Source organism: Micromesistius poutassou (assembly GCF_964030765.1).
Source record: "Micromesistius poutassou genome assembly, chromosome: 21".
In the NCBI taxonomy this organism is placed as follows: domain Eukaryota; kingdom Metazoa; phylum Chordata; class Actinopteri; order Gadiformes; family Gadidae; genus Micromesistius; species Micromesistius poutassou.
The window spans coordinates 8,344,967-8,417,055 of NC_140291.1; the positions used below are offsets into that span (position 1 = coordinate 8,344,967).

The window sequence follows — 72,089 nt, forward strand, 5'->3', positions numbered from 1 at the left end:
TTCAGTGCGTTCACCGCTAAACGTTGAAAACATAAAAGTCATCGCATTGACTGAGGTTTAATTGCAGTTCTTTGAGTTTAATGTGTTGTATTGACGGTGGTGCGAGCGAATATCTTTGAGTTTGCTCTGCTTTGTTGCGCCCTAGCGGGCTAATTTAACGGGGTCGGTGTGGCCTTGTTATGCTAGGCTAACGAGACGCTATGCAAGGCTAACGTTATGTAGGCTAACGGGGCAAGTGGACGAGACGCTATGCTAGGCTAACATCGTTAATAGACGAGCCGTTAGGCTAGGCTGTATATGTACGAGACGTTATTCTAGGCTAACGGGGCAAGTGGATGAGATGTTATGCTAGGCCAACGGGGAAAGTGGATGAAATGTTATAGGCTAAGAGGGCAAGTGGATGAGATGTTATGCTAGGTTAAGGGGGCAAGAGGAGGAGATGTTATGCTAGGCTAAGAGGGCAAGTGGATGAGACGTTTTGGGTCGATCTCCACTCTAACCAACGATATGTATGCCGGTGTTTTGCTTAACCAAGTAAAATACGGTAATTTCAGACATATTTTGGTTTTATTCTTCGCTAGTGTGTTGGGGGAAATAATCAATATGGACAAGAGGTTAGTGACTCCATTACCTTGATTTCTTCTTAATTCTTGTTTTTGTATTTATTTGTATTTCAGAAAATATGATTCATAGGCAACAACAATGACGTCCAGATTTGGTAAAACCTACAGTCGGAAGGGAGGGGAGGGCACGTCCAAGTTTGATGAGGTACTGTCCAACAAGAGAGCCACCCTCAGCACCAAATGGGGCGAGACCACCTACAAAGCCAAAGTGAGCTCCAAGCGCGTCGCCCCTGCCAGCAGTGCTGCAAAAAATGACGCTGTTCAGGGCGGCCACAAGCGGTCCCGCATGACAGAAGACAGCTCAGAGGATCCGTATGGCTTCGACAGCGACGATGAGTCCAAACCGGTGTCATCCCGGTCAGGGAGCAAGCCATCCCCGGCCAAGCCCGTCTCCGCTGAGCCTCCCCAGGCAGAGAGGCCTGGCTTTTCCCTGGATACCTCCAGCAAGTCCTCCACCGCCCTCCAAGGCTGGTCCCTGTCCTCTACGCTCAGTAGGGGGACCTCAGCAGCATTGAGCAGTGACCGGAGCCAGCCCAGGGTCTTGGAGAACACTGCAGTCTTCTTCAATACCACCACCACCGCCTCCACTACAGGTAATATGATGTGTAAATGTACTGGTACTGTTCATATTTTGGTAAATCTCTCTCTCTGACTTCATTCAGGTAGAAATCTTGTTCACGGATGAGGTAATGCTTTTTATCAAGGAACGTTTAGTCGCGTTATGTCATTACATTGTAATCAACTTCCAGTGTCGGGATATGATTGATTGATATGAGAGTTTTGAGGCCAATCTAATCCCAATTGAGGGAGTTATTGACAAAACCAGCTACTATTCACACCATATATTACAATTTAGTTCAAAATAAGGTAATAAAAAAAAAGCTAAATAAATAATAGCTGCTTTCACATATGGAAGAACAACCCGCCATTCTCCCGACAGGCCGTATATGTGAATGACATATCCTGACGTTGGACCTCCTGAAAAAAGACTACCCTGGAGGTAGTATTTTAGCCGGCGGAAATGTTAATTACCTTATATGTGAATGAGCAGTAGAATGTCATTTCAGGCATTTCAGACCAGTTGAGTGGGCGTGTTGATGACGCTTCGATCTACGTTTGCATGTCATTGAGTGGCACCCGCACCCTAAACGATAATCAGCCTGTTGCCTTTTGTTTGCTGAGATGGTTTAAAAAATATTTAAATGTGGCACTGCTCATCAGAGTCATTCGTGGTGAACACTAAATGATAGGTGTTATCGTTAACAAAGTACACATCATACAATAAATGACAATGCATGAGTTCACAGCTGCAAGCGTATATAGAAAATGTTTTAGTAGTAGACCGTAGTCGAGGAGCACAGGAAGATGTTCCCTCGAGGGCCGATCTCTCGGGGTAACACCCTTCACTTTGACCAGCAGTTGGTATGCTTATAGGTTTGAATATTGTCGGATTGAGGCGGCCACCGATTCTTGACATGCTGGGTACTTTACTCTTAGTTTCACTAACTTTACAGAACACGTTTGCACAGACACAACCGGACTCGTTCATTACTTCACTAAACTGACACACGCTAGCGCTCTCTCTCCTCGCTCGTCCACTCACTCTCGCTGAGTTTCTTACACACGCACAAACTGCCATTCTCGCGCACACACATACGATACTCTTGTAACAATTATTATTAACAGTTAGCTGAACATTATACAGCCCCGTCCTTCCACTCCCTGTTTTCTCAGTTAAACATAGAAATCAACTACATTTGTCCCAGCGTCCCCGCGACGCCTTTCTTGTTCGTCGTTTCTTCTATCCGTTTCTAACTCATGCTCCAATGTTTCATCGATCGATGGAGATGTTGTGTATGTAACGGAATATATGATGCATCGCTGCAGCAACATTTAAGATGATCGCGATGAGTTCTGCCCGTTCTACCTCTGTGCTGTCTGCGGTCAAACCAAAACATACAGAGACCTGACCAACGTCATATCCCGTCACTTGCAAGCCCTAAACCAGCCAGAGATTGTACTGATGACTGAGCGACAGCGATGTGAGCATATTGGGCATCAAGTGTGAATGACCCTCACGGTCGAACTTCCTGATCTACAAATGCGGAGATAAGGTGTGTGTGTGTGTGTGTGTGTGTGTGTGTGTGTGTGTGTGTGTGTGTGTGTGTGTGTGTGTGTGTGTGTGTGTGTGTGTGTGTGTGTGTGTGTGTGTGTGTGTGTGTGTGTGTGTGTGTGTCAAGGGCTATAGGGGCTCTCTCACTTGTTATTTAAGGAGGTAAAAGGGAACGTAAATTATGTATAAAGCCCAACATACACCACCAGCGATCGGCGTGCGTCATAACAGCCGTCCCTATTATTTTCTAATAATAATATATTTATTTTAAAGGCGCCTTTCACAGCTCTCAAGGACGACGTACAGAACATATATACAATGGGACTTTTGCCCAAAAATAATATTTGAAGTTTGTTTGTTTATTAATATTAATATTCTAATATATTCAAATATATTATAAAACGGGTGGTTTAAATCAAGCGATCTGATTGGTTCCTAACTGTTTAATGGGCATATACATGACTGCTATGACGTCCAATCAGTTTGGAGAGTTCCGTATCACGCTGCGCCTAACTTTAACTGTTTATTTATTTATGAAAATAATAGCATAGTTCACTGAAGCCTAAAAATATGTTGATTGATGGAGAGGGTGGAAATGTTGTAAAGCATTAGGCACACGGTGAGTGAACTCGATAGTAGGCTAAATTGCCGGCGAAGGGTTTGAATTATCTTTTCATCTTTAAGGGGGTCTCTCTATCCCATAAAAACAGTTGGCGCACCGTGCACATAGCCTTACCATGCGCAAAAGCGCCGGTATTCGTAACCTCTTCTTTAAGTTCTACCTTAACATTTCACATGTTTCCCGAAACGTTCTTTGCTACGAATCTCTTTCGTACGTCGTTAGTTGGTAAGGTTGGTCTGAAGCGCTCGTAGAACCATCTTAGCTCTACCATAGTGATGTTTCAGCTCTTGCAGTCTCCGCCACTGTACAGTAACCTTTAGAAATCCCTGTTGCGCAAAGGTTTGAATATTAATGGCTGCCTAATATTCGTTTGAATATTATAATTTTTTTAAATATTCAAATTATATTCGAATAACGAAGTTCGGAGTCAAAGCCCTAATATACATTCATCAAACAGTTAAAATAAGGTGGACAATGGGTGATTGTGATGTGGGAAGGGAAGATCGGGGGGGTACACAGATATGAAAAGGTGAGTTTTGATTTGAACTGTGATATGGAGTCTGTGTTGCGGATGTCAGGGGGTTATTTTCTATGTACAACCCCCATACTGTCGAATTGCACAGCCTCTCCACCCCTGAAAAAGCGTTTTTTCGCTGAAGGTGACAAGTTTGCATGCCTTGGTCTTCCCTTTGACGCTGCAGCGCGACGCTTCCTATTAGTGCTAGGTGCTAGTCAGAGGCGCGCTGCAGTGCTGCGGCACCGGTATGTTTAACGCACTTACTTTTTTTTATTTAGAGTCCCGTTGTTGGTGCACTAAGACGCCGCGATGCCTTCCTCCTAAAAGTTGAAAATATCTAAACTAGAAAAAAGAGAATCATTAATAAAAGTATTTTATGATTTACATTTTTATTTTTTATATTATTTTATTTTAGTTTTATAGGGGCTCTAAATGTTGGTTTAGATATATTGAAATGATGTGTACTTTACTTGAACACAGATCATTTCCTTTTTTTTACTACTAACCAAACCAAAAGCTAATTTTGTGATGAATAAGTATCACAAATTACCATTAAAAGGGTTGCATCATCTGTTGGGCGGTTTGGTTCCATTAACCCCACGAATTTCAGAGGAGGCAGGATTTCTCTCAAAGCCCTTTCTAAAGCGGTCTTTCTCTGAAAATATTTTTTCCTTGTTTTGGGTTGACCAAAAGCTAAGATGGTGCAGAATAAAGAGAACTTGCTTGTGTGCTTCAGGATCAAAGCATCTTATTTATAGAGCTTTTAAAAGCCTCACAACAGGGTATTATGTTGAAAAGAAAAACATGCATTCAGCGTGTGATGTGCACTCATCATCCAATCTTTTCCAAATATGGCCACACACACACACACACACACACACACACACACACACACACACACACACACACACACACACACACACACACACACACACACACACACACACACACACACACACACACACACACACACACACGAGGGTTACATACAATTGTACTCTGTTTTGTAGGACTGCACTGTATTGTAGGACTAATGCAATGCACTTTCAAAACTCTTCACTGGAAAAGTGTTATTTGCCGTTGATACAGATGTCCGGCACTGGTCACTAGGGGTGTGAATCGGAGCCTTCATGTCCATTCGATACGATATTGATTTCTTCAGCCAACGATTCAATTATTTTCGATACTTGAGAATTCCCCACGATTCGATTCTCAATATTAAAATTAAAAAATATTTGATAGATCTATCAAATAAATCAACAAAAAAATTAATCATTGATCTTTTATTGAGAATACAGAAACTGTATTCTATACAAACTTAAGTGCTTACTGTGCAGGTCTAGTATGGAAATTAGCCTATTCACTGTAAAAGAATAACAATTTTTTTTTTTTTTTTTAAAGATGGCCACAAAGCCATCTTATGGGCCTGATTATGTTTGTAATTGTTCTTATTGCAATAAAACGTATGTGCATCATTGACTTGTGATCAATGACCTAGTATGATCATGAAATAATGATTGCTGTAGACTATTAAGCCTACTACTACATCAAGCAGCCTTGAACGTAATACTTTGCTCTCTGTCTCTTTGTTGTTGGCCTGCAGGCAACCAGTCCAAGCACGGCTCCTCTCCTGCCTCGTCTGAGAAGCAGCACAGCTACTCTTGGTACCGGAATGCCTCGGAGAGCGACAAGAAGCCCATGGCGTTGACCACCACTCTGAAGACAGAGTCCAAGGGGGACTCCTCTTCCTACGATGCTTGGGACGCCATCATGGGCCTCCCCACTCCTTCGCTAAGCCAAGCCCCCCGAAACCCCCCTTCAAGGCAGTGGGCCGCCAGTGTTAGCACCACTAGTGGATACGTACTGGGCCGCAGCGGGGCAGCGGGCCTGGGCATGGCAGAGGGGCGGACCAGGGAGGAGGAGAAGGTCCCGTCTCCCCCGCGACCCCAGAGCCCCGGTGAGAGTGAGGATTTCGGGAGCGATTGGGACATCCCGGTCGAGCCATCGTTGGACCAATCACAGACCTCCTCTTCCTCGCTTCTCCGAAGCACCAATTGTCGGACGTACAGGAGACCCAACAAGCAGGGTGCCGGGAAGTCATCAGACTCCGGTGGTGTGCCTGGTGCAGGCCCCCCCAAGAACCCGTCCGACACCAGTAATAAGCCGAGCAGCAGTGGGAGGGGCCGGTCCAGGGACTTCACCGTGCTCCACCCTTCCTGCCTGTCGGTGTGCAACGTCACCATTCAGGAGCGAGGGGTGGAGGACTTTACCAGTGGCGGGCCGCCCTCTAGTGGTGGTGGTGTAGTTGGTGGTGGTGGTGGTGGTGGTGGTGGTGGTAGTAGCAGTGTAAGCGGTCTTTGCCTCGCTACCACAGGGAGTGCTGTCGATCTCTCTGAGGCAGGATGGCAGCGGAAGAAGAGTGAAGCGGAGGTGACCAAACCCAGGTACAGCAAACACGAGCATGTTACACAAGCACATAGCGGGATCTTTGTTTTTGGTTTCAACGGTTGATTTATTCCAAGTTTAATCGTAAATAACCATAGCTAAGCACTGTAAAAGGTCAAAATCATGACTATGGGAAGACCTTATACGCCACTGTCTCATCTGGGATCCAGCAGTCATGCTATGTAATAGCAGAACGTCTTGGAGCAGACGGCACTCAGCCTGGGCCAGAAGGACAATCAATGAAAGGGGCAGCGTTACATCTTGTTGGTGATTTAGTCTAAATGATGTCAAATAAACTCAATCGTGAGAAGCAAGAAGGAGCTTGTGTATTTTTACAGTGTGGATATGGTGTCGGACAGGATGTTTGAGCTTGTCTTCCCAACGGCTCTTTGATAAGTTTACTAGTGTTGGCCCAGATTCCAGTTCTTGGGCCATAACAACATGATGGTTGGAAGGGATGTGCCCGTTCACCCAGATTTGATTTAGTCTGGTATCAGACTTTAAATCACCATATCACATCTCTCCAAACCTATCCATCTGCAAACTCTTTGGTCACATATTATGGTGACCAAACAGTTTTTCAATTATGCAAAGAACACATTCTAACTCTGACTTTAACCTCAGCAAAAAGAAGCAAATATACTTTTTCTGCTTTCTGTACTCACGACTGAATATATCATTTGAAATTAAAGATTGATGTTTCAGTCCTCGTCTAACCTCAATTTAGACCAGGTCCTTGTTCACTTTCTGGAGGAAAGGAGGAACATGCTGTTGGGCTCCCAACTTTACCGTTGTCATCTGGTGATCTCCGTGAGGAGGGTCTTCTTCTGGTGATCTCCTTGAGGAGGGTCTTCTTCTTGGACTATTTCTTGATTTAATTTGTGCACGACAACGCTCTGCTGCCATTGTTTCTTTCAAGGCAGCTGTCGCCTTTATACTTATTTTGAAGTGTCCCACCAGATTCCTGGCAGCCCAAATGGTGCAACGTAATGGGTCCTGTTTCAGAGTGGTATTTATTCCGAGCTGTAGCATGTGTCCTCCACACTAGCCTCCTTGAACGTTGCCCTCCTTCTCCGGGCCTTTCTCAGCGTCTCGGTGCACACCTTCATGTTGTGTGTTCTTCATGGTCGTGAACAAGGGCTACTCACCTGTCACTAGAATGGCGGAAGCGTGTGCTGCTTCTCCAGGCTCTGATGCGATGTGGTTACCAATATGGCTCGGCTCCATTCATCTGGTTTATAATACCAAGGCACAGAGGTCCCAATCCTGAGGTATATAGTGATAAGTGATGGGTGACCGCCATGCTCACCGAGATCCAAAGCTCCGCTGTGAAACTCTGAGGTGAGTTTTCAGCAAGTTATAATCAGTTCTCTCAGATTGCTGTACTTCAGAGAGGGGGCGTGATATACTGGAGGTTTTTGGGGCCGTCCATCTTTTTCAGATATGTTCTGAAACCGTGGAGTACTTTGAGTCTACTATGGATTGTTGTGTTACAGGGTTTCCAACCGAACATGACAGCTTAGGCGGCCGCTTAAGCAACACAGGCCTGCCGCCTTAACTGCGTCTTTTTTTAAATTGTAAATCTCAAATAACCATTTATTGTAAATATTATACAAAAGTATAAAATATTCTAAACTTCATTCACTCTCTGTGTATAGATCAAGACAGACTTGCGACCTGACAGCTTGCATGAACGGAGGATAGCCTGTAGCGATGCTAGATGTCAGTTCTGCCATAAGCAGTGACTGTGATCACTGCTTATGGTGCGGCACAAATCAAATTCCCAAAATGGAAAACTGAATACGTACCCAACGTGGTAATATCTGAATAGTCTGGTAGTCCCTATGGTCTCCCGACCATAGTGGCGAGCAAACTCTTTACAAAAAATATGGAAGGTGTTAACCGGATCTTCTTAATCCCTAGTTGGAGGGAAGCAGAAGCCATCTTTTTTTGACACTTTATTCCTCCTCAGGGTGAGGCCTGCCCAGAGCAAAGTGAAGAAGGACGCCAAGAAGGACCTCTTTGGGTTTGACGATCCCGACGCCCAGCAGGGAGCCGACTACAGCGACCAACCGGCAGGCAGCTCCAATTATAAGATCAAATACTTTGGCTTCGACGACATGAGCAACAGCGACAGTGAGCATGATGAGGACCCTGGCGAGCACGCCATACTCTCCAAGAAGAGGAAGAAGGCCAAGAGTGTCATGGAGGTGGACAGGGCGGAGTCCCCGGTCTCCATGGAAACACCCGTGGACAGCCCGCCCGACCCCTTTGACAGATGGAGGGCCCTCGAGGAACTGGAGGATAAGGAGAAGAAAACCACAGAGACCCGCCGGGCAGACAGAAGTATGGGATCAGGTTAGTACCAACACACTCGTACAGTACTGAGGGGCCAGGAGGCTGAGCTGGTGTTGGCTCTGTTGATGCAGAGTAGGCTTCAGAGGTATGTGATGGTGTTTCACAGTGGATGTTGGCCAGTCCATTCAGCATGTGCCACATACAAACACACTTTGAGCTTCACAGACTTCCATGAGCACTGGCATCATAAGTTTAAAAAACCGACATTCCATTCCAAAATAGTGTAATGCCATGTACTCACTATTACCAGTATACACAAATATCTATTTACACCACCTTTCCCCTGTCTACACCACAGCACAATCACACACCAGTACACACAGACACGCACATTGACACAAGTTCCCGCACAGGCACGCTAATCCAGTGTGTAGCGGGTAAACATTGTCCATGTTGAGGAAGGGAGCTGCTTCCTTCACTCCTTTTTTATAAACGTACTGTTAAGCCCCATTTAAGATGCCCAGTCAGCCGCTGGGGGAAATGTAAAGCTTATTATTGATGTTTAAAAGGCTGAAGCCAGTCTGTTGCCAAGGGGATCACAATGAAGTTGGTAAAGCGTCTGTTCCCAATAAACTCAGGCATACTTTATTACTAAACTTAAGCTTTAGGCAAATTGAATACCAACAAACTAACCAAATTCATTAAATTTTTTGAATGGAAAAGAAACTTAACCATTACTCTCAGACCAAAAATTCTCGCCTCTGGGATTTATAAAGCACATGTTATCTTATGTCTCTATATATTCAAACAATTAAATCTAGTCAATATTAATTATGTATGGTATTGGATAAAGGGCTCATGTCATGCCACCAGGTGTGGGTGTGATTAGCTGGTATGACGTTTGGCACAGGGAAGGAATGATTTGCATAGTGACATCACAAGTGGGCGTCTACCCAGATATATGAAGGACTGATGAGCAACGTTTGCTACAGTCCACTGGGTAGGCTGGTAGACTGATCTATAGGGCTGCACGATGTATCGAAAATTCATTGTCATCTCACTATCAACGCTTGTGATAGACATACCGCAAAGACTACTTAAAGGGATGGTTCACAGATTCAGAACCAGCGTTCTATCATTATAAAATCGCTATTATAATATTTAAAAAAAGCGTGTTTCTTCCCTCAGTCTAACCCAGTCCTCCAGTCGCCCAGCTGTCCTGATTACATTGCTCCTGAGATGACGTCAAATGACGCGTTTGACGTCATCTCATGGGGAAATTTGCTTGCCTGCTATAAGGGCCGAGGACTACAAACCACTAATTCCGCAAATTTGTAAGCCCACCAATAAGGAATGAGGGGGGCGGGAGCTCGCGTACGAGATGTAAACACAGTGTCTGCCATGTTTCTTCACCGCTTGGCTAGAGAACTAGACAGACACAAACCTCCGACCATGGCAGAAGCAAATTTGCAATGGGAAACAGCCAAAGTGGATTTTGATAATATATTGTTGGATTCGGACATTCGAACATCATCTGTGCCAAGTTTCGAGATGATTGGACAAAATTTGTGATAGCTGAAACATTTTTAAGGTTTTTGACATATACCAAGATGGCGGAAAATCCATCATGGTGCAAAATGACGTCATAGGGTGTGTTGAACTTGGCTTAGCCCAAGGATTCCAATGATACCTTGTTTGTGAATATTGGATGAATGGGTCAAAAGTTATAAACATGAATGCATGTCCAACTCTGACCTGTTGGTGGCGCTAGAGCTCATGGGCTAGCGACCTCAAATTTGCTGTGAGGGCTTATGGGACTGTCAGCGTTTCAACTGACAGCGTTTCGCCGTGTGTGTCACTCCTTTCCCGGGGCTAGAGTTAGGCTGCACGTGGTTGTGTGTGTCCGGCGTGGCTGGAGTCCACGGACCGGCTCCGGAGGATCAGCGTTTCGCTGTATTGTTTTAGTGTCGTTCCTTTCCTAGGGCTCGAGTTTCGCCTCCATCAATGTTACCGTATGACAACAATAGATGCGCAGTCATTGGACTTTTTATTTTATTTTATTTCCCATCATAACCTTTCCCGGGAATCAGGAAATAGTCTTGATCAGATTCAGATTTCCCGGGAATCGAGTCTCCCGTGATTAAAACCTAATGACGACCCGCCCATGGTGGAGAGGTTCTTTTCTACGACCCGCCCACATTGAAGAGGTACTTTTTTAGATGGAAACGTGCCTGGAACCGAGGAGAGTTGAGTCGAACTGATACTGTCGGTGGAAAAGTGACATAAGAGAGGAGAGGGACAAACTAATAGGACTGTATATAGTTATGAGAATAAGTCAGCAACTACTATTGTCTAGTTATTTTCTCCGTTCAATAGTCTTTTATACTCCTATCGGCTTGTCCCGTGCTCGTGCACAAGCCCACACACACACACACAAGTAGACAAGTGTTTTCATTTTTGGTATATTCCTCCTGGGGGACTTCTTATTTATTTTGTTAGATGCTGCATCTGACATCAGAATGCATTATTTAGCAGTTTGAACAATTTAATTGCCATGTTTGCACAATTTAATTGCACAAAAAGTGCCAATGTTAAAGAAATGTTTAGTAAATATTTATGGTAACAAGAAATGTTTTGATATCCTTATTGTGTGAAAAGTTATATTGATCAAGTAATGTGAAATAATCGGTAACTGAAAAAAATGATCATTCGATTAATTTTTATTAATTAATTGTAATTAAAATTAAGATTAATCAACAGATTAGTCGACTAATCGAAAAAATAATCGCTACATTAATCGGTTGAAAAATAATAGTTTGGGACAGCTCTGGGACAGAGAGTGAAGGTGTTGGGTTACTTTAAGCCTTTAGCTTAAAGGTTTTAGCACCAAATACAATTATCTCAGTTTTGTCCTCATTTAGTTGATGGAAATTTCGGCACATCCAGACTTTGACTTGCTCAATGCACTGACTTGCTCAATGCACTGACTTGCTCAGTGCATTGAGCAAGTCCAATGACTTGCTCAGTGCATTGAGCAAGTCCAATGACTTGCTCAATGTGCATTTGCATGTCATCAGCATAGCAATGATATTATTTTGCATGATTTGCCCTAGTGGGAGCATGTAGATGTTGAATAGAGGGTCCTAAGATCGAACCTTGTGGGACTCCACATGTCACGTTTGTTGATTCTGAAACAAAGTCGCCAATGGAAACAAAGTAGTTCCTATTTTGTTGGTAGGACCTAAACCAATTTAAGACTGTGCCTGAAAGCCCCACCCAGTTTTCTAATCTGTCCTAAAGTATTGTATGGTCGGTGTCGAATGCAGCGCTGAGGTCTAGTAGTAGATTTTGCCAAGTCTGTGTTAAGACGGATGTCGTTTACAACTTTAATAAGGGCGGTCTCGGTGCTGTGAAGGGGTTGAAATCCGGATTGGAAGGTGTCATAGCAACCAGTTGATGCCAGGAAGTCACTAAATTGCTGGGCGACAACTTTCTCAATGATCTTACTTATGAAGGGTAGATTTGATATTGGTCTGTAGTTGTTAATAATAGAGGCATCTAGGCTCCACTTTTTAAAAAGGGGTTTAATAACTGGAGTTTTTAAGGCTTTTGGGAAATTGCCTGATTGGAGAGAGTTGTTAACTATTTGCAATATGTCTATTGCTAGGCAGTCAAAAACATCCTTAAAGAGGTTAGTAGGTAAAGTATCAAGGCAACAGGTGCATGGCTTTAATTGTGTCACAGTTTCCACAAGAGTTTGAGTCTATGACATTAAAGCATGTCATTGCCACGTTACTTTTGCCTGAACAGGGTGGTAGTCCAACATTTTTGTTTAAAGTGGAGACATTGATGGCGCGTCTGATGCCTTAAATTTTATCAGAATAAAATGCTGCAAACTCATTGCATTTCTGCGTGGAATGAAGGTCAAGTGGAATTTGTGTTGGGGGCTTGGTCAGTCTGTCAACAGTTTCAAATAGGGTTTTGGCATTATTAGGTGCCAAGCACAAAGTGCGAGGCAACCTATTGAAATTGAAATTGAAATTGTTATTTTTATTATTATTATTTATATTCTGACGCGTTTGACTTACACAGCCTACACCGATCACATGCTTTTTATGAAACTTACTAGACCTGTAGAGGTTGACCCAAAATTAGCAGACAACAAATATTACACTGATTGGCCCAAAGGTGGAGCTATACCAACTGTCCAAAAATGCTAACTTTGCACAAGCATATCTCGTAACCGGTTTGACACCGGTTTTACACTCATGAAACATTGCTCACACATACATATCCACATGCTGAACAAATATGCCTCAAGAACCTATGACTTCCAGTTCCCAGATTTTCCGCCATTTTGAATTTAGTTAAAAACAGTAAATTGACTAACGATCCCAGGTTTTTGGACTTTGACAAAAATCCTTTAGCCCATATCATCTATGGACCATTATCTTCAATCTGACCTAAAGATTAGTCTTTAGGTCAGATAAGTACATTAGAATATATATATATATATATATATATATATATATACATACATACATACCGTTTTTTGACAGTATTTGACAGTAGATTTTGTCTGTATGTCGGGAACAAAAGATATATTAAAGAAAACACAGAAATGGTCCGACAGTGAAGGATCAGTCACCGAGAGATCTGAAACATTGAGACCCTTTGTGATAACCAGGTCTAGAGTGTGCCCCTTACAATGAGTAGCCTCTTTCACATGTTGAGACATTTCAAATGTGTCAAAAATGGTAAAAAGTTTTTTTGCACACATTAAAATCATCAGTGTGAAAATTGAAGTCACCAGTTATAATTCATCTTCAATACAACTCAAAATGTTCCACGTGTTCCCAGAACTGAATGAGGGATCCCATTGAGTGAGTGTTGAGGTGGTGGCTGTGACGAATCCATGTTCACAAAGACTCAGTTTACCTCATACTGTGAGTGCACTGCTCATCGCCTTGCAACAGGTGGTGTGTGTGTGTGTGTGTGTGTGTGTGTGTGTGTGTGTGTGTGTGTGTGTGTGTGTGTGTGTGTGTGTGTGTGTGTGTGTGTGTGTGTGTGTGTGTGTGTGTGTGTGTGTGTGTGTGTGTGTGTGTGTGTGTCATACTTGTATAGAAAAACATGTGTAACGCATTATACGTCAGCTGTTTTCATCACCAGTCCTTTTTCCTGTTCATTTTCTGATGCACAAAATATTATAAACCAGGTAGAAAAAAAATTCTGTGCTGGTGTGTATTTGCATGGCAGAAGGTCAGATATTTTAAACATAACTGCTCAAGGAAAGAGTATTTTCTAATCATCTTAACTGTCTTTTGAAACCCAAGTTACCATTTCCTTGATGTCTGATTTCCTCAACTTTCCAGACCTGTGGGTCTGGTCTCTTGTGTATTACTGAGTACATGTACATACTGACCTTACATTCCGTGTGTTGTCAGACTCCCTGGCAGAGAGCCTCAGGGTGGCGCAGGCCCTGCTTTCCCCAAGGAGACCAGCCAGCAGCAAGCAGGCCGACAAGAACCAGGAGAGCCACCGACGCATCTTCAAGAAGGTCAGGAGCCTCTTCCTCTCTGTCCATCCCAGTGCCATCCCCCTCTTCAGCAACACGGCTCACCAACTCAAATATACTTTATTCCCCCTCCATCATCTCAATGAGATGTTTTAGACTTTACGTCACGTCTTTATTTTCACCTTTAACTTCGACTCCTATCAGGTCACATTAAATAACCTTCACTGTCGTTTTTAAAATACGTTTGGAATCCCAGCTGTAATGGCTGGTTCACTTGCTATTTACAGCAAAACTAATCTGCAGACTCTAGTACACTATCATGGCTTTTTTCGTTTTAGCCATTTTCCCAAAATAGGAAAGTGTATACGCAAGCACACACGCACGCAAGTACGCACAGACCACACCCCACACCCCTACCTTGCTTCTGCTTTACTAAAAACGTACTGTACTGAACCGTGACCGTTATATGAACCTAACTGTGAATTTTGTGAACTGTTCCACCCCTATAGTGCACTGATACTGCATTTTTTAAAGAGTTTTGTGCTATTTCGAGCTTGGGTGTTTCGTCTCCCAGTTGAAAATGACAGTGGGCGAATAAATGGACTTGGCCTCTCTAACGGAGGTGGGGAGATTAGTCCAGAGTGCAGGTGCAGCAGAGCTGAAGGCCCGTCCATGGGAGGCAGACCAACTACAGCTCGGTGCGTGTGGATGGAGAGCAGAGGTAGACAAGAACTGCTCTGCCTCCTCTGGCTTATTTATGGAATGGACCCCATGGGAGAGAGGAAACGAAACGCTGCTTCTGTTTAACTAATCAGCCCATTGAGCTCTGGTTCTTACATTTGCTAGCCAGGGGAAAGGCCCCAACCTCCAGTGGCAGGGCCCCCTCCTCCAGGGGAAGGGCCCCGTCCTCCAGTGGAAGGGCCTTGTCCTTCAGTGGAAGGGCCCCATCCTGAAGCCCCCTTGCTGGAGCCTCAGACCTGAGCATCTGGGATCATGTTGGGCTGTACTGGTTTTTAATCCAGCTTTTTCTTTGGTAGGCTAAGTTGCTGGGCATTTAGACAGGTGGAAATGATTCCCCAGATCATGTAAATTAAACTCCCAATGGGAAGAGTACACTGTGGAGCTGTTTTTGGGAAGAAGAATCTAGGCTGATGTTTCTGGTCTGCTGAGTGGATCGGTCTGCTGAGTCAGTCACCTGGTTGCTTGAATGTAATTAGAATTTCTGCTTCATTCTGACTAGGGATGTCACGATACCAGAAATTTAGTAGTCGATACCAATACCAGTGAAATTCCACGATTCTCGATACCCAATTCGATACCACGGTCAAAAACAAAACAATAAATCCCATGTACTTTATTTATTAAAAACATTTAAACATTACAAAAAACAGTGGCACTGGCATGTAGCCTTGAAGTAATGAATAAAAATAAACCACTATTAACATTACAAAAAAAGAACAGTGGCATGTAGCGTTCAAGTAATAATAAATAAATAAAAATACGCGCTGAAAGCAGGCAGTCATGCAGCTATGCGGCTTGCGTTTACACTTGCGTGCATGGCGGGGTTTAAAACATAACTTCCAACCTAATATTAAGTAATATAACGCAGGTGCGCAAGGCAGCCACAGGAGACGCCAACATTGTTTTCAACCGCTCGGTACCGCGCCGTATTAATTACCAAGTTTTGAAAAGAAAAAGTATTTGAAGCGAATAAGCAATGCTGTTTTTGATTTGTTTATTTGGTTTTGAACTAATAGTTTTGGATGCATGCATCGGCTTTGAGTTGGTTTGTTTACTTTGAAATTGCATACGCTCGCAACGCACACGCACGCACACATTCACCGCCGCACCCACTACAACCTGCCGATCTTCAATCAAAACAACATCAAGTAAGTGATGCCGAACGCAGTCGTACCATGCGTGTTTAGAAGCGCAACATTGAAACGGGTCCCGTCTGAAACTGTCACGCGGCGCAGCGTTCCAAACGCAAACTACTTCCAGACACGACTCTTGCTATTCTTTTTATCGACGAGTCAAGGCGGAGCCGTCGCACTCGCTGCAGCTGCAGTTGCCGTCTTCCATGTTCCCGTGTAGGTGTATATGCTGTCCACGTGACGTCTGGAGGAATTGCATCTTCGGTACCTACGGTACTAAGAAAAACGAGTACTGTCACATTTTTTGAATTTTGGTATCTGCTTGATACCGAAGTATCGGTTCTCGTGACATCCCTAGTGTGACTGCTATTGATTATGTGTGTACTTTTATTGAGTATATGCACTTTATTTGTACAGTGTCCTTGGGTACCTTGAAAGGTGCTTTTAAAATACAATTTATATTTATTAACTCCCTCTTTAGGCTTATTAGCCCCTCTCTGCTCTCCTGGCAGCTCCTCTGGCCACCGGCTCCCCTCCTCAGCCAGCTCTCCCCTCCTCTCCCCATCAGTCTGTCTGTGCGTCGGTCCCGCAGTGCTCCTCGTTTTGGTCTTTCATTATGAGCCACCCAGGGGACCACTGACCGCACGTTTGGCAACAGCCGAATAGACGGGGAGCAAATGGGGGGTGGGTGTGTTTGTATGTGTACCATGCTGTTTGATCACTCCTGAATAGTGATGCCATATTTTACTGTCAGACTGGAATCCCTCCTAACTTCTCTCCCTGTCCATCGCCCCGTCCTTTGATCTGTCTTTCCCTCTTTAAATCATTCTTTCATCCATTCCCTCTCTGTCTCCCTCTCTCTTGTCCACACTCTCCCTCTCCCGTTCTCTTGTCCATTCCCTCTCTGTCTCTCTCTCTCCAGTTATCTTATCCATTCCCTCTGTCTCCCTCTCTCCCGTTCTCTTGTCCATTCCCTCTTGGTCTCCCTCTCTCCCGTTCTCTTGTCCATTCCCTCTTGGTCTCCCTCTCTCCCGTTCTCTTGTCCATTTCCTCTTGGTCTCCCTCTCTCCTGTTCTCTTGTCCATTCCCTCTGTCTCCCTCTTTCCCGTTCTCTTGTCCATTTCCTGTGTCTCCTTTTCTCTCCCGTTCTCTTGTTCAGTCCCCAATTCTGTCTTTCTGTGTGTCTCTCTTCCCCTTGTTTAATGAAATTCCAAAGAGCTTTATTGGCATGGAAATAAATCTGATAACTTAATGTAAATATATGTACATTGCCAAAGCATATATAATAACCATGTACTATTAAAAGTTAATGGGAAAATATAAATTCCAAGTACTATAGAAAAAACTAAGGTAATGGTCAGGATAAGAGTCAATTACTCAAACTTTTCCAGAATACTAAACCTCTCCAAAACACCAGTTTTTCCTCAAATGGGTTTATTGTTGTTTTTTTTTTTTTTTTTTTTTCTACACCTAAGTGTTAACGGCACTTGCCTACAAGTGCCGTTAAATGCCAAAGGAACACGGAAGATGGCAGCTGCAGCGAGTGCGACAGCTCCGCCTCGACTCGTCGTGTGTGTGTGTTGCGAGCATATGCGATTTCAAAGTATCAAACCAACTCAAAGCAGATGCATGCATCTAAAACTATTTGTTCAAAACCAAATAAACAAATCAAAAACAGCGTTGCTTATTCGCTTCAAATTCTTTTTTTTTTCAAAACTTGGGAATTAATATGGCACATTACCGAGCGGTTGAAAACAATGTTGGCGTCTCCTGCAGCTGCCTTGCGCACCTGTGTTATATTACTTAATATTACGTTGGAAGTTATGTTTTAAACCCCGCCATGCACGCAAGTGTAAACGCGAGCTGCATGACTGCCTGCTTCCAGCACGTATTACTGTTTTTTGACATTTGTAATTTTTTTAAATCAATTAGTGTATGTTGAAGTACATGGATTTATTGTTTTGTTTGTTTTTTACCATGGTATCGAATTGGGTATCGAGCATTGTGGAATTTCAATGGTATTGGTATCGACTACTAAATGTCTGGTATCGTGACATCCCTACTCTGGCTTGAAGTAGGATTAGGGTAACCATCTTCCCTTTAGCTCTGCTGAGATTAATGTCCTTTGGTATGAGTCCCAAAACTCACATTCTTGGGCACAAAGGAAGAGTCACCTCTGAAGAATTTAAGTGTCTCAACAACCTCTCTCCAAAATTCTTGTATTTTTGAACAGGACCATAGACAATGGAAAAGCGTCCCTTTGTGTCTTTCACATTTGGTACCTACATCAGGAATATTACCATTGAAACGATTCAAAACCTCTGGAGTGATATACAGCCTCATGGACCATTTAAATTGTAACGGTCTGAAACCTGAATTAGTTGTTTGTGATTGGGCACAAATAGTTTGCCATTCAGACCTAGTTATCTCCTCCCCTAAGTCTGCACACCAAGCAAGTCTCTTGTCCTCAGATGTCTCTGGTGACCCAGATGACAAAATCTTCAATCTAAAATATGGAAATCTTGGACATCATAGTCTTCTCTGGTGAGAACTTACCACAATATTTTCTACTGCTGAGAGGTTTTTGGGGCTTTATAAACAAAGTCTCTGACTTGTAGGTATTTATAGAAATGTTTAGCAGGTATGTCAATTTTTTTCTGATATCTCCAAATGACATGAGAACATCCTCCTGAAAGAGATCTCCTATTTGGCCAATACCTTTGTCTGCCCATAGTTTGAAGCTCTTGTCTTTTGCCCCTGGAGGAAAATTGTTGTTTCCCCAAATGGGTGTGAACTGTGAAAGCTTTAGGGAAACTTTTAGGTAGCTATGAACTATGCACATGAAGAGTTATGTTAGCTGATGATTCTCCTTCCATGGTCACCCCTGAGAAGGATGAACTGGGCCTAAACCAGAAGGAGGTTGTCCAAAGCTGGCATGCCCAGTAGTACCATTTGAGATTGTGGAGTTTCAAACCTCCCCTCTCATATGGCAAATGTTACATTAGTAGTTAATGCTGAGGAGAGGGTTCTGTTCACTTTCACACTCTGTACTCTATTGGTAAGAAAAGAAGCATACCAGTGAATTAAATATGGATTCAGTTCCAACTGTACCTCTTTGACACTAGTATATCAGACTGAATTGTATTGAAAGCTTAAGAAAAGTCTAAGAACAGCACCCTTGCATAATTTTCATTAGACAGATCTAGGTGTTTAGTGATTAAGTGGACCAGTGTGACAACCGCATCTTCCGTACCGCAACCTTTTTTTTATAAGCAAACTGACAGGGATCGACTTTGTCTTTGGTTATACTAACAAGATGTTGTAACAGTATTCTTTCAAGTGATTTCATAGTCACTGAAGTGAGGGCTATGGGTCTATAATCCTTATGTTCTTTTGGACATAGGACTTTGGGTAGTGGTTTTATGTGTGAGGTTTTCCAAGACAGAGGAATTGTGTGTGTGTCTACAGAGGTTTGAAATATTGGTTGCCACACTGGAGCCAACTCGGATGCAAAATTCTTGAGGAGAAAAGCACTGCACTCGTCCAGCCCATTAGCTTTCCTTGTGTTAGTACACTGAAACACTTTTCTGACATCCTCTTCAGTGATGGTAATTCTGTCTGAGGGGGCAGGTGTTACAGCCTTCAGTATTTCAGTGCACTTTGAGGAATTGTTCAATGATTCGAATCTGGCAAAGAAGGTGTTTAGGTCATTAGCTAAGCCAAATTCATTGTCTGTCACAATAGGTTTGGTTGGAGATGACATTCCTGTCATAGATTTCATCTATCCCATGCCTTTTTGTTATTATTGGCATTAAACGTGTCTTCTAGACGCTGTCTATGTGCCAGATTTGTCTCATTTCGTTTTTTAGCTTTTTTTTCTGATAATTTGAGTGCACCAAAATCTTTGTTTATGAAGGCTGTTTTCCTTTCATGTATTACTACATGTGCTAGCACCTTTCTTTGAGTGGATGCAGAGACGTTATCTAGGTTGTTCAATTGGTCCTCAGCTGAACTTATACAGGATTCTGCGCCACTTAGTCTTTCAGAGATGGAGTCTAAGGCTTCTTTGATCCCGTGACTTGAGGTGATATCTTCTTGGAGCTTGGCAGAGAAGTCTTGATATTGTTATCTATTCTTGCTACATTCATACATGATGGCTGTATGCTGAACCTACTTTGCATCTTCGTGATTTATACCACATAAATTGTAGTTTTAAAAAAAACATGGAAAAAAGGTAATCGTAAATAATTATTGCAGTGAAGTGGTTTGTTACCCCACAAGTATGTACAATGTACCTATCCTATCCTATGGCTATCACAGCCTAAAAACAGCAACGCCACCTTCAACAGACCCAGGCTCTGTTTGCTGCGGGAGGTGCATTAGAAGTGCTGGCCTGTTCGTCATCTGGGAACAGGCTCACAGCGAAGACAGACAGAACAGCAGTTTGTTTTTAGAGCGTGCCTCATCATGCCGAAAAGATTTCTATCATAATCCTCCAGTTTGAAATGGAGACTGCATATCGTTTTACCTTTTGTCATTTCAATACCGGGTCTTCTCCAATTGTAGGGTTGTTTATCGCCCGCAGCCATCGTTTGCAACGCTCACTGTCTCTCACTGGCAAAACGTGAAAACTTACTTTCTGTCCCTTCCTAGACTTTTCGGTGCAACTGGGTACCAAACAACTATTGGCCATTTTTGCATTTGAAAAAACGAGAGCAGAAGTCTAAACTAGTCAACGTATCATGGGGATATGTTTACACAAAGTGTGCGCGCGGCCGCTACCACTCACGCATGTGGTCCTCCCCCCTCCAAACCGAAACAGGACGTCGGGGCAGCGAGCGCAATGCATTGTTGTAGTTGGAGGATGAGCCAGAGAGACCATAAACACTTTCTGCCTTTTCTCAGGCTAGGATGAACCGATTTAAATTTTTTTTGCACATTTATAATACATATTATTTACTTCATAAACCTTCATATGTCCACCGGTGAACTATTTTTTAAGTACTTGTCTGAAAATCCAACACAACCTTGGCAAAGTCCTCCAGGTCAAATTAGGATTTATACGTAACAAAACAAAGTTGGTCTTTTCATAACCTCTTACTCAGGATATGCATATACTTTCATTGCCTTGGAACATTTTGCGTTATTAGTCTGTATGTTGGTTATCACAATATTATTCACTTGGTCTATTTTTTGTTATCTCTAAACATTTACAAGTAGCTCCAATCATCAACAATGCCCAATGTATTTTTATTTTGCTTGTATATATGTGATATATATTTATATAAACAAGGTACACTTAAAGCTAGAGTAGGCAATTGAAAGAAACCAGCCGGAGTAAGCTAGATTTTGAGTATCCATCCTAAAACATCCCACCCTACGTTCAGGCCTCCCTCTAAATCCACAAACTCATGAATAGCTCTTACAATACGTCTGCCTGGCCTTGTGAAGAACTGTGAGTGCTGGGTAGATGGGGAGTAGAGCTGCACCATGTGAGGAAAAAATATTCAGTTCTGATGTATTAAGTTTATTATAAGTGTAATATTAACATTCATATTATCAATTTATTTAAACATCAATACCTAATAATTGAATCCTTTTTAAAATACTGCTTATTTTAGAAAAAAACTAACAAAAAAAAAACGGTCAATCTACAGACCCTTGTGTTATGATATGATTGGAAAAGGACAACGTGGGACAAAGTTTGAATATATGGAACATTATTCATAGTTGAATATTAATAGAGGTCCAGAAAACAGACGCTCGAGCGACTAGTAGGTAGGCAGACAAGCCCATCGGTTCATTTGGGCCAAGTTTAATGATTGGACGGTCACAGATACTGGATTTATTTATCTTATTGTCAGCGTATTCGTGTGATCGATTGCTGTTGGGATGTAAAGAGAATTTCAACAAATATGACAGTTGTCTACACTAGTTTTAATAATCAGCCATGACTAATGGTGGTTAATGTCCAGGACAAGTAAAGGGAGCTATTATCCCATTGATAAATACCTGCTATCTACCAAATGACGATTAAAATAACTCAGTGGGCCTACTCTGCCATCCATGTCAAATAAGGAGACCACATGAAGAGTGGACTGTCTGTCCTTGAAGTCCTGGACACAGATGATAAACCAAACGGGATGCGTCTACATGTAGGACTCTCACTATCTCTGCCGTCGCTTCCTCTTTGGCCTTCCCTGGAATGATTTAGTACAATGCTTGCTGCTGGTTATAGGGGCATTTTTCTAGATTAGAGTATTGTGTAATTGACTTTGTGTTTTAGTCTCCTACCAAGGCGGTCTACAATGCCAGACACTGGGCCGTGGACACTGAAGAGGACGCCCCCCCAGTGGTGTCTTTGCCACGATCACAGACCAACACCGTAAGTACACATGTGCTGCACAAATTCAAACACATGTTCACCGTAACATTGAACAGGGGCTGTTACCTCGTAAAGACCCGAGTGCGAACTGCAGAAACAAAAAGGATTTATTCATATCAATTCAAAAACAAACACGTACTTGCATTTGGATGGGAAGCCAGTACACAGAATGAGGGGGAATGATTCAGGCCCCCCTACACAGGACTGAGGCTTCAGTTCTAAACAAAAGCCGCCCAGGTTAGGGGATTGGATAGTTGATGGAAAGAGACCAGGACCCAAAACACCATTTGGGGGGGGGGGGGGGGGGGGGTGTGTGTGTGTGTGAGTGACATGAACCAAGAACGAGTCAATATTCTTCTATTGGTTAATTGCACGTATTAATACATGAGCTGTTTATTTGATCGAGTTTGAGAAGTGGTAAGTGTGTATCTATGATTCATTTAAAAGTGTTTGCGGCAGCCAGGATTGGAGAAAGGCTGCTTGGGTAAGAGCAAGTGATTCTCCCTGCAAATCTACTGCAAAATGACTTGTGCGTGGTAATGATGTGATGGAATATTTTAACACACTAACCTTCAAACAAACATGTTTACAGCTCTTTGCTCAGGATGAAACCCAACTCGTCTTCGAGATGTACGTGTTCTAACACATTTTTAGTCAATGAAATGTTAACACAACAGTATATATTTGACCATTTAATTTTTGTAATTTTAGGGAGCTTCCCTTGCCGTCTTAGAGAAATCACCACTGGTAGACAGCCCAGTTCCTTCGCTTATAGTTGTTTTCTAGTGAGAATATCATCAGCCACACTGCCGAGAGAACTTGAGTGAGAGCCACAAGTGAGTGACAAGTGTCAAAGTAACGTTGCATAATATCTTCTACATCACCCATCAACTGATGGGAGATGGACCAGATAAATATTAAAACGTTGTTGTGACCCCTCTCCCAAACCAGTTTATGCCAGCTGTTTGGCAGCTTAATTGTGATTGCACTTCCTGTAGATGTGGTGTTCATGACAATGAAGATTTAAAGCTGACATATTATGGTGTTTTCCCAACAAGTAAACATAGTATATGAGTTCCAGAAAAATACCTTTTAGGGAAAAATATCTTGCCTACTGCTATTACTCTCTGTTTCTGTCCCTTCAGAATGTGCTATTTATGGTGTCTGTAGCTATAATGCAAATGAGCTGCTGCGCATTGACCAATGAGCTGTCAGAGTGAACCACAGCATGGAGGAGAAGTGATTGTTGCGGACTCCCGGAGCTCTATATAATATAATATAATAATAATAATATTATAGGTATCTATATAATATCTAATATCAGGGCCAAAAGCTATGTGCGCCTCGGATGATATTATGAATCATAAAGACTGCGTCTAACGTCTCTGGTACTTCCACCACAAGTAAAGTAGTGGGGATTATCTCGGCCATGGTTGAGAAGATTTGGGGGAAAGGAACTTTGGCTTTGAAGTCTGGATTAAACCGCGACATGGAGGAGAAGGGATTGTACTCCCGGAGCTGAGCTGCCGGACTGCCGCCAAAGCTCCCCCGCCGGAGCCGGTCTCTGACTGCCGGACTCCCTCCCAGGCAGTCACATCTATTTTTGTATGGAATCTCCCTGCTTCTGAAATGCGCGAACATCTCCGCCCAGCACTCGTCCACTGGTCCAAAAAATCGTATCTATGCTCTGATTGGAGGGGGATGGGGAAGTGGGTGGTAATATGCGCCCCCCTCCTACGCAGGAGGGGGCAACGAAACTGACTCGCTCGTTTGGTAACTGTAGGCGGGGTACTTTCAGAAATGCATATCTCACTTAAAAAACCATGTACAGACTTATTTCAAAGTTTGTATGCGATTGGCAGCACCAGAGAGCCAAAACAACACCCCAAATCCCAGGAAAAGTGTTGTTTTCATAATATGTCCCCTTTAAGGGATGCGTTGTGTTCCTCCAGGTGGTGGCTTCGGGCTCCACCAAGGACTCCAGCTCCTCCAGCTCCCAGAAGGACGATGGGCTCTTCAAAGCCCCCCCGCCGCCCCCCAGGGTCACCAAGTCCACCACTATCCCCACAGAGCCCTACCAGGACATGGTCACTGCACTCAAGTGTCGCAAGGAGCACAAAGAGGTACCAGGGAACTTGGACACATGCACACGGGGACGCAAACACACACACACAGACACACAAAAACAGGGAAGCAGACACGGACACACAGACACACACACTGCGCTAGAATCTTTATTTGTTGATGAATAATTAATGTTACAGGATAATAATGTTGAAGTGTTATATTGCATGGTTCCAGAATGGGCGGTTCTATTCTGTTTTTCTGTGGTACAACACATACTTTGTTTTTTTAATATGGCCATAAACCCAATTTTGTTCTCGCTCTCTCTTGCTCTCCTCGTTCTCTCTTCTGCTCTTATTAAGTAGATTCTCATCTTGCAATCCATTATCCATCTCCCTTCATCCCGGGCTGCGCCTGGGTCTCTCTCTCTCTTGGTTGCCATGGAGTTAACGGATCATTTCATAAATTCTGTCTCTCTCTCTCTGGCGCTCTCTCTCTGGCTCTCTCTCCGTGTCTGTGTGTGTCTCGCTCTCTCGCTCTCTGGTTCTCTCTCTCTGGCTCTCTGGCTCTCTCTCTCTCTCTCTCTCTCTGGCTCTCTCTGGCTCTGGCACGCTTGCTCTCGCTCTGGCTCATTTCCGCGAATGTTGTCTTCGCGACTTGTGTCCCTGAATTCTATGACCCATCACATGTCAACTACTGGATTAATTGCCTTGCATCTCAATTGCTTAGATGCATCTTTCGATGAGGAATGTCAAAGTTTTAACGTGCACACACACACAGTCTTTCTCTGTTTCTCTCCTCCTGTGTCTTTGTTTCTCCACTTGTCTTTCCCTCCCCCTCTCTGCTTCTCCCTTTTTCTCCCTCTCCTACTCTGCCTCTGTCCCTCTCTTGATTCAAAATACCTTTAATGGCATTGTAAAATCAAGGTATTTCCCTTCTTTCCCTCTAGCTGTTCACGGTGGTGCAACACGTGAAGCACTTCAACGATGTGGTGGAGTTTGGGGAGAACCAGGAGTTCACGGATGACTTTGAGTACCTGGCCACAGGTCTCAAGAGCGGACAGCCCCTGAACACACGCTGCCTTAGGTCAGCCCACCAGCAAAGTTCTCCTGTGGAACCTTCCCTCGTCTCACCCATACGGCCTAGTCCACTGGGGAACCTTCCCTCTTCTCACCCATACGGCCTAGTCCACTGGGGAACCTTCCCTCGTCTCACCCGTAGGGCAGCCCAGTCCACTGGGGAACTGTGTTCCTCGGGTTCAGGGGAGCAGTGTCCTGGGTTTGGGGGATAGTGTAGTGGTGAGGGTGATGGAGTCCTACCCCAGAGGGTTCTGGCTTTGATCCATATGTGACTGTAGGGTACCGTGGCTTGTCCATCATTTAACGCTATCCTCCCAGAATGATAATGTTGTCGTACCTTTTGTAGTTAATTCGCTGTAATGGGATGTTTTTTATGTGATATACATTTGATGTTTTAAAGGCTCAAACAGAAAATATAGTTTTAGAACTTTTTCCGCTCAAAGCATACGCCCGCTTCGAGACAGAAGTGTCCAAAGCCCCAAACGGCCCTGAGCCCGTGGTCCAAGCGTGTGTTTGTGTGTTCCTGCTCCAGTGTCATCAGCCTGGCCATGCGCTGCGCCATGCCCAGCTTCAGGATGCACCTCAGGGCCCGGGGCAAGGTGGCACAGGTCTTCAACACCCTCAACGACGCTCCACAGCAGCCGGTAAAGGAGCCTCCTCTTTCCCACAGCTGGCCCACCATGCTAACCTGCTGCTGTTATTAGGCTAACATTAGCATGGGCGCTGCGTGAAAACAGCTGTTAGGGGGTCAGTTGATCTCATACAGCATGCTATATGAGACATTCTGATTCATGCCCTATAGCATGAATCAAAATCAGTTTGGTTGCCAGTTATGAACTTGTTATACGTCACTTTTTCTGGAATGGTGGAATTAAGGTAACCAAACTCAAACCATACAGGATATTACATGAAGTCATTGTTTACATACAATATATCAACTATTAAAACTGCAACGATTGTGCTTGTAAATGTTAATTAACTTCTCCTTCTGCGATGCTCTTCAACAAGCCGTGGAAGGTTCATCAGAGTGTTAAGGAGGAGCACAGGGAATTACGCAGGCACAATACTTTGGTCTGTCTCTCTCCACTAGAACCTGGCTCTGTGCACGGCCTCCCTCATGTACATCCTGAGCAGGGACCGTCTCAACATGGACCTGGACCGCTCCTGCCTGGACCTGATGATCCGCCTGCTGGAGCTAGACCTGGACCAGGGGGGCGGGGCCACCACAGACTCCGCCTCCCAGCTCAGCACCAGGGAGATGGCCAAGGTGAAGGAGAAGATCCGCAAGCTGTGCGACATGGTGCACAACAAGCATCTGGACCTGGAGAACATCACCGTGAGTCATGGAGGTCTGAGGGTCTTCTGAGGGTTCTCCTGTGGGACCAGAGCTTCATACAGAGGGAATCCAGTAGAACAGGCTAGAAGGTCTGGAACCAGAGCTTCATACAGAGGGGATCCAGTAGAACAGGCTAGAAGGTCTAGAACCAGAGCTTCATACAGAGGGGATCCAGTAGAACAGGCTAGAAGGTCTGGAACCAGAGCTTCATACAGAGGGGATCCAGTAGAACAGGCTAGAAGGTCTGGAATCAGAGCTTCAAAAAGAGGCGAACCATTACAACCATAAGGTCCCATAGCAGGATTAGAAGGTTGCTTCAATACCATTTAGTACTTTAGGAGATCTCTAGCCAAAACAAATTGTACTTTTATTTATTGGATACAGAATCAGTATTTTTCCACCATGAGAAAGACAGGTTTTCTCATGGTAGTCTCGTTCTGCTTTTCTGTTGTTACAAACTACATGCTGGCATAATGAATTCACCTCTACAGAGGAACAACATTTATTCCACGGCCTCCCATAAGCATTATAATTGTTATTTATGTAAATGAGTAAATTAATAATAATAATAATAATCATAGCAGATTGCTTTCCGAGTCATTTGATGGTTTTTGCCTTTTCAACATACTGCTGCTAGTTATTAACAAAATAAATGACTGAATATGCATAACTACGTAATTCTGTCTCTCCTGTTGGTTTTCTTTGTTCACCTCATTTTGTCTGTACCTCCCCTGCGTCTCTCTCCTGCTCATTCCTTCCCCTCTCTCTACCTTCTGTCTTTACCTCTGTTCCTCCGCATCTCTGCTGCTGACCATCGTGTTGTTTCTCTGTGGGTGGATGTTCTCACTCTACCTCTCTCTCGCCACACAGACGGGCCATCTAGCCATGGAGACTCTGCTGTCGCTCACCTCTAAGAGGGCAGGGGACTGGTTCAAAGAGGAGCTACGGCTGCTGGGAGGACTGGACCATATAGTGGACAAAGGTAGTTGGCATTGGCCACATTCAATGACTTTCATTTTGAAAGAACACTACACTGTAGACTACAATGTACTTTCCATTGGATTTCATCTCCCGGTTTCTATTTAGCTTCATCTCTATATCCTCTGTCTCTTTCCCTCCCAGTGAAAGAGTGTGTGAACAACCTGAGTCAGGAGGATGACAAGGAGCAGCTGGTGTCCTCTCTGTGGGGGGCCGAGCGCTGTCTTCGGGTGCTGGACAGTGTAAGGCTCACACCAGTCACAACACGCATGCATACTTATTTTATACTCAGGAAACGAAACCATTAAGGGCCAATATTCAGACCCATGCAAACAAACAGACGCAGAAACGACCCCTGGAGGTCCGGCCTCTAACGTCAACCAGTGTTGATCTAAAATGCCATCAATGTGAAGTAGCTGGAGTCGGCTTTCTGGACAGGACATGGACATGGTGTTATCATGTGAGTTAGAAACCCATGAACATGTGTGTCTAGCCTCGTATTGCTGTGTTGTTTGTTGATCGGAAACATGCGACATGCAGCAATTTAATGTTTTTTGTTGGGAGTTCTCAAGGAAAACATATTTTTGTTCCTCTCACTACCCTCAGTGTGGTAGATGTTTCTTGTCGTTCAAACCCAGACTCCTAGCTTGTGTTGTCCAAATGTACCTAAAGGGGCGTGTCTCTACCAACCCATATCACAGCAATGAATGCCCTGTGAGTTGGTTTTGGTGAAAAAAAATGCTCTGGTGCTCCTGTTTCACACTGTTCTAGTGTGGTGGAGGAGGTGGGCCGGGATGAACGACCTGATTTTGACTCTTATTCATGACATGCAAATGACTCGCCTATTGGCTAACAGCACTGTCCGTCACAGTAATAAAACCAATTCAAATTACAGAGAGACACAGAGAGAGGGAGAACGAGAGAGGGAGGAGAGAGAGAGAGAACCACTGGGCTCCTTGTGGTTTTCTGGTTGATTGAAGAAGAGCCGCCTCGGGGTACCGATCGGTGCACGGTGGCTTGTCCCCGCGGTCGCCGTGCCTCAGTCGCCGTACACTGGCCGAGCTCCCAGACTCGGGCGGTGCACTCCCGTGGGCGATTGAATACAATACGGCAGCCTGTGCACGGCAGCCGCAATGTACGGCGGAGCTCAGCTCTGGCCGCCGTGGTGCCCCGAGGCGGCTCTTCTTTCTGTATTCAATCGCTGTGCCCAGGCCGCCGTGCCCAGGCCGCCGTGCCCGAGCCGCGTAAATGTTGAAATAGTGGTAATGTCCGATTCAACCTATCCTATCCAATCCTCAACTCTTGTTTCTTGGCCAAGAGATGCAACTCAATTCTGTCTTCCCGTGGGCCATCGCAAGCCAAGGTGGGCGAGGCCATGAATACTAATTCACCAACTGACGTCAGTTGGTGAGGCTTTTCTGATTCAATCGTTTATGCATCTATTTTGTTTCATTTGCTAATGCAGTCAATCGAGGTAGAAGAACATTTTCACGTTCAGCATGCATATGCAACTCCGAGTGACCTATCGTATTTCAAAAGGAACAAGTACTAAACAGTTTCTCGGGGAATGAGACCTTTAAAGCTGTGGGCTCATTCTCTTCTTGGCATCCATTTTGATCTTCTGTGATGTCCTCCTTTGCAGGTGACGGTGCAAAACCCAGAGAATCAGGGCTATCTGATAGCCTACAAGGACTCATCGCTCATCATTTCTTCTGCCAAGTAAGTGAGCACACACCGCACAAACGCATATCAAAATGTTTTCTGTAATCAATCTTCAGCCTTGCTGGCTCTTGTGTGCAAAGAGTGAATGTGCTGGGGGAGGAGTTAGGCATGGTCTGGTCTCTGGAGGTCCCACCCTTTGATTTGAGAGGGTGGGTTGTCCCATGTTCCTCAGTGTTTGAACTCCAAGGATGACCTCACTTGGTCCAGACTTTCCCACTCCACGGTCCAAAACTCCCAGAGAGAAGTTAGTGTCAAACCTCTGCAGGGGCCCCAATTGAGAGCATCTCAGTAGACCTCTCAGAACACAGACGTGAGAAGACTCTGACCCCCCAGGATACAGTCTGATCCTCCCTGTCACCACCTTGGGACAACAGCACCTGAGGAGGAACTGCTAGCTCCTGGCCTCAGGCCACCAGACTGTTGTATGATCTTCTTCACTGAGTAGAGAATGTTATTCCTAACACACTGGCACCTGACATTATTTTATCTTCTGATGGCATAGCTGGATATTGATGATGGAGCCGGTATTGCTGCTGTTTGCTGTTTGTGATGATTACATTTTGATTTATCGTCTGGTGTGTTCTATTTTATGTTTCATAGTTGGCCTTAGCCTCGTCTCTTATCATATCATTGGCTAGGAAGACTTGTTAAGATATTGCTCATGCAATAAATAAAAACAAATGTTTGCAACAACAAAGTAATATCTGCCTCTTGGAATGAATCGCCTTCCCTTCACCTGCCATTTTACCAACATGACATCCCCATTGTGCGCCCCTACAGTCCTACATTAACTTCCTCATCCCCCTGCCTTGCTCCAGGGCACTGTGGAGCTGCGAGGCCATGGTCCAGCGCTACAGCCGGCAGGTGAACCGGGCGCGCTGCTCCGACGGCACCTCGCTGCCCTTCTGCTCCAACAGCAACGTGGGCAAGGCAGTGGAGGACTGCATGAGGGCCATCATCGGGGTGCTAGTCAACCTCACACACGACAACGGTGGGTCAAGGAGACTGGGACCGCTGGGAGGGTGTGGACCAGTACAGGACAGGGAGACCACTGGGAGGGTGTGGACCAGTACAGGACAGGGAGACCACTGGGAGGGTGTGGACCAGTACAGGACTGGGAGTCTGGGTGGTCGTGGCTTCTCTTAAACACCCCTTACCCATATTATTTGTCTGAATACTTTGTTGTGCTGATTCTTCCAAAAAGCATTTACCGTGCGCACACTCTTGCCGTGAATGTAAGCAAATAATATATTCTCTCTGTCTGTCTGTGTCTCTTGCCCCCTCGCTCTCTCTCTCTCTCTCTCTTCCCCCCCCCCCCCCCCCCCCAGAATGGGGAAGCACTAAGACAGGGGAGCAGCAGGATCTGATGATCACTGCTCTGAACTGTGTCCTCAGAGTCCCTCAGTTCCTGCCTCAGGAAAAGAGGTTTGACATCAGAGTCCTGGTAGGTACACACACTCAGGCTTACACGTACACATTTCTAAGACCATACAAACACACACACATCCACACACTAAGGATGTTCCTCACGGCTAGTTGCCCTGAAAGTTAACCGGACGTTTTTTGAATGACTAGTATCAAAAACAGAAAATGCCTAGAAGTCTATCAACATTGAGCACCCTACAATATCAGAGGCCGAACATGGTCTGAGAGATCATGGATCATTAAGACCATGTGGTCGGACTGAACTGATTGACATTCCAACCCAGTGCCTCCGTAGCGACTAGGACAGCTGTGGTTATTATTCTAATGAATATCTAATTAAAACCCCTTAAAACAGGTCCTCTAACTGCAGTTACTGAATGGCGAATAGCGCTGCTGACACGTTGTTTAATGCTGGTTAATTAGCTCTATTAACAGCATGGTCTAATTCATGATTATTCCCATCATTAGTTCATGGTGTGTGCTTGCCGTTTATATTGCAATGCTTTCCTCAGAGAGACTAGAACGTGTGCGACTATTCAGAACGGGGGGTCTAGGACCAGCTGGTGTCTCTCGGGTCAGGAACATCACCAGAGCGTGTGGGTCTAGGACCCGCTGGTGTCTGTAGTCAGGAACATCCCTAGACCGTGTGGACACAGTGTCTATCTGGTGGACTGTGTTTTCTGCACATTAGTTCCCCTCATTAGTTTCGCGTGCTTGGTAGGACATGGCCGTGGCATCTTTTTCAGTGGAATAAATTAACTCTAACCACTTTATAAATGAAAGATGTATTCTGTCCATTTATTGTTCATATTGGCTAACATTTGAATGTCTGAAACGCATAGCTGAATTAAACGAATGTTCTTGCATGGCTTTAATCATGGAGTGATTAGCATATCCCTGGCTTGGCCAGCCTCAAGTCATAATGTTTATATCCAGCACGCCCACACTCACAGATGGACCGCTACTGTTCTATGTTATGCAACGCAAATGTGTGTTATGCTATGCTAAATTGTACTTTGTCCTGTATGGTTTTGTTCTTTGCCATCTCACGTTCAGTTTGTTCATGCTATTCTATGTTTCCGGCATGCAAAGGTACACTATTACATGAAAAATCCCAGCCTGTTTAGCTCTGTTGAACTGAGTTGAACCATGCTATGTGTTGGTGGTGCTGCTTGGTCCTCATGTTCCTCCGTCCCCTCAGGGTCTGGGCCTGCTGATCAACCTGGTGGAGTACAGCGCCAGGAACAAGCACTGTCTGATGGAGATGGACGTGGAGGTGGAGGTGAGCCTGGGGCTTGAAGACCTTACTGTCCTGCCCAACGCACAGCCCCCCGACACCAAGACCCTCTGCTCCCTCAACGCAATCGCCGCCCTCGTACAGGTGGGTGTGTGTGTGTGTGTGTGTCACAAGGATGGATTTAAGAAAGTGTTTGTGTCTGGGGAGAATACATTAAGTACATTGTCATGTAGCTCCAGTAAGCCTGGTTCTCTCTTAAGAACACAGTAGATGTGTTGACTGTTTGTCAGACGCTCTCACTGACTTTTCTCAAGGGACATGGAGGGAGTGATGGCACCAGATGACCTTTCACTCCCAGCCTTGGGCACTGGAGTTCATTGGAGTTCAGTTACTCAGTTGAATGAACCCACTTATGCCCCTTTTCCACAGACAGTACCACCTCGACTTGGCCCGCCTTTTTTTGCATTTCCATCGCCAAAAAAAGTACCTGGTACCTTTTTTTAGTAGCATCTCCGTTGAGGTTCCAAGAGAGCTGAGCTGGTACTTTTGTGTGACGTAAACAGGCTGCTGGCCACTGATTGGCCAGCGGCTACAAACGGGAATAATCACACGAAATTAAGTTGTGTCCGGCGTGGCTGGAGTCCATGGATCCGATCCCGAGGGGGACGCGGATCAGTGTTTTGCAGTGTGTGTCACTCCTTTCCCGGGGCTAGTGTTAGGCTGCGCGTGGTTATGTGTGTCCAGTGTGGTTGTGTGTGTCCGGCGTGGCTGGAGCCCACGGACCCACTCCCGAGGGGGACACGGATCGTCGTGTGTGACGTTCCTTTCCCGGGGCTCGAGTTTCACCTCCATCAACTTTACCGTATGACAACAATAGACGCGCACTTATTGTGTTTTTATTTTTTTATTTTATTTCCCGTCATACCCTAACCATAATCAGGAAATAGTCTTGATCAGATTTCCCGGGAATCCCATCTCCCGGGATTAAACCCTAATGACGACCCGCCCACATTGAAGAGGTTCTTTTCTATGACCCGCCCACGATGAAGAGGTACTTTTTTAGATGGAAACACGGCGTGCCTGGAACCAAACCAAGTCGTGCTGCGCAAAGTCGTGGCGAGTTGAGCTGGTACGGTCGGTGGAAAAGCGGCATTAGGTGTGACTGACTAATTCCATCAGAGTATTGCGCTATACCAGGCGCGTGCCGTCCATATGGGCAGGTGGGGCGGCAAACTACTTGCAAAAGCATGCTCCCAAAAAAATAGTTTGTAAATCATTGCTATCTATAGTTTCTGTAGCGAACACAGCTCAACTATCTATAGTTTCTGTAGGCTTTCTGACTATTTTTGGTCTGTTGACATCAAATTTTGGTTGATGGTGGTGGGCAGCGATTCTAGCTGAGTTTAACGTCTCATGCAATGTTGGGGCAGCTCAGCAATCGCGTTCCTCCATATGTTTATCACATAACCCTGCATGCAGGCTTCAATAAGGATTTCAATCCGCGCTAACAGTGGATCCCCCGTTCCCCCCCTTGTCCGTTCCATTTGGGAGACGCAGAGGTGAACTGTCCCCCGCGCCCCCCTTCCCTTTCTCCTTATCACACAGATTCTGTGCACGGCACCTCCTCAGGGAGCAGGGGCGCCTGCAGCCGGAGGGGGCGCCAATATGCCAATTCCACACACAGTGATATGATAGATAATAGAAAACCACTTTGCGGCACAGATGATTTTTTTTTTTTTTGCTTGTGTGCTCTTGCCGCCCCCCATGTGTCATGAAATAATGCTGCCCGTGCTTCTGAAACCTGTAGGCATCCTTCAGTGAGGCTCCTCCCCTTCCTGCTCCTCAATGATGAACTGGAAGTCACTTTGGGAAACAGCGTTATTAAAACAACCGAAAAATGACCTCATCTCCTCCCTCAGCTGTTCCTCGAGCGAGAGCGCGCCGCCCTCTTGGCTGAGTCGCAGACTGATGACCTCATCAAGGAGCCACCCAAGCCGGCACTGGACCAAAGCGGGGAGTGGCAGGAGGAGGGCGGTGAGATCCAGTGGGTCGCCAACGACAACGCCATCCAACCCACCACTGAGATCAGCAAGAAGGAGGAGGAGGAGAAGAAGAAGAAGGAGGAGGAGGAGGGGGAACTGGACCTCAATAAAGGTTACCACAGTTACTTATGCAAACATGAGGTTGTCCTCTGCAAACAGGAAGTTGGTTTATGCAAACAGGAAGGCCAGGATTTGCCAGGCCAGAGCGTAGTGGCTAGCATGTTGGACCTCCAGCCAGAGAGGCTCTGGGTTCAAAGCCCAATCCTAGAGTACGAGGCTCATTAAGAACACGTCTCTGGATCAAGGGTCTGCTCACTGACTCAAGGGCTTTATAGTCTACACACAAGTCTAAGGGCTTTGTTTCTGATACATGAATGTTTACAGCATGTAGACTGACTGACTCTCTCACCCCCTCTGGTCCTCAGCTCTGCTGCACGCAGGGAAGCACATGGAGGACAGCTTTGTGGCCTCCTACACTGCCTTGCTGCTCGGCTGCCTCTGCCAGGGCAGCCCGGTAAGACACCATTCTCCACGCACCTGTTCATGGACCTTTTAAAGGCCCCTGCGTTACACTCCAGTTGGGTTCAAATGTCTTGACAATCAAATGTCTGGCCTGAACATCGTGAGTCTAAACTAGTGATCGACTGATATATCGGTTGGCCGATATTATCGGCCGATATTTGCGGGTTTTTTTACGTGTATCGTATCGGCCGATTAGATATTTTTTCCCTGCATGATATACAGACAGTTCAATAAATAAATATATATATATAAGTTCCTTTTTTAAATTGAAACTTATAACACTTGTTATCATCATTGTGTCATTTTTATGATGTAAATTGAGGGAGCAAAAGCAGTATCGGCTTAGCCTGGAAATCCAGACCCACATCTAGAAAGCTGTAGGGTCTGGCAACGAGTAATGAAAATGGCCCAACTCGAGGGACGGCACCAAGCATGCATTTGAAAATATCACTGCACGCAATTGAATAACACTACGAGCAATTAGAAGAATTCAAGGGGTGATGTATCCAGACCAGATAGATAGATAGATAGATAGATACTTTTATTGACCAGCAGAGCTAACCAATAGATCAGACTCTTGCCGTATCCGGTCGGTAAAACAGCAACGCTTTTGGCCCGCCTATATCAGATACACTGACGTGATTGGTTAATGTTCTGGAGCAGGGCAATTGGGGAGTGAATATATTACTTGTTCCTAGAGTGACTCGCTGAGCAAATTCTAATTGTCCTCTCACGAGAACTCTGGATTTCCAGGGTAGTTTCGGCTCCAAATATCGGCTCAAGAAAATCTGTCATCGGTCATCGGCTAAGGCTAATGAAAAAATATCGATATCGGCCCTAAAAAATCCATATCGGTCGACCCCTAACCCAAGCAATGTGAGCTTAATGGGTGCCAGGTGTCTGACACTGCTCCTTCACGGAGCGGATCAGAGTGGATCCTGGCTCCTGTTCATTGAGGCCTCAGACCATCTGATCTATCCTCCACTCTGACGCTCCACATGCTCGACAACCCCAGGACTTTACTGAGCAGTTGGAATTTGTTAAAATTCTCTCCACTGTCTGGACAGCAGTGTCCTTGTTTATTAATGTTTGTTAGCTGCCAGGGAGCCCTGAGGGACAGCTGTTTCATCAGGAGTCAGGATCAATACCAGCAATGCTTTTCTCTCGTTACCTTTTCCCTCCATATTAACTTCCTCTCCTTGGTTTGTGTCTCTCCCTCCATTTCCCCTTCCTTTCCAGATGAATGTGACTACTGTGAGAGAGAACCTGCCTAAAGGTGACTTTTCCATCTTGACGGAGATGCTCAAAAAGTTCCTCAACTTCATGAACCTCACAGTAAGTTCCCTTATTCTCCAAGAGTCCATCTTGGCACCTCAATGAAACTTGATGCATCATTCTCTATTAGATTCCTGACTGAAACAGTTAGTGTGCTGGTTGAACCCAAGGCCTGAGTTACACTGACTGAGCCATTTCCATTGGTATCATATTTAGGGACCGTTTATCCTGCATATAAAACACTGCAGTTAACTAAAGCAGTTAACTATTTAAATAGAGCGTTTTTTTGTTTATGATGTCTCATCGTTCAGAAAAATACACTTCTGTAAAGGAACAATCTATCTCAAGATCGTGAATGCGGTCAATACATCTTTTAAGCTTTTAAATTGATTCTTTAAGAAGCATCTCATTCATTGAATCAAGACTGTGTGTGTGTGTGTGTGGTTGTGCTGTAACTGACTTATTGTGCCTTCTCTCTCCCCATCTCCCCTGTGTTCATTTTCTGTCTCTCCTTTCCTTATCTATCTCTCTCGCCCCCATTTGCTCGCTCTTTTATCTGTCTCTCCCCCTCTCTCTCTCTCTCTAGTGTGATATCGGCACAGCAGGACACAAGTCTATCTCCAAAGTAATCGATTACCTGGAGCACTGCTAGGTTGAAGCTGTCTCTCTCTCTCGTACACACACCCCATCCTCATCATCACTGTATACCTGTTAAAGCACTGACACACACACATACACACACACACACACACACCATAACCAATGATGGACTCAAATATTGTTGTACGACTTGCAGCTCAGTTGTATTCTGTTCAGTTTAATTGTGTTCACCCAGCCATGTTTTAAGGGTGACAGAACCATTTTCACATCAAGCTTTGGCTTCAGATTGAAGGTGAACTCCCTGTGCTGATGTCTCCTTCATGCTTAGTTGTCCTCAGCTCCTTTGATCAGACGGATGGTAGTGGCCCTTTATGCACTCAGCCGTCATCTGACGCCCCACGACTCATGTTTCCAGCAACTCTGCTGGAGCTGCCGTCCGCGACCCCTGACCCCATCTTGCTCTCCATTGATTGATTGGTTTAATCTTTTTTATCCTCTCTGCAATCTGTTGATCTGTCAATAGGGATGTATTTTATTAAGAGGTGCCCCCCCTGAGGTTTGGGCTGTGTGGGTTTGACTGTAGAATCTGGGCAGGTTGGAGGGGAAGGACATTTTTTTAATCACTTAAGAAAGATTTGCAAAAAAAACTACAAGCTTAATTAACAAACAACGAGCTTAATTAGAAAAAGACGTATCACATCCAGATGAATAAAGCGTCAGTAATGGTGGACATTTTACTTACTCTTCCAGTGGTAATTAACCCCCTTAATCTCAATCTACCTCTGCTATACGTTTTTTATATCTATTATTTATTTCTTGGTTGGTCACTCGTTCCATGTTGTAAAATTATTCCTTTAAGTCCTTCTTATTGCCCCCTTGTTGTTGTCTCCTACTCAAGACCTTAAAACAGCCAACATGTGGTCCCAGAATGTCACTGCATGGCTATTTAAAACCTTTTTTTACAAAAAACTGATTAATTTTGGAATATTTGAGAAATGTTGAATATCAGGTGAGGAACCATTCAAAATATTTGAGACAGACTGTGTTTCCATGGTTACAATATCCCTTTTGGTTTCCTAAGTGGTTTGATGTTTTTTATAGTAGTTTGGCCCCAACATTTATTTTACAACTGTTTCTCATTTCTCTCATACTGTCCATCTCCCACACAGGTATTGTGTTGACTTCTGACTCATCACCCTAATTTATTTTATTTCTGACTCTCCTGTCGTCCTCCTCCAAACACGAGACCCCCGACCCTCAGAGCCTCTCTTTGGTCCAAACAAAACCCAACAAACTCCTTGTGTTCCTTTAACATTAAAGAGCTTTATTCACATCTGGAGGAATTGAACAAGTTTGTACATACGTGTAAATAGGTTGCTTACGAAAAGAAAACAAAATCTAGACTAGTAGACTCTACTTTTCTGAATGGGACTCTATTTTTTATTTTATACAGCCGTTTTTCCCACGTGTCGTTTCAATAGACAGACAAGGTTCCCCAGAACCAACTGCAGAAAACATGTTTGTTGTTTGTATCAATTTCCAGAAAGATGTCTTTGGTTACATGTAAATCATTTTAAAAACAAATAAAAAATTGCTACTTTCAGTACATCCGCTACTTGTTTTATCTATTTTTATGCTGTTCTCGTTCGAGTCTAATTAAGCAATATCACACGAGAGGGAGTGCTGTTGTACTGTATATCAGCACGGCTGTGATTCGGTCGTAGGCACGAGGCCGCAGATAATCACACCGTGCTGATATACAGTACAACAGCACGACCTCGAGTGTGATATTGCTTTTATACAACAGTGCTACGAGCACATTTTATTAGTTAACAGTAATAAGAAACAAGAGATTATGATTTGTTTGTTTAGTAATCATTTATTCGGCTCCGCCAACAAAAATAGTTCCGCAACTGAAGGGAGACTAGGCTGTTGCCAGGCAACACATATACAGTACATAAACATTCAGGCTATTTAACAGCTGATGTAACGTTAGCTAATAACGGTTATTAGAACGCCCGTACAGCGGAGTGATTATGTCTGTGAAAAGTCCCAGTGCTGTTATACTGTATATCAGCACTATGGAATGTCTCGTTGTCCAATCAAATTGCTCGGTTGGGACCGGTCGGAACTAACTGTTGTATAAGGATCAATATATTCTGAGCAAATTGAACTTCCTATAAATTGTCAAGTGAACTTTTCTAATTACTTAGTTGCTCACAGTCTTATACTTTAAAAACCTAATCTAGCATCGTGAGGCCGTCTTGATGTTCAGGGTTGTGTTCCGGAGGTCATTTATTTTCTAATATGGACTTTCGGGCATTGCCTTTTATGGTTAAACTCTCAGACGATCAGAGTGAAGCCCAAAATACACTGGCACCACGGCACGCATTTAATAAGTGTCAAGTGCCGCCCCTAGCACCAATAGGAAGCGTCACGCTGCAGCGTGGTTGAGATTATGTTTTGAAAGCAGATCAACCAACATAGCTGGGGGGTATTCCATCAACCCAAGCTAAACCCAAAGCCGGGCTTATTTTGCTTAGCCTGGCTTCTTTCAGCTAGAGTTGCGTTCCATCAATGTGGCTTAAGGGAATCTCCGTTAACTAACCTGGTCGGGAGCAGGTTAACTGTCAGGCTAACTTCAGCGGTGTTTCAGAGAAATCCATCTGTCAGCAACATTTGTACCATCAGAAGGTTCCGCCAAGCCTAGTCCTCACAATTTTGTCATAAATGTACATATATGAAGTACAAACAGCGTATATTTTCACTAAGGGTCTAAGATTAAATGACGCAAATGAAATAATTCAATGAATTGCTATCTATTATTACTGTGGCTATTTGTTCAACACATTTTTACCGCATTATCAGTAATCAGCGACTGGGTGAATGGTCTAGCACAGTGGTTCTCAAACTTTTTACCAAGTACCACCTTAGAAATGATTTGGCTCTCCAAGTACCACCGGAATTAAAATAAAGTTTACAAAGAAGGCATTAATATTAATAATATGATTTATTATTCACATAACTTTACTGAACAACCAACTGTAGACTATGTGAACTCATGTATTGTATTTAAACACTTGCAACGAGACAATACTAACAACAGGTCAGAATATAATGTTTAGGTTTGAAGGAGAATGTAGCCTACTCAGGCACAAATTGAAAATTAAGAATAGTAGGCCCTACTGTGACCTTCTCAAAGTAATCCTGGGGATTGTACCCATAAGAATAATAATAAAAAAGAAATTGGTAATGGCGACTCTGGGCCTATCATGCTTAGTGAGAGGGGTGTGCGTGGCTCTGTGAACAGAGTTCTGTGATGTCTGGGTCGATTGAGGTTAGCTTTAGCCTCAGACTTGGTTCATGATGTTGTGTCAATAAGCTCCACCTGTGTTGCGCAACTTTACCGTGCATTCACGTCGCAGCCGCGATTGCATTTGGATCACGGCAGTGTTTCCCACAGACCAGGTAGCAATGTGTGGCGGATTTGTTGACGGGGGGGGGGCGTTAATAGAAAATGCGGATCATTTTCTTTCTCGTGTCTCGTTTTTCGCCCGTGCCTAAAACCGACACTGCTTATAATGCTAAAGAAAGCCCAGTTCAGACCAAAGATTCGCGACGCAACTGCTTGCAACTCGCAACTCCTTGCGACTCCTTGCGACGAGACGGGCTGAGACGTTCTAAAAACTGGGCAGTTCACACTGCTGCACCGGGCGGCGATTAGTTTTATTTTGGTTGAGAGTAGGCTAGAGTTGCTGTGTTTCGCCATTCTCCACTACTTCTGCATTGTAGTAATTCGCTGGAGCTTAGTTTGTTTAGATCCCGCTAGTTGGATACATTGCATTCTTTCAGTGGCGACTTCTCGACTGCAAGGGAAGCTCGGCCTAAAATTTCGAAAATTAAATGGTCAGATATATACTGTTGTTAACATTTCATTGATTAAAAATGTGTTAGAACACGTCCATCTAGCCTGGTTGGCACGACTTTCCAATGTTGATACTCAGCATTGAAGTCAGCAGCGCTTTTGCGAGGCGTGACGTCACTAGTGTGGGCGCGACCAGGCTAACGTCCATCTCGAAGACGAGTCCGTTCAGAATCAGCTGCTTATCGCAGGTCGACTGACTCGATTTCCTTCTCATACACTTACTGTGTGTGACTGTGTGTGTGTGTGTGTGTGTGTGTGTGTGTGTGTGTGTGTGTGTGTGTGTGTGTGTGTGTGTGTGTGTGTGTGTGTGTGTGTGTCACACACACACACACACACACACACACACACACACACACACACACACACACACACACACACACACCCGGCGATTGCCATAAGCAACCTAACTCACTCCAGGGCTACAAATGTGTTGGGGGCGCCCTCTAGTGGCGCCCTTAATTAATTTACACGTTTACCTATTCGATTTAATTGATGATTTTTGTAAATCATTTTCCAATATGTGGGTCGGGGGGGGGGGGGGGTTGCATAAGCTTTGCATAATCATCAAGCTTGAAATACATTATATTGATTCTCAAAATGAAGAGTCTAAACCCTCTGGTGCGCAGGGACGAAAACGCAAAAAAGAAGGGGAAGAATAGAAAACCCAGTATAGAGGTAAGTGTCACCTCAGCCATTATAGTGTCAAACTAAATAGTATTGTGCATCACCTAATATTGCTGCCACTCAGCTATCGCCAGCGACTGTTAACCTACTTTACTAGCTTGTTAATTGGCCAGATGCACTCAGGCAATATTTGCAGAGCCCAGCACCTGCAGGAGAAAGGACACCTGATCCTTCATGTTCACCTCTCTCTGAACTTTGTAAGTACAACTAGTACTATTGTTGCTGTTTTTGCCATTAGGAAGTCTAGACGAGTCAAATTCTAATGCTGTGTCAATTTGGTGAATAGTAATGCCAGATACAACTGTTCAACTATAATTTGAGATAGGCAACGATCTTCTGTCTTTTCATTTTGTAGTGATAGGCCTACGTACAGTATCAATAATAGCACTTTTGTCTGTAGTTTGAGTATAGTTAATCCAGTTTATGAGTCATAAACTGGCACACATAAAAGTGTCCTAACAGTGTGGTTAAGAGCTTTTGCACAGTTTATGGAGTTCATCCATTGTCATAATTTGTTAAATATCCTTGAACATTCTTTGTAGCATTTTTGTATGTGCAATTTATTAGACTTGATCCTTTTTGCTTATCTGTTAATAGTTACCTTCATGTTAAATATTCTTTATTCTTAATATTCTTTAATGTATGTATTGAGGTTGTTATTTAAAATAATTAAAAAGAAAATGTTCTGAAACTTTTCTGTTGTTTGTTGTCCATGCATCACATTGTTTACACACACACACACACACACACACACACACACACACACACACACACACACACACACACACACACACACACACACACACACACACACACACACACACACACACACACACACACACACACACACACTTTTACATTTACATTTAGGTAATTTAGTAGACGCTTTTATCCAAAGCAACTTACAATAAGTACATTTGTCATAAGAAAGTGAAACAATATATCGCTGTACAATAAGGTGGGGCTGAACGATGAATCTAATTCAAATCAAAGTTAGTTAGTTAGTTTGTTAGCTAGCTCCCTGCTAGCTTAGTAGCATGGCCCAGGCAACATTTCTCCTTTCATTGGCCACAAACAGAGGAGCACAGGGGGGACGTTTAAAGGTGTTGATTAATTCTTTAGTCATAAAGAAAGGAAGATTTAGGAATAAAACAACCCAAAAAAGTACCCTCCCTTTCCCTCCTTCCCTGTGTTATTTATCATTGACAGGTGAGATGGCCTCACCAAATCAATCAGGGAAGAGATATCCTAATTGCCTGCTTTTAAAATTGAACTTACAGAGTCAGGTGTAGTCAACTCAAACCATATGCTCACAGCACATTTCACTCACTAACAGCTGATAAATGGCTATGCCATGACTTCAAAATTACACTGAAATAATAGCTCCTTAAACCGCACCATTCCCAGTTCTAGGCATCGTTCAGCAAGATGTCACAAGTTCTACCTGCTCTTTAAAAGACATGTAGATGAAAGAAACTTGAATTCAAGTCGCTTTGGATAGAAGTGATTGACTCAATGGTAAAAACTACCAAGATCAGCAACAAACAAATTCCCCTTGGGGACGATAACCATTTTGACCTTCAATGACACAAATACCAATCAACCTTTTGTGTTGGCGGAGGCCAAGACATTTTAATTATTTAAAATAATGTTTAATAATAGACAAGTTGAGTTAGTGAAAAGATGGCTGCCTTGCCCCCTTGTAACAAAAACCTAAAGAGTAAGACAGGAAGAAAAGAAGGGATGGAGAAAAGAGTGCTGAAAGTAAAGAAACTGTGGGAGAAAGAACTGAAACAAAAAGAAGCAACGGTGTTAGAGAAGAAGAGAGCAATGGAGGATTAAAAAGACAAGCATGGAGAGAACTGGTAGACGAGAGAAGATTCTCAATTTAATTGGTTTAAAAAACAACCACCAATTCTCTCTGTCTCTCGTTTGTTCCCTCACTATAGATCTCTCCAAAACAAGCTACCCTAACTACAGCACCTCATGCCCAGAGCATGTGTTCACTGGTCTAATGGGAGGGAAGCTGGTTCAGGTCATTCAGTCACAACAGGTGTCTGTGTGTGTGTTTGGCATGCACGTCTGTGTGTGTTCCCTGTCTGTTTGAATAACGGGTGTGTTGTATACGTGTGTCTGAGTGTATGCAGGCATCAGAGTGTGTGTGTGTCTATGGGATTGTATACGTGTGTGTGTGTGTGTAAAGAGTAAGGAAACGAGAAAGAGTAAGGGGTTAAAGAGATGGAAAGTTATGAATCTGTCCCACAAAAAAGAGGAAAGAGAGAGAGAGAGAGGGAGATGAAAATGCAACAGACATTCAATTTATGATATTGATTTCAGATATATTAGTTATTCAAGCAACCTGCCACACAAAACAAAAACACTGAAAGCACACAAAGAAATGGAGGGATAGAAAGAGAACCTTTTGCACTTACTCCTCTTGTCTGCCTCTCCTCTTTTTCTCCCCTTCTCCTCCCTACTCCCCTCCTCTGATCTTCTCCTCCACTACTCCTCCTCTTCTCCTCCCCTACTCCTCCACTCCTTTGATCTCCTCCTCCCCTACTCCTCCTCTCTCATCCACTCCTCTGATCTTCTCCTCTTCCCCTACCCCACCCCTCCTCCTCTCTCCTCCACTCCTATAATCTTTTCCTCCTGCCCTTCTCCTCCTTTTCTCCTCCGCTACTCCTCCTCTCTCCCCCACTCCTTTGATCTTCTCTTCCTCCCCTACTCCTCCTCTTCTCCTCCGCTACTCCTCCTCTCTCCTCTTCCTCCCAGCCAGCAGGAGAACCAGCAGTTCATTCAGCATTGATCCCTGGTCCTCTTTACAAACAAAAATACATTAATACAAATATCCTTGTATACGACGTTGCATCACCATGCCACCCACACACACACACACATGCACACACACGCACACAATTAATATCAGAATATGTGCATCAAATGCGTAATGTTTGCGTCCCTAAAAACATCTTTCCTTCATGATGTCCATCAATCCCTCTCGTTTCTATACTCTTTCGAAACGCGTCCCCTCACTGGGAAGAGAGGGAAGAGAAGAAAGAGTTTGGAGGAAAGGGGAGGGAAAGAGAGAGAGAAAGAGAGAGGGGGAGAGAGAGAGAGAGAGTTTGGAGGAAAGGGGAGGGAAAGAGAGAGAGCTAGAGAGAGGGGGAGAGAGAGAGTTAGGAGGAAAGGGGAGGGAAAGAGAGAGAGAAAGAGGGGGAGAGAGAGAGTTAGGAGGAAAGGGGAAGGGAAGAGAGAGAGAGATAGAGAGAGAGAGAGAGTTAGGAGGAAAGGGGAGGGAAAGAGAGAGAGCTAGAGAGAGGGGGAGAGAGAGAGAGTTAGGAGGAAAGGGGAGGGAAAGAGAGAGAGAAAGAGAGAGGGGGAGAGAGAGAGTTAGGAGGAAAGGGGAGGGGAAGAGAGAGAGAGATAGAGAGAGGGGGAGAGAGAGAGTGTTGAGGAAAGGGGAGGGGAAGAGAGAGAGGGGGAGAGAGAGTGTTGAGGAAAGGGGAGTGGAAGAGAGAGAGAGAGAGAGGGAAGGAGGAAAGAGAAGAGAGAGAGAGTAAGGGCATCAAAGGTCCAGAGGGGCCAATAGAGCAGGCCGATCATTCATTACGGAGAGACCGTGGTTGATTAAACACTTCATGACCACACACACACACGCACACACACACACACACACACACACACACACACACAGCTTTGCGGTTATCGATGGTTAGTATTCGAGCCAGCAGGGAGCTCTTCATGGTAAGAGCTACGCTGTGATGCATGTGTGTGTTCTTGTGTGTACTCATGCGTGCGTGTCGGGAAACATTCAATACAAGGGGAGGATCAATGGTGGTCCCAAATAAATGAGCCTGCTGCAGAGGTGTGTGTGTGTGTGTGTGTGTGTGTGTGTGTGTGTGTGTGTGTGTGTGTGTGTGTAACCAGCAGCCTAAACAGCACGCTGGTCTGTGGAGCGATTCTCTACCCTCCAACGCCGCACGCATCAAAGAGCGCAGTCAAGGTGGAGCGACAAAGCGGACGAGTCGCTGAGATGGACGCCAAGGGGCACGAAACTCAAGAGGATTGCTTCCTGTAACTTTTTGATCAGTTTCAATCAAACTAGCCTCAATTCAAACCCTGTGACTTTGTCTCGCATCCCCTGCCCGTGACATGTAGGCCTGTACGTCACTACTGACCAGGAAGTGGTGTCACCCCACTTTCATAACTTTAACCTGCTTCATCGGAACCAATTCATCAATCGGAATCCATTGAATTTAACCTTGCAAAGAAATAGGTTACCCCATTTACTATCCACTTTACTCAATAGAGCCCCTCAATCATGGTGAGTTAATTGGATAATTGGCCAAATGGGAAGATGCAATGGTAGGCTATGATGAAGTTATTTCATGTACAGACTTATAGAAGAACGCTTGCCAGCCAACCTCATTATGGCCTACAGGATTTCATTTTGTGCCATGAAATCAAGACAAATATCTTGACAGGCTTATAACAATGAATTAGTTTTTCAAGAACATGAAAAATGAAGGTTGTTCAAAAGAAAGTGTTGTGTATTAAATCACATCTTCATGTTTCAATTGTCTTTAACCATTCTGTATTCCCAAGTTCATTTCCCTAACGTTCACATCCAGAGCGGAGGAGTAGGTGTGGGTCCGTCACAGGTCAACTGTTTCAACGTTAAATCCACAACTCCCATCAATCAATATAACTAGGTGGAAGTAAAACAATTGAAATCAGGCAGTTTTTAAGCAAGTCGGTATATTGTTGGTGAGTAGTTTGAATCCCGCTGCTTTGCCTTTACGCTGACAGGCGCGCGCCTCCTTCTGTTGGCTCGTGCGTCCTTTGGCACATGGGCAGTTGAAGTCCCAAACTGAGAGAATAAACCCTTCTCCTTCTTGATCTCCACTCTTTTCTCTCCAACCCCTTTCTCTTGTTCCTTTCAGCTCCTGTCACTAATCACTGAGAGCGATGCTAGTTGGGCCTGTTTTCTCTTCCCCTCGTGGTTCCGCTCTGACAGGCGTGCATGTGCCCCAATTTACCCCATGTGTGTGCAGTGGGCGTGGGGCGCTGGAGGGTTTGAAGGCGCGACCACTGTGGTTTCAATGAGCCGCTTCATTAGGTTTAATAACCGGAGCGCGCCAACAACTGTCACCGGTGACATACCACACACACACACACACACACACACACACACACACACGCGCACACACGTACACACGCACACACTTTCCAGAATGTGGAGATAAATCCAGTGTGGTGTAGCTCAGCAGGGTCCTGATGGCAGTATGGGCTCTATTATGTTCATAACCATGCCCATCCGTCTGTTTGTTTATGGACATGCTGGGTCTTTTTAAAGCCAGAATACTTGGCAGAATATGGTGGATGATGAGAGACAGAAGCCCACGGACCCCCCACTGCTGAAGTCACGACACGCCGCTGAATCTGATTAAATTGGATTGGATTAGATTGCGCGCAACGGATATGTGGCCAATTACTGTCACTCATCTTCGTGAAACTTTTTGGGGGGGAGAGTTGGGGTTTGGAGTCGTAACTGAGTTGATTAACAATTTAGTCTTTACCCTTACCCTGAGGTCAGATCAGTGGTCCCCTGGTCACCAGGCCCATCAGACCTCTGGTCACCAGGCCCATCAGACCTCTGGTCACCAGGCCCATCAGACCTCTGGTCACCAGGCCCATCAGACCTCTGGTCACCAGGCCCATCAGACCTCTGGTCACCAGGCCCATCAGACCTCGTCACCAGGCCTATCAGACCTCTGGGAGGAAGGCACATTGCATGAATAAGAGAAAAATAAAGTCCAATTAATACAAACAAAAGTTACAAAAAATAAAAAATTACTAAGGGTCGTATTCAACCCCTTTCAAATATTAGGGCTCATAACCCAACCATCCACCATCTAACTTTGTATCAAAAGTTGTCTGTAAAGACGGTAAGTGTTAGAAGACCCTCCCTCTCAGTGTTTAAAGACACTCCCTCTCAGTGTTTGAATACCCTCCCTATCCATGGCCGTTCAGTGAGACGCGGCTAATCCCCTTTTGATGAACTTGGTTAATGGACCTCCCGTTGCGGTTTTATCAGGCGGGGGCTCTTTGGCCGAGTTCATTATATGAGCACACGACCCTTACACACGCCCCGCAGCGTCCAACAGACGCCCCCCCCCCCCCCCTCCCTTTGCGCTTTTGCGAGCGTTTCAATAAATTCAATGCGCTGCTGCCCAACTCACCAAACACATCCCGACCTCCACTTGAAGTTCTCCGGCCTGTCCCATACCTGGTGTTGGTGAAGGTCCTGTTCCAGACCAGGTGTTGGTGAAGGTCCTGTTCCAGACCAGGTGTTGGTGAAGGTTCTGGTTCTGGTCTGTAGTCGGACCTCTGAAGCCATGCCGCTGAGCTCGCGGAGCGGAGCTCTCTTCTCGCCTTACGTCTCCAGGGACCCGGCCCCCGGCGCCAGGAGCCCGAGCCGCTGTAAGGTGTCGCTGGGTCTGTCTGGAGCCGCGGGGCTCTCCTCCAGCCTCCAGGCGCTGATGCAGCGGGGCGAGGAGCAGGCCCGGGAGGAGCGCCAAGGGGGCCCCGTCTGCGGACACTGCGACGCGCCGTGCGCTATGGTGGAGCTAAGGATCGGCCCGGTGGGGGCCCTGGGGGCCCTGCGGTACCTGGAGCCGGACAGGGGCGGGCTGGAGCGCGCGCAGAGGCGACGCCGTCTCGCGGCCAACGCTCGTGAGAGGAGGAGGATGCTCGGGCTGAACGTGGCGTTCGACCGGCTGCGGAGCGTCGTCCCAGAGAGCGACCGGAGGCTGTCCAAGGCGGAGACCCTCCAGATGGCGCAGATCTACATCAACACACTCAGCGAGCTGCTCCAGGACGAGGGGCCCTCCCTGACCGCCCTGTCGGCCCGGGGCTCGTCGGGGGGCCCTGCGGGGGGGCAGAGCGTGGACTCAACTGCGGTCTGCAGAGGCAGCGAGACGAAGAAGGATGGAAGGTACTGCAGCACCGGCCAATGGGAGAGAACCAACTGGACCAAATGAACTCCCGACTAAAACAAGACTTATTTATTGACATTTATTATTATTTTGTTTTGTGTGAATGAGTGAGAGCTTTGCTGAGTGAGAGGTAACATGATGTAGCATGTTATTGTGTTGTGTTATGTTATTATTCTGTGATTCACAACCTGTTCTTTGTTGAATAATCAACATTATCAATGTGATATTATGTGATAAATTATAACAGTTTTATAATAATCAATTAAAAAATAGACTTGTCTTTCTGTTATAAAAACCATCACAAAAGTAAAACAAAAATATTTGTATCCGTTTTTATTTTTTAAATAATAAAAAAATAATATTTATTATTTTTAAAAGGACGTACAAGAAAAGTAGAGTCTACTAGTCTACATTTTGTTTTCTTTCCGTAAGCAACCTAAGCAACGTATGTACAAACTTGTTCCATTCCTCCAGATGTGAATAAAGCTCTTTAATGTTAAAGGAACACAAGGAGTTTGTTGGGTTTGGTTTGGACCACAGAGAGGCTCTAGAGAGGCTCTGAGGGTCGGGGGTCTCGTGTTTGGAGGAGGACGACAGGAGAGTCAGAAATCAAATAAACGAGGTTAACGGGTCAGAGGTCAACACAATACCTATGTGGGAGAGGGAGAGTAGGGGAGAAATGAAAAACAGTTGTAAAGTAAATGTTTGGGCCAAACTATTCCCAAAAACATCTTTCTCAAATCCTTCAAACCATTTAAAGGTCCCATGACATGCCACCAGGTGTGGTGTGATTAGCCGTTACAAGCCGTTTTGTCACACATCTAGGTGGACACGCCCACCTGTGATGTCATAACAGACAGATTTTCAAAACGGCTTGTAACGGATAATCACATCACACCTGGTGGCATGTCATGGGACCTTTAAGTTAAGTTTGATATGAGACTACCGGTATACATTTCAAGGGCTCAGTTTTTGTTTGTGTTTGAAATCAAGTCTTGAAATTGTAGTACTGCATTGGGATGTATCTTGAAGTATTTGGGATAAGGAATCGTTCTCTGGTTTGGACAGGGGATTACAACAGAGATTTCCCAGTTTGGAAGTGGGGGTGGGAGATGATGGGGGAGGGCATAAAGGACCACTCCACCACTCTCCATCTGTTGGAGGTCAGTGGAGGAGAAGCCCAATGGACCTCCATCTGGACGGAAGGTGGAGGAGACAGCACAACCACCTCCAGATGCTCCAGATAGTCGGTCACTCGGGAGATGGACTTGTGTCCTGCTGTGCTGATATCACACTATGGAGAGAGAGAGAGAGGGCGGAAGGACGGACGAGAGAGATGGGTAGAATGAGATAGATAGAGAGAATGAAGATAAGGGAGGTCAGTTATCACACGCACACACACACACACACACACACACACACGTGCACTATTCACACATTAAGATGTGGAGAGAGTCTCAACAAATCCCTTTCAATGAGACCTACCACTCACTAACGACGACATGTTTTCACTGATGAATAAAAATGAAATTATAATGACTAGAACTATGACTATATCTATTCGATATCTAGATATCTACACTTTCGTCAACAAATAGAAATGAGACGAAAATGGTAGTGGGACGATTTAAGAAGAGATCCAATCAGAACTCATCTATTGAGTCTGACTTGTCAACTAGCAGGCACTTGCCGCTTAGCATAACAATGTTAACCGCTGGGAGAAAGAGAAGGACAGATATGAACATTTTACCTTTGATGATAAGGAGAACAAGACGGTTTGTATACAGTTTGGGGCAACGATCACCGACAAAAACAGTACAAACTTAGAGTGACATTTGGAGACCAGTTATTCTGAAATTCATGTGAAGGTAAGCACACTTTTTTCTTTCAAAATAATGTTATTTTATCAGCTAACACGAACTGGTGTGTTTTTGCTTACGTTATTTCTTCAGCTAAAACAAACTGCTGTGCTTCGCTGATGTTATTTCATCAGCTAAAACGAACTGGTAAAAACTTGAAATACAATACAAGCTAAAAGTAGCTAAAAGCTAAAAATACCACCATTGTCCTGTAACCTTACTGGAGCTCCGTACTGCTCCGAACACCGAGACAAAAACACTGACACATCGCTGACAGTTTGATAATAACATCCACAACACAAGATTCACACAGGTTTCTGTGACATGACAAATACTATTAGACTATACTATAAGAATATTAGCCTGGATCCGCCCACCTCCGTACTTTCGCTCAATTTTAATTTCCCTTCAGTACTACGTCTGGGTCTGCGGTATGTTCGTGGGTTTTCTCAGCCAAATCTCTGGCTGGGCAAATCAGCGAACAGAGGGAGTGGCTGAGAACATTGACGTTCAGGTCGTGCGCTGGTTTGAGTCGTAGTCAAACGTCAGCGATTGGTTATGGCAGATCCAGAGTGGCACTGGGCAGATCCAATAGTTTTAAACTCCAACAGACACCCGCCTTCAAGTGCGTTAACGTTTGTCAATGGAGAGTGGCCAGACTCTCTGTGCAAATTAAATGAAGTACGAGATTCTGGTACGACCAGGCTAGTTAGAAATACTACTAATGTTAAAAAATACAAAGCTATCTATAGGGCTGTAGCTCAACTGTAGCTCAACGTGGGAAAGCCGAGCCACAGATAGCCACGCTTACATACAGTAACGTTATTATGACGGGAGAAAGTAGCAGCAATGTGACAACATGGAGCTGTGTGTGCGCATGTGTATGATTGAGACGGGAGTGGATGGGAGACTGAAAAATCAGAACTTGATTCCCGCCCCCACCGCCTTATTCTACCTCACAGATACAGAAGACCTCCGACAAGGTCGGGTCACAGAGTGCAAGTAACCATTTAAATTAATCAATTAATAAGTGTTTCAAAATACAAAAGTGACTCAAAAAAACAACTGACCAAGAAGGACGCCGTAGCTAAATGGATTGGACGCACAGGGCTACCAGTCAGAATAATTGAAGATGAGGACGTTCTTTTAATGGTGGAGACACGAGACAGGAGGCTGACTGTTCCTAAAAAAAAACAAGATAGGCAATCTAATTGACAAACAATATGAAGATGAAAGACAAAAGACAAAAATGTAAAAATAAATTGGCTGCTGCCCGTTGAGCATCTATTGGCACTGACTTGTGGAGAAAAAAAAAAGACTGACAGCTTCATTCCTTGCTATAAGTGGCTGCTACTTTTGTGTTGAACAAATAAACCAGAACACATATTATTGCCCCTTGAACAAATAGCCCAACCACACACTGCGCTGTCAATTAAAGCATTTATGGACAAATGTATGGAAGGGTGGGGCATACCAAAGGAGAAGATCCTTACAGTGATAACAGACAATGGGACTAATATAGTGACAGCATTTAAACGCACCCCAGCAGAAGGCGATGAAACCAGCTCCGAAGACAACTCCCCCATAATGGGAAGTGACCGAGTCTATTGATGATGACCTGCAGTAAGGAAGCCATTGTTTTTTTTTTATTATTTAACATGACAGTCAATGATAACATGAATATGAGTAGGATGTTGGGACGCTCTGCTCTAGTGGTGTATTGTTTTTTTTTTCCAATGTATTTCCACTGTATATATGTAAAAGTATTTCCATCATTAAGATTTTGATAAACCTTTTATGCTAATTTGGCTGTATTGGCTGTATTAATGCATTATCGTAATGATTATGCCTGATAATAATGATTCATGCATTAGTGTGATTTTGGGACTATCTGTGGGTTGAAATAGAAACCCTTTATGTTTATTTGGCTGTGTTCCTCTTATTAGGTACCATCATGTCGACATGGCCAGGACACGTGTGTGGTGCATAACTTACAACTTGTGGTCCACATCGTGTAGAAGTAGGCAAGTGTCAAGAGAGTCCTTGATAAAGCAAGGTCAGTGGTAAGGCTCTTTCACAAGTCCTCCATTGCAACACAGAGGATATTAGACCAGTGTGGCCTTATTGTTCTAAATGACTGCCCCACACACTGGTCAAGCACATTCAACATGGTCACATGACTCCTCAAAGTGAAAGTCTCCCAAATCGCAAACCACATGGGATGGTGCATTTTTTTTGGGATGGCAAAAGCTTATATCACTGCATGACCTACTGCTGCCTTTTTGTGGAACATACTAAAACCCTCCAGAGTGACACCATGTCCCTGGTTGTCCCTGTCCTCTTTGATCTGCTCAGCCACCTTGCTGACTATGAACAGAACACTAGCTTCCGAGACCACCCTTTCTCAGAAAATGAAAATAAATATGATGCAGCCTTTTACTTGGCTCTTGGATCCAACAAATGAAGAAGAGTTCTCGCCACTTGCTGCCTGCTTTGTCAATCCTACTATCTGCGAAACCCTCCTTGATGTGGTTGATGACAATTTTCAGGAACTGCTGATACAGGCAGAGGAGTATGTGGTCAAATCCACTTTGCCACACACACAACATGAGGATCAGTCTGAAGATGATTCAGAAGAGGAGAATATCGAGGCACCAGAAGCAACACCATCCATAGGTTTCTTTCAAAGTGTCGCACAAGAAGGCCAAGAAGACAGAGGACCTCCACAACGAACATAAGGCAGCAGATCATAAAGTATACGGAAGAGCTTTCACAACCCACCGCTGATGACACAGGAACAGACTTTGGGCTGGCAATGACACTTTTTAACACAGTTTAAAACCTTTTGCTTTAGATCTATTGGCTATGCCTGCTTCTCAAGCCTTTGCAGAGAGGGTATTCTGTGTTACAGGTGACCTCACTAGAGGCCGGCGCAATAGAGCAAGGGTCACATTGGTGTGAAGTGCTCCCCTTAAAATAAATCGAAACAACTAGAACTGTTGAACATTGACAGCACTTCCTATAGCAACAATATGCACAATATCAGTGCAAGTTACTTCTATGTGATATTTACCTCTATTGTCAATGCTGAGAGAGAGAGAGGTGTTGATTTTAGTTCCACGCACTATATGCCTTCTCCAAATCCACAAAACACATGTAGACCGGATGGGCATACTCCCAGGCCCCCTCCAGGATCCTTGCGAGAGTGAAGAGCTGGTCCGTAGTTCCACGTCCAGGGCGGAAACCGCATTGCTCCTCTTCAATCTGAGGTTCGACAATCGGCCGAACCCTCCTTTCCAGCACCTTAGAGTAGACTTTCCCAGGGAGGCTGAGAAGTGTGATACCGCAGTAATTGGCACACACTCTCTGGTCCCCCTTTTTGAACAGCGGAACCACCACCCCGGTTTGCCACTCCTTTGGCACTGTACCAGACTCCCACGCAATGTTGAATAGGCGTGTCAACCATGACAGCCCCTCAACACCCAGAGCTTTTAGCATTTCTGGCTGGATCTCATCAATCCCTGGGGCTTTGCCACTGCGGAGATGTTTAACTACCTCAGTGACTTCCAACAGGGAAATTGACGACGAACCACCATCAACCTCAAGCTCTGCCTCCATCATAGAGGGCGTGTTAGTCGGATTCAGGAGTTCCTCAAAGTGTTCCTTCCAATGTTCGACTACCTCCTCAGTCCAGTTCAACAGAGTCCCACCCTTACTGTACACAGCTTGGATGTTTCCCCGTTTCCCCCTTCTGAGGTGTCGGATGGTCTTCCAGAAACACTTTGGTGCCGACCGAAAGTCCTTCTCCATGTCCTCTCCGAACTTCTCTCACACCCGCTGCTTAGCCTCCGACACGGCAGCGGTTGCAGCCCTTTGAGCCCGCCGGTACCCTGCAACTGCGTCAGGAGTCCTCTGGGATAACATACCCCAGAAGGCCTCCTTCTTCAGTCGGACGGCTTCCCTGACCACCGGTGTGCACCACGGTGTCCGAGGGTTACCGCCCCTTGAGGAACCTAAGACCCTGAGGCCACAGCTCACCGCCGCAGCTTCAGCAATGGAGGCTTTGAACACCGCCCACTCCGGCTCAATTCCCCCAACCTCCACAGGGATGCTAGAAAAGCTCCACCAGAGGTGTGAGTTGAAGATCTCTAGGACGGGGGCCTCCTCCAGACGTTCCCAATTCACCCGCACTACCCGTTTGGGGTTACCAGGTCTGTCCAGAATCTTCCCCCATTCCCTGATCCACCAGATGGTGGTCAGTTGACAGTTCCGCCCCTCTCTTCACCCGAGTGTCCAAAACATAAGGCCTCAGATCAGCTGACACTATCACAAAACACTTATACCCTTATGTTCAAACATGGTGTTTGTTATGGACAATCCATGACTAGCACAGAAGTCCAGTAACAAACGACCACTCGGGTTTAGATCAGGGAGGACTTTCCTCCCCACCACGCCTCTCCAGGTGTCTCCATCGTTGCCCACATGGGCGTTGAAGTCTCCCAGCAGAACTACGGAGTCCCCTACCGGAGCCTCATACAGGACTCCATTCAGGGTCTCCAAGAAGGCAGAGTACTCTGAACTGCTGTTCGGTGCATACACACAAACAACAGTCAGAGTTTTACCCCCCACCACCCTTAGGCGTAGGGAGGCGACCCTCTCATCCACCGGGGTAAACTCCAACACAGCGGCGCTCAGCCGGGGATTTATGAGTATCCCCACACCCGCCCGGCGCCTCACACCCTGGGCAACTCCAGAGAAGAATAGAGTCCAACCCCTATCCAGGAGTACGGTACCAGAGCTGAGACTGTGCGTAGAGGTAAGCCCCACCAGATCTAACTGGTAGCGCTCCACCTCCCTTACAAGCTCCGGTTCCTTTCCCCACAATGAGGTGATGTTCCACGTCCCCAGAGCCAGCTTCTGGCGCTCGGGTCTGGTCCGTCGGGACCACCAACTTTCACTGACCCCAGCGGGTCTCCCTGCAGGTGGTGGGCCCACAGGACGAAGAGGGAGGGAGTGCCACGTAGCTTTTTCGGGCTGTGCCCGGCCGGGCTCCGTGGCAAACCCAGCCACCAGGCGCTTGCTGGCAAGCCCTCCGTCTGGGCCTGGCTCCAGACGGGGGCCCCGGCCTCCTCCGGGCAGGGTCTCTCTTCCTCTTTCTTGAATGTTCATTGGGGTCTTTGTGAACCATTCTTAGTCTGGCCCCTCACCTGAGACCACTCTGCCATGGGAGACCCTACCAGGAGCACATGGCTCCAGACAACACAGCCCTCAGGTTCACAGGGACACGCAAACCTCTCCACCACGATAAGGTGACGGTTCCAGGAGAGGCATGCCATTGTGAACACATAAAAGCTGCGATAAACGCAGGTTTAAATACCCTGAGCAAAACCGGGTTATCTTCCAAACTTAACCTGTGCAAAACCTGCTCCGACCAGGGTTGATTGAAAGCATATGTTTCTATAGCAACTTACATACCGTGTTCATTTTGGAACAGAAAACCTAGGGTTGCCGCTAACCCTGGGTTAACTTAGCTGGGTAAGTGATAAAACCGGCTTTGTGGAATACCCCACTGGTCAGTAGCAGGCTAACTGTCAGGCTTACTTGACTGGTGTTTCAGGGAAGTTCCTTCTGTCGGCAACAAGTGTACCATCAGATGTACTCATCAAGCCTAGTCCTCACGATTTTGTCATAAATGTACATATATGAAGTACAAACAGTGTATATTTTCACTAAGGGTCTAAGATTAATGGTGCATTCACATCGCTGGGAATTATGGGTAAAACATTTTCGCGACGTCAGAAAGTTCTTGTGAATGACACCTCATGACACTCTGATGATTCTACTTCCGTTCGGCAACTGTGGCCAGATTTTGATAACAGAGTTGCCCAGTTGGTGACGTAAGGTTTACTAGTGACGTGCATAAACATGGCGGGACATGAAAGTTTTACTCAATATAAAAAAATCAACCATCATATCACATATTTTACTATTGATTGACGTTGTAACCGTCTGTTGGCATCGACTTTACTCAGTTTTAAATGTTGTATACTGGTAAACCAGCTCTAGATAAGGGCAATTGTAGGCTTCTATTCAGTGGCAATACAATGTGCTTCTCATAAATAAAAGCAAGGAAAGTAGGTGATAGGCTACAAGGATAAAGGAATGTAAACTTGAAACTGATCCTATTAAGTTCTGTTTAGTTCTGACTTTTTATTGGATAAAAAAAACCCTGCTGTGAAGAACTTGATGCGCTCTCAGATTCTGAACACAGTGCGGTTAGGAACACACGTAAGTGTCTCGTTATTACCAGGACCATGAACGTGCCTTTAATGATGCAAATAAAATAATTTAATGAATTGCTATCTATTGTTATCCTGGATATTATCTCAACATATTTTTATACAAATCTATGTATTCTATCGCGATTGCGAACCATTAGTTGGGTGAGTGGTCTAGCACTTGCCCTGTGGTACACGTGACCCGAGTTTGCGTCCTGAGTATGTCATAGAATTATTGGTGTTGGCTTATTATTGTAATTCCCTTTATGTCAGAGAAAGTAGGCCTAACAATTGACTTTTTATATAAGAAATATGTCACAATATGTTACAATTTTCCTAGAACCCAAATATACCTTGCACAAACCCATGGTAAAGTTAATGTTAATATTAATGTTACTGATAGTGAAGCCATTGTCACAATGACAAAGACACTGCTACATGGGAAATTGTCAGCCACATAAATTCCATTCAGGTGAGTTTCTCGGCAGGCAGCCAAGACCACCTCTGTTGAGATAAATACTATGGTCAGTCAATTTAGAATATTCAAAGTAATGGAATGAAAAGTTATTTGATTTCTCCAGTAAACCTTCCTAAATTACTAATTGCATGGGGATTGAACCCCGGACGACTGGGTGCAAGTCCCCCAACGTCACCTCGAGACTATCTCTCTGTTTACAAATTCATGGTCAATATTCAATTAAAATATGTTACGCTTAATACTACCTCTGCATTCAACAGATCTGCAATTTTTTGCCAGGCGGCTTCAATGCTTTTATTAATGGTTACGGTGTTCCATTTTTTAGTTATTATGTGCTTGTACTCCTCATAGACCTCCACAAGTAGCTTCTGTTCACCGCTGGAAAAGATCCCGCTCGGTCCGTTTCGGACATTTGATCCATGATTCGACATTCACAGTTCTGGGCTGGTTCCATATCTCGTGAGCGTGCGAAATCCACGATAATGTTAGCCTGGTTTGAACTACCCTGAGCAAGGTGCGGCTGAACTGTGTTGATTGGAATGGCTTAAGCCTCAAGTGGAAGTTGGCGCTAGTTCTAACTGGGCTTAATCAACTAAGCGCCGCCTTCGTTAGCGACTTTGATGGAATACCCCTCAGGTTTGATGATGTGCATTATGTTTGGAACTTGACAGATGGAAAGAAAATGACCTAACAACCATACCATGCAGTACCTTTGGTGACCAGGGGAGGATGCTGTTGTGGTCTTGGTTCATTCCTAATCAACCTTCACGCAAATATGATGTTTATATTTATTAATCTATCAGTAGTTTCCCTTGTTTGTTGACCTATTTTAATCCAAATCAGACAGCCGGACAGCAAGGGGGGTAGAGGGAATGGTTGAAGAAAAAGGGAGACCACAAAAAGCTATAGAGAGAGAGAGAGACAGGAAGAGAGACCAATAGGGATAGAAGTGACAACTCAAATTAAAGAGATGGAGAAAGGAAGGGTAAAGCAATGGACAGAATAAGACAGCAAGAGCAGGGCAACGAGAGAGAGATGACTGAAAGAGACTTCAGAATTCAGAGCGACTGAGAATGATAAGAGAGACAGGTAAAGTGAGAAGACAAAGGGAGAGATAGACTTGATAGTCAGTTTGTGTCCCCTTCACCTGTTCTGTGTAACTCACTAACCCTCAGATATTGTCTCATTACTCCTGAAACCACTTGGAGACATGAAAATGTGTGTGCGTGTGGCTTTGAATGTTCAACAAGGGACTCATCATGCTGGCTATGTGTGTTGTCGTGGGCACACATACATTTGTGTGTGTGTGTCACAGATATGACAGTAAAGAATAACAAGGGATTAGCTCAGAGGATTACCTCCTCTCTTTCCCTGTGTCTCTCACGCTCTCTTTTTCTGTTCTGCTTCTTATCATTTAAAGGGGACATATTATGAAAACAACACTTTTCCTGGGCTTTGGGGTGTTGTTTTGGCTCTCTGGTGCTGCCACACGCCTACAAACTTTGAAATAAGTCTGTAAATGCTTTTTTGAGTGAGATATGCATTTCTGAAAGTACCCCGCCTGCAGTTACCTGAGCGAGTCAGTTTCGGCACCCCCTCCTACGTAGGAAGGAGGTACATTTGAATAACCACCTACTTCCCCATCCCTCTCCAATCAGAGCATAGATAAGATTTTGTGGACCAGCGGATGAGTGCTGGGCGGAGATGTTCACTCATTTCAGAAGTAGGGAGATGTCTAATTTGTCAGTTCGCCATGTGACCGCTTGGCAGGGAGTCCGGCGGAGCTGCCGGACTGCCGCCGAAGTTCCCCCCGCCAAAGGGGGGAGCTCGGCGGCAGTCCGGCCGTGATATTAGATATAACTATTATATAGATACCTATATATTATTATTATTATTATTATTATTATTATTATTATATATTATATAATATTATATAGATACCTATTAGGGGTTTCACCAACTAGTCGATTAGTCGCCTAGTCGACTGTCACAACCACTAGTCGGCGCTGTCGGCCCTATTCAACTAGTCGTTAACAAAATGGCGTCGGGCGTTGAGGTACGTGCAAAACGATCGCGGCAGTCCTATGTGTGGAAATACTACACTGAAAACGAAGACCGGTCCACCGTAACGTGTATGCTGTGTAAAACAATGTTAAAATATCATAGCAGTACGTCTGCTATGAATAACCATCTAAGGATGAAACATCCACTGCCAACAGCGCCAACAGCGTCAACAGCGACAGCTCGAGGAAATGAAGCTAGCCATGCTAGCGCTGCATCCTCGTCAGGCAAGCAGACAACTATCTCCGATTTTTCAAGGCGCCCAGTGACTGAGAACAGAAGGCGAAAAATCACAGATTTGCTGGTCAACTTCGTTGTTAAGGATGTTCGCCCTATATCCACTATCTCTGGGGAAGGCTTTAAGGATCATCATCAATAACATGAATGCTGTTTTTAATTAATCGCTGCTGTTAATGCTGCTGTTTTTGTATTAACAATGTTATGAATTTTTCGTTATTTATGAATTGTTTCATATGTTATTTATGAATTTCAAATATACTTTTTTAATGATTCATCAGAAATCCTTCCTCTGTGTCTTCCCTAATGCTCAATGCGTCAATAACAAGAATGCAGTTTTTAACTAATGCTGCCGTTTTTGTGTTAACAATGTTATGAATTTTTTCGTTATTTATGAATTGTTTCTTATGTTATTTATGAATTTCAAATATACTTTTTTATTGATTCATCAGAAATCCTTCCTGTGTCTTCCGTAATGCTCAATGCGTCAATAACAAGAATGCCGTTTTTAACTAATGCTACCCTTTTTGTATTAACAATGTTATGAATTTTTTCGTTATTTAGGCCTATGAATTGTTTCTTATGTTATTTATTAATTTCAAATATACTTTTTTAATGATTCATCAGAAATCCTTCCTCTGTGTCTTCCGTAATGCTCAATGCGTCAATAACAAGAATGCAGTTTTTAACTAATGCTGCCGTTTTTGTGTTAACAATGTTATGAATTTTTTCGTTATTTATGAATTGTTTCTTATGTTATTTATGAATTTCAAATATACTTTTTTAATGATTCATCAGAAATCCTTCCTCTGTGTTTTCCGTAATGCTCAATGCGTCAATAACAAGAATGCCATTTTTAATTAATGCTGCCGTTAATGCTGCCATTTTTGTATTAACAATGTTATGAATTTGTTCTTGTTATTTATGAATTGTTTCTTATGTTATTTATGAATTTCAAGAATACATTTTCAATGATTCACCAGAAATCCTTCCTGTCTGTGTCTTCCTTAACACGGCTCAATGCGTCAATTTAATAATTAAATTATTTATCGACTTGTTGACTAGTCGCCGACTGTTATGCTAAACTAGTCGACTAGCAAAAATCAGTAGTCGTGAAACCCCTAATACCTATATATTATTATTATTATTATTATTATTATATATTATATTATATAGATATAGAGCTCCAGGAGTCCTCAAACGGCAACAATCACTTCTCCTCCATGCTGTGGTTCACTCTGATAGCTCATTTGCATTAAAGCTACAGACACCAGAAACAGCACATTCTGAAGGGACTGAAACAGAGGGTAACAATAGTGGTAGGTGAGATTTTTTTTCCTAAAAGCTATTTTCAGCAAACAGCTTCAAAAACATATTTTCTCGAACTCATATACTATGTTTACTTGTTGGTGAAACATCATAATATGTGCCCTTTAAGGCATGCCAGTTTGCCTCAAACTATCCGTCAAACACATAGACACTACCCTTCAAACACATGGACACGCCCCCTTATACACATGGACACTCCCTTCAAACACATTGCCACTCCCTTCAAAAACATGGACACTCCTTTCAAACACATGGACACTCCCTCAAACACATGGATACGCCCCTTCAAAGACATGGCCACTCCATTCACACACATAGACCCGCCCCTTCAAAGACATGGCCACCACAATTCACACACATGACCACTCCCATTCAAACACATAGACATGCCCCTTCAAATACATGGCCACTCCCATCCAAACACATGACCACACCCATTCCACACATCCCATTTACCCATGGAGACCCTCTGGCTGTGTTCTAGTTGAAGATGTGAGATCTGAGATTTCTTGGTGGTAAGTATAGCCGCACTGGATCTGTGACCATAAGAGTGCCTCATGTTTTCTGAATGAGGACTGCTGGCTGCAGACCGATAATAATATTAGTTTTTAGTTGAATACCCCTGTTGGTGAGGATAGTTAGATGCAGTTATATAAAATACATAGACTAAAGCATCTGAAAGGTCATAGCTAATCGATAACACCCTGAACCTTGGTGTACAAAGTTTGCATGGCATGCTGGGACACCTAGGATAACCGATTGTGTGGAGATGGCTGGGCCCAATTCGGAAAGTCAAATCTAACCTTTATCAGCCTGGCTATTGCCAGACCAAGCTCAATCGCAATTGGCTGCTTGAGGTCGCTTCCCTGTCGTCATTGTGTTAAACCAGCAAATAGCGCGCCAGGGGGAAAAGCCAGCTTGATGATTGGCTCCCGCAAAAACTAGAATGAAATGTATTGCTCTTCTCCAGACCCTTCTGCAGGGCAAACTCAAATTGCCGGCAGAATGGGCGGGGCTACCCAGTCCAAACCTTTATGCCACCTTTCCTTAACCTTTGTGGAAAACGTCATTGGGTCGAGGACAGTTGAAAAGGTGCTTCCTTTCGAACATAGGACAGCACTGTTTAAAATTAATTAGACTTCACTTTTCCTAACCAATGTCATTGCTGACCTCTAGCGTCCATCTTCCGAAGATAGACTACAACAAGCGCTCTTTCAATCCATGCGCTCTTGTCATATTGATTTCAATCAGGTTGTCGCCAACAGTGAGAATCACTTAGGTTGGACTTTGCCAACGGGAATATTTTAGGCCACTTGAATCCCAATTCACATGTGAAAAAAAAAGAGGCTAAACTTGAAATGATCTGCCCCCAGCAGTCTTTCTTAAATGTGAAGTTGGCATTTTATTTTCTTATGGTGTAAATTATGGGCTACGAAAATAACAATTATAAAGTTGGTCTTTTATGAGTGAATGTTAACTAGTTTTGTCAATTTTCTTTTCTTCTCTTCTCTTCTTCTCTCATGTGTCTTTGCGTAGAGTCGGGAAACTTCGTCAGTGGCCTATTGCTTTAAATATTGCTGCCGTAAAGGATTATGGGTTACAAATACATCCTTTCCTTTCGTAAAGGTTGGTCAGGAGTAACCTATGCTAAAGGTGGGTTAAAGGTTGTGTGACATAGCCAAATTAGGTTTACAATTACCAGTCTGAAGAATGGAGGATAGACCCAAGGTTTAATGGATACAAAATATAATTTATTTACTTTTTTTTGGTATAAAAGACACTGGAAATAAGCAAGAACATGGGCCCACAAATTCACATCCAGACGAATGCCCTACCTCCTGGATGATAAATCCCTGTAGAATAGCAAAAACATGCTTTTCACTGCAAACCAAACAAACTGTTTTCCACTGCAAATTAAACAAAAGTAAACTTAAACAAACTAAAGAAAATAACACAGCACACACATGCAAAAAGGGAATTAACACTACTAGAGGGGGATAAGTCTAGCCACCAGCAGGGGAGGAAGCCAGCAAGCGACAAGGCCACCAATACTTATTTAAAGCCAAGCATTAATAACAAAATGACAAAACAACAAGCAGCACCCAAACACCACTCACGCACGCACAGACCGGCACCTTCACCCACACTCACACGCACGTTCACATGCACACGCAGACACCCCGAGCAGAAACCCCCAAGCAAGCGGCCTTCCAGCTAGTGGTGGCTAGTAGCCACTTGACAGCTAGCCGAGTTTAGATGAGCAGGCCGGAGTTATAACCTCACGGCAGCGAGGGAATCGGGCCGCACAGCGACAAGGGGAACAGAATAGCAACAGCATGAAATACCTGTAACCCGATGGCAAACGGTGCAGAAGGTTGAAGGGGAGACGAGAGATCATGACGAAGTGGTCCTGGAAAGAAAAGGTGAATGTCTCCCACGAAGCCTGCACCCTATTTATGGAGCACTGCTTCTAATTTCCCACTTACGGAGTAGGCTGGGCGGGGAAGAGATATTCAACCCACCGGTGCCAGTTCAGTGAGCACTAGTGATGGTTCGTTCGCAAACCAATCAGTTCGAACATGAACAAACCGACCTGATTTCAGCCGACCGACCCGTTTCAGTTCGTCTTGTTCGTATCGTTCGTCCTCCGAGTCTCGACTCCCAGCTCTGCGACTCAGTCACTGAGTCACCCTGACTCACGAGTCACTGTTCGTTCACTGACTATGTTTAGCAGTGAAGACTTGAGGACTGAGAAGTCACGAGAGCCAGACGGGCAACAAACATCCTGATTCCGATGAAGCGCTCCTCAGCTAAAAGGAACTTAGTTAATGTTGTGTTGATTGATGACCATGGTGACCAGGTACTGCTGTATATCAAGATGTCGTCTATGTAGGTGGCGGCGTATTCCCTATGGGTCCGCAGGATCCGGTCCATCATCCGCTGGAAGGTCACGGGCACCCCGTGTACCCCGAACAGGAGGACTGTGTACTGGTAGAGCCCGTCAGGGTGGGGAACGCAGTCTTCGCCCGCTTGGAGAGGGGGACCTGCCAGTATCCCTTAGTGAGGTCTAGGGTGGATATGAACCCGGCCGGGCCCAGGCGCTCAATCAGCTCATCCACTCGGGGCATGGGGTAGGTGTCGAATGCTGACACCTCGTTCAGTCTTCGGAAGTCATTGCAGAACTGCTGTGTCCCGTCTGGTTTGGGGACAAGAACCATGGGGCTGGACCAGGTGCTGTTCGACTCCTTGATGACGCCCATTTTCAGCATGCTGGCAACCTCATCCCTGATCGCGTGCATCGCGTTTCCGGGATGTGGTAGGGGGCGGACTCTGACTCCTGGTTCTGTCCGTCGTGGTCCTCCCGAGCAGCTCGGAGAAGACGTCCAGATGCTGGAGCACCATCCGCTGCATGTCCTGGGTCTGGCTCGGGCTGAGCAGCTCCGCCACGGGGACCTCGGGAGGGGGGAGTCAAGTGGTCAGCGCCAAGAGAGTTGGGGGGCTGGCGGTTGCCACCGTTTCAGCAGGTTGATGTACAGCTGGGTGGGTTTGCGTCTCCCCGGCTGCCTTACCCAGTAGTTGACGTTGCCGACCCTGTCGACGACTTCATAGGGTCCCTGACATTTGCCCAGGAACTTGCATTTCAAGGTCGGGATGAGGACCAGGACCTGTTCTCTCGGGTTGAAGGTTGAGCTGAGCTCCCCGGTTGTAAACCCGGGCCTGGGCTTGCTGGGCTCGTTCAAGGTGCTCCCGGACCACTGGCCACAGCTGCGCCATTTGGCCCCGCACCTGCTCGACATGCTCGATTATGGTGCAGTGGGGAGAGGGCTGGCTCTCCCAGGCGTCCCGGCCCACCTCGACAACTTCCCCGGGGCTTCCGTCTGGTAAGCCGGGCCTGAGCCACGACCACGCTTCCCGAGTCGAGGACGGCGTGGGTGTCATGCCGTCTCACCCGTATCGGCAGGCTCAGGGAGATGGTTCTTTCATGGGACCAGCAGGTGGTACGGAGGCAGGCTCCTCCTTTCCGGTGGGACATTCTGGGCGTGTGCATGGACAGTGCGTCTCCCGCTCCGGGGCAATGGCGTGTGAGGTGACTCTTCTGGCCACAGGTGTAGCATCTCCACTCCTCTCTTGGAACCGGAGGGGCGTTGGCTCTGTGGGTCTCGGTGGCCGGAGCCGGGTAGGCTGGGTTTCGGAAGGACGGGGTGGGGGTCTGGGAGACCGGGGTCGTTCGGCCGCTCCGTTTGGTCCGCGTCTCACTCCCTCTGGGCTGCGGGGCTGTTCCTCCGCACAACCACTGGGTCACCTGGTGGTTCTCTAGGAGCTTGATGAGGTTGTTCACTGTTCGGTGTTGGTTCCCAGCGTTTGGTGTCGGATGGGAAGGACCGGATGCAGCGGTCGATAACCAGCCGGTCCATTAACCATTAATAAAAACAGGGAGGCCGCCTGGCAAAAAAAATCGCAGATCGGTTGAATGTGTAACTAGTAAGCGTAACATATTTTAAATGAATATTGACCATCATTTTGTAATCAGGGAGATAGTCGAGGAAACGATGTGTCGAACTTGTACCCGGTCGTCCGGGGTTCAATCCGCACACAGTTAGTAATTTAGGAAGGATGCTGCTCGTGCTGCTCCCTGTGGCTATGTGAGGATATTACGGCTGAAATGTGTCACAAGGCCAACCCTACCAATAAATTTATACATTCAATGAACCTAATAATAAACTCACCTGAATGGAATTTATGTGGCGGACAATTTCCCATGCAGCAGTGTCTTTGTTATTGTGACAAAGACTTCACTATCAGTAACATTAATATTAACATTAACTTTACCATGGGTTTTTGCAAGTTATATTTGGTTTCTGGGGAAATTGTAAGACATATTTATTATATAAAAAGTCAATTGTTAGGCCTACTTTCTCTGACATAAAGGGAATTACAAAAATAAGCCAATGCCAAGAATTCTTTGTCATACTCAGTTCGCAAACTCGGGCCGCCCGCACCACAGCGCCAGCACTAGACCACTCACCCAACTGATGGTGCGCGATTGCGGTAGAATACGTATTTTTGTATAAAAATCTGCAATTAATTTATTTTATTTGCAATCATTTAATCTTAGACACTTATTGAAAATATAGGCTGTTTGTACTTCATACATGTAATTTGATCAATTGTGGTCTTTCACTTGACAAAATCATGAGGACTAGGCTTGGCGGAACCTTCTGATGGTACACTTGTTTCCGACAGATGGACTTCTCTCAAACACCGCTAAAGTAAGCCTGGCAGTTAGCCTGCCATGGACCAGGTTAGTTTGGTCGGATCAATTCTCATGGTTACTTAGCGGAGAGTCCCTTAAGTCATGTTAATAGAACGGAACTCTAACTGAAAGAAGCAAGGCTTAGCAAAGTTAGCCTGGCTTTGCATTTAGCTTGGTTGATGGAATAGCCCTCTGCTTTAAGATTCCATAATAAACATGAATGCATTCATTCATTTACAGATAACTCTGCTTGTTTGAAGCTGTCTGCTGGACACACATCAAGGAGATGCCTTATTACGATCTGGATTCAATTACAGACATGAAACTTCCATTAGGCACAATTGTAACACTGGCAAACAGAAATAAATAACAAAAATGGCTTATTTTTCTTAATTGATGTTAGAATTGGTTGTCCAAACTCAAGTACATCTTGGAAGCGCCTGCATTATATTTCATTACCACAACAAACACCAGAATTTATATTTTTGAAGCACATTTAAAGTTGAAACAAATAACAAATTAAATAACAAACAAGAAGGGGATGAATATGATACAATTGTTGTTTGGTATCATAATTATCGCATCCTACTATTACAATATTATGTAATGTTATATAAATTACATTATCATCATTACAAACAATGACCCAGCTAAACCGAATAAAGCAAAATGCTCATTTGTAAAATATCTGTCCTCTTTACGACTCATTGCTAATGTCTGTTGCAAAAACTAGGGCAGTGTGCTAGCAAGATAGTTTGTTTCTAAATAATTCAGCTATCTTAAAGCTTTCTGATAACTTAATAAAAATTATTTGAATGCTGTAAAAAGGTTTTCAGTTTTTGACCAAGGGTTTCTTTTGTGTATTGATTTTCTCTCTCTCTCTGAATGAAAAGCTGTTTTGAGTTAAGAGTAAGAAATCATTTATCCACTTCATAGCGTGTTTCTCAGGCTCTTTCTAAAAAATCCATTGAATCTCTATAAAAAATTATATTAATTCAGAACTTCAAACTTCAAATTGTCTTAACTGAGCCCTGACATCTTGAATTGTTGTTATTTTATTTGAGTGTTATTCAATACTGCATACTTAGTCCAGAATGAGAAATACGCTCTGAGGACCAGTTAGATGACTCCTGGAGAGGTTTTGAAGTAGGGAAGGGGACTTTTGTTTTGCTTATGGAATGGTTTGTGTAATCTCAAACTCAATATTCCAAAGTGTCAGGGAGAAGAACAATTCATTCAAAGGTATGAAGTGGGAGCCGATCAGATGAGAGTAAAAATTAGAACTCTCCAAAAAGAAGGCCACAGACTTCCTCTGTAAATCATTGAGGTATTAGCATTAGCATGCATTCCTCCTGAAGAGGCATACTAGCAAGACCTTTCCGTGGTTATTACAGTGATAGATAGTTTAATAATAAACCTGGCTTGACTCACATTACAGTCAAGATTGACAGTTTGGGATTGTAAACTATCAACAGGGTTGAAGCCAAATACTGATTGTCACTAAACAGCTGTTGACCGTCTGTTGCAGGTGAGAGCCAATCAAATTACACTAAGCTTCTCCCACTTTGCCATCTGTTGGACACACACACACAATGAAGATAAACAACCATAACAAACACAAACACACATAATACAGTGAAGATGAACAACCAACACACACATCCAAGCCAAGTTTTATTTAGGTGGTGTGGTTTAATTTAGAAGATAGATAGCACAAAATACGTACCCTAGCCAACTGCTCTTTATTAATAAGGGATGAGTCAATTAATTTTGAATGCATCTTTCACTTGTTTATCACACACACACACAGACGCACTTGCTTTACTCACTACTGCGAGGCTAACAAACTGCCATGTGCAGTGGTTGCATGTGTGGGTGTTGCAGGAATAGTGACATGATTTAGTATGCTGTAGTTGTGGGCAATTGTATCCATATTAATTGTTTTATTCCAGTGTGTGTGTGTGTGTGTGTGTGTGTGTGTGTGTGTGTGTGTGTGTGTGTGTGTGTGTGTGTATAGTTTAGCTGGCTTTATTTGTGTTGTGGATTGGAAGTTACTATCTGAAACCCTGTTGTTGGTGCATTCACCTGTGTGTGTGTGTGTGTGTGTGTGTGTGTGTGTGTGTGTGTGTGTGTGTGTGTGTGTGTGTGTGTGTGTGTGTGTGTGTGTGTGTGTGTGTGTGTGTGTGTGAGCAGGCTTGCGTGTCATCCCAGATGTGTGTTGCTGCTGATAAGCACTGGTGTACTCCCCCCAGGAGCTGCATTCACTTCAGCAGTGTTTGTCAGCTTCTCTCCCACACACAGCCCTGGTGCCCACTGAACCCCCTAGCACCAAACTCCCCAGTACCAACCCCCTCCACACCACCCTGGGCCCCACAACTCAGCCCTCCCTGAAGAGTTCTCACATGCCCCTGCTGAAGCCCCCACTGACTCAGTGAGCTATGAGTGGCCTGCACACTGGTGTACTTATTAAAGCTTTGCCGTGAACACGTGGTGTGTGTGTGTGTGTGGTGTGGCAACCCGGCCTTGCCAATTAGCCAAATGCAGAGCACCTGAGGAACAGGTGGAGAAGCAGGGCTTAAATAGCCTGCTTCTCCACTCATTCAATGCTCTCCCAGCCATGGGGCACACGTGCGGAGAGACCGGTCCTTCCGGGTGACAGGACTGTCAATTCCTCCCAGATGTTGGTTATTTTTGTAAAAGACTTTTGATTTTGCAATAAATGTGCCTTTTTGGCTTTTGCTTGGTTAAATCGGGTCCTGATTGGAGTAAGGCGGTTCACTCCCCAAGGCGGGTTGCTACAGTGGTGATACATTGTGAGATGTACAATGTTTTTGTGCACATTCAGGAAGTTGGTTTACAATTGGTCTTGTGGAGGATTGCTCTCCAGTCTAGAGGAAAAAGAGCGAAGGAAAAACTGCTAGACAACAGCTGTGTGCACCCACCCACATAAAGAGCCCCGGGACTGTTTGGGGTGTTTGTTGTTCTGATCAGGCACTCCAGCTCAAGTCTTTCTCTCCAGCTGTCACAGCTTGCGCAGGGAGCTGAACCCAAATGCAGAGATCAGATTCATGGTCCGCGGGTTGGGAATCAAACAGAAACAAAGCTACAACAGACAGAACATAGAAACTGGCACAGGAACTAAGGTACTTGACTACATGAACACAGATGAACCGAATTACAAATGAACACGGGTGACAAATAACGTCACAAAGCAAAAACAGTTAATGAGTTGGGACAGGGCGGGATTGTTAAAGATCCCACATTATGCTTTTTAGGGTTAATAATTGCATTTGGAGGTACGACTAGTATTGGGTACATGCCTGTTTGTTAGAAATAACCCTTATTATTCTCACTGTTCATTTCTGCAAAACAATTTCAGCGTCTTTCAGAAACGTTCTGTTTTGTATCATGTCGCTTTAAGGCCCTGCTCCCGAGAAGCCCAGTCTGCTGTGATTGGTCAGCACATCCCCTATGTTGCAATTGGTCAAACGCTTGCGTGTGTGTCAGCAAATTCACATCCCGAGAAGTTGTAAACATTTCGGGTAGCCGGGAGGCGGGACTTTTGCACTTCAGCACTGCCCACTGCACATCACACTATTGCGGAAGTGAAGTTTTAAGCGCAAACAAGCTGTGTACCCTTAGTGTTAATTTCAGTAAATAAGGATTCAGTGTGGTCATCATCAATATCAATGTCACAACCTTTGACATAAAGATGTTTTTTTACATAAAGGCAAATGCCTCCACCTCTTCTATTGGGTCTGTTCTTGATGTAAGGTATACCCATCAAGGTTTAATAAATACATATGAGTAATCATTGAGCCAGGATTCGCTGCATCCAATAACATCAAAACTACAACCTATGGTAGTGAGTAATGAAGCTAAATCATCATAGTGTTTCTCAGGCTTCTGATATTAAAATGCAACAGAGTAGTTATGCTGATCATAGACAGGTTTTAATTGCTCCGGGTCATAAACATTACATGTGACATTGGTACCAAAATCAACACATTGCCATTTATCTCCATCATTGTTGAAATCATCAAAACCCATATTTGATCATATTTAGGTTTTCAAGTAGGTGTACCGGGAATACACTCATCCATACAAACATGCACACACTAAAGGCCGCCTCATACCTCCGGATCCGGACGAAATTCGTCCATCCGTACTAAACGTTGTCTCCCTTCATGAACTTCTGCCTCTACTGCCGCCTCGATCTCCGGTGGTATTGCTCCGGTTTGTCCTGAGCACTCTGGACTCGTAAGCTCAGAGGCGACGGACCCACTGACGGACGAAATGACCTCCGGGATTTACCGTAGGGTGTGAATGGGCCTTAAGACACCGAGTGTACATTCTCACACACACATCCACACAGAGGTAAACACAAAGACACAGAGCATTCCCACTCACACACACATACATACACACAGAGGTAAATCGGTACCATGACTTGCGAGATTATTCTGCTTCGCTCTTACCTGCGTTCACCCCACATTATATGTAGGCCAGAGAGTTGGTACTGAAAAACGTAAACAGAAAATAGATCCCACCCTCCTCCCCATCGTCCATCTGCAGAGAAAGGATAGTAGTAAATAAACAACAAACTAAAGAGAAAAAAAAAAGTTCATTCAGTGGCATTTGCCACCTGAGATCCTGCAGAGGAAAACAAAAACTGTTACTCTCGTTTGAAGGACGCAATGAGCTTTTTGGCCTCAGCCACCGAGGAAAGGTTTTTCCTACCTCCCGATTCCGGACCCAGGTTGACGGTGAGCCTAGCAGAGAACAGTAGGGCTGGTTTGAGATTAAGCTTGTACAGCTCCGACACGACCACACGATACTCACTCCGTAGTTCCACGACCTCCGGGGGATAGTCCTCGAAGATGAGAATGGAGTGGTTACGGAACTTTAGCTGTCCCCTCTTCAATCAGGCTTCACGGATGATCCTGTCTTTTTCCTGGAATTTGAGAAACCGTATTATGACTGGCCTCGGTCGCTGGTGGGGGGCTGGTTTAGGAGCCAGGGATCTGTGGGCCCTTTCACAATTAAGCGGTGAACCCAGGACATCACCGAAGACTTCCCCAAGCATGTCAGAGAAAAATGTGCTCGGTTGGGTGCCTTCAATGGCTTCAGGTAAGCCTATGACTCTGATGTTGTTCCGTCGGCTGCGTGACTCGAGGTCAGTTACCTTGGCAACCAACTTAGCGTTGCTGGTTGTTGCATGCTGGTTTTAGCTTCTAAAGCTTTCAGGCGGTTGTCCTGGTCATTCACACTTGTCTCTAGATCAGTGAGTTTGAGCGAGTTGGCAGTCACTGTAGTTTTGATCCCATCGAGTTTTCCCTCAAGAGCAGTGAGGGCTTTGTTGAAAAGTTTGGTCAGGGTTGATGAGTTGGGGTTGATCAGTCTTTTAGAAAATTAGGCAAACATAATTCTGTGAGTACGAGGTGCAGCGTGCCAGTGTAAAAAAACAAACCGCTATCCTGTGTGTGTGTGTGTGTGTGTGTGTGTGTGTGTGTGTGTGTGTGTGTGTGTGTGTGTGTGTGTGTGTGTGTGTGTGTGTGTGTGTGTGTGTGTGTGTGTGTGACCATGCAAACCTGTCATGTAAGAGTGAATCTGTGTATTATAATTTTGGGACCCCGCAGAGTAGAGTGGCCCTCAGCGGCTGGGTTTCCCAACAGGGGGGTTGTCTGTGTCCATGCTTATTATTTGCGGGAATATATAAACGTGCCAAGAGATGAGGGTCCCTGGGGAAACTGTTTTATCCACTTCATACCTGTCCCTGTGACTACAACGTGTGTGTGTGTGTGTCCACATCTTAATGCATGAATAGTGTGTGTGTGTGTGTGTGTGTGTGTGTGTGTGTGTGTGTGTGTGTGTGTGTGTGTGTGTGTGTTGAGATGTGGATGGGGTCCCTCATCCTCAGGGTTTTCAGTCCCCCCCCAGGAAGAGGCTGACTAGCGAGAGACTTTATAAATAATTGAGTGTGTGGCATGAAATCCGTCCTTCATGCACAGGGCTGAATAGCCAACGTATTTCTTTTGAGGGCCGAGAGCTTTGAGTAGAAGACGGATGGACGAACGTGGTATCGCAGGATGGATGAACACAGAAGGGTTGGGAACCCTGAAAAGAGTTGGACCAAACTTTGAAAAGTTGTGTTGAGTTGTTCTAGTAGGACTGTGAATAGGGGGGATATATTTAGTTTTTTCAGCTGTTTTTCAGCTGTTCAGAGGCTTTGGCAGGAGTGTCTTGAACAGTCAGGCCACTGAGATAACGTGTCCAGCTCTGCTCCGACAGCTGTCGTAAAACAAGAACTGCTG

At 44.8% G+C, this 72,089-nt stretch overlaps 1 protein-coding gene across 1 annotated transcript; it reads left to right on the top strand.

Annotated features, from left to right (window-relative positions):
* Positions 1-680: 680 nt before the first annotated feature.
* Positions 681-38,280, top strand: LOC311367068 (wings apart-like protein homolog). The gene is made up of 19 exons (XM_084485889.1): positions 681-1,216; positions 5,479-6,319; positions 8,293-8,678; positions 14,063-14,175; positions 22,294-22,392; positions 24,345-24,515; positions 25,406-25,542; positions 26,068-26,179; positions 26,626-26,871; positions 27,742-27,853; positions 27,994-28,091; positions 29,492-29,568; positions 30,390-30,562; positions 30,900-31,015; positions 32,198-32,377; positions 34,153-34,387; positions 34,701-34,789; positions 36,037-36,132; positions 36,659-38,280. Exons 1-19 carry the CDS (start codon positions 703-705, stop codon positions 36,722-36,724), a joined length of 3,861 nt encoding a protein of 1,286 aa, XP_084342015.1. The 5' UTR covers positions 681-702; the 3' UTR covers positions 36,725-38,280.
* The last annotated feature ends 33,809 nt before the right edge of the window (positions 38,281-72,089 follow it).

Coding starts and splice junctions, on each gene's coding strand:
- LOC311367068 (XM_084485889.1), top strand. CDS start 703: ATGACGTCCAGATTTGGTAAAACCTACAGTCGGAAGGGAGGGGAGGGC. Junction 6,320..8,292: donor GCGGAGGTGACCAAACCCAG/GTACAGCAAACA, acceptor ATTCCTCCTCAG/GGTGAGGCCTGCCCAGAGCA. Junction 22,393..24,344: donor CACGATCACAGACCAACACC/GTAAGTACACAT, acceptor GTGTTCCTCCAG/GTGGTGGCTTCGGGCTCCAC.